Here is a 72,089-nt window from a genome sequence, read left to right on the forward strand (position 1 = left end):
TAATATGAACCTGGATCGATGGGGTTCAGCCTTTTGGAAGAATATATTATATATTAGGGCCTTAATTAAGTGGTGTAAGTTGACTAGACTTATTAAGTGGTCTGGTTGGACTAAATAACTAGAAGTTGTTATTCAACCAGACTCTGTGTCTAATATGAACCTGGATTGATGGGCTTCAGGATATTCATTATATAGCACATTCAGTTACGGTACTCATACTGCTCAGTAGACACCAATACGCCATCTAGGATTCTGAGTCAAGTGTGAGACAAATATGACTAACGGTCTACCGTTCAAGAGGCAACACATCAAGAGCATCAACTGTGGCTGGAGATCAACACGACTATCACTTCCGCTTATACAAGGTTAGGTATCTCGTATTATTATTCAGTATAGTTAGATTCTCTGCTCGGTTGATTGTTATTGCCTAAAAAAATCAACATTAATTTTATATACATCATAAAATTTTTGTATATGCTTTGGTATTAATTTGTTCATTCTAATTCTTCAAAATATGCATATATCTATTTAGTTTAGATATAATAATTTGGATATATTTTGAAAGAATTATTTGTTTGGACTGCTAAAAATTAATTTTTGGCTTTAAGGACAATTTTAATTCCTTTTTTTTTTTTTTTTGGAATTATTTGTTGTGATTTTGTTTGGGATTCACCGGAGAATTATTTAAGTTTTTTTTTTTTGGCAAATTGATGGTTACAATTTTTTTTTTTTTTAAATCAGTTTTCTGGTATTTTTTTTGTTTTCTTCCGTCGTTTTTTTTTCTTGTTCGCCGACATTTTCCCTCTCTGGTCAGATTTGTTTTTTTCTGGTGACGTTGTTGCATCCACGGGAGGAGTTTGGGCGCTGCAATGGGAGATGGATTCGTCAGCGGTGGCGCTGGTTTTCTGGTAATGACGGTGCGACGATGGCAACAAGTAGACGATTCTCAAGGAGCTCATCGGCATGTTGTGGCATCGCGATGAAGACGACTGCAAGGGTCTGCTGTTGCCGGTGGGCGGCGTCGGCGGACCGGCGTTACAGTGAGGCGAGACGGCAGAGTGGGCTGGTTTCCCGTCGCTACTCTCTCCTTCCTCCTTCAGGTTGGTCTCGTCCGGCGATGGTGTTTTTTGTTTTCTCGGCCCCGCATTGATGAGTCTACGCTCCTTATTTGAGAAAGGTGAAAAAAAAATGGTAATAAATGCAACATTAAGATATGTTTGTGTGATTGACGTAATTACAATTATCATTTATATTTATTTACCATATAAATATTTGTTTTATTAATAATTACATATTAATTTGGTAAATGGTAATTATTTAGTTTATTATTACCATATTTATATTACATAATTTAATAATGTATATTATTTTGGCAAATGGTAAATATATGGTAATTGTTTGTTTTTGGATAATGCCTGATATAGTATATATAGGCTACAATACCTATACAGGTAAGGGCTGAAGATCGGGTTCCTAACAGTGGGTCGGGAAGCTCCGGTCCAGCCTCATGCCAAAAGTCCCCTTCAAGTTACATTTAATGCGCTTTATATAGAGGGTGAAAGAGGGCATCTCTGGGTTCTCGGCATGGCGGGCACGTGGCGGGCATGCATCGGTCACAGGTGAGGCTGGATGTCTAGCCGCCACGCGGCGATTAAAGCCTGGCCCCTCCTAGGGTCATGGGCTACCGGCCGGATCGGCTCCGATTGATAAGGAGGGGTCGATCGGTTTAGCAGTGATCTGGGCCAGAGGAAGGGGCTCGGTCGGGACGAACGCCCTCGGGACGACCGATCGGTCAGCGGTCGGTCGGTGGAAGCGTAGGGCCGAGCGGTATTATCGTCTCCTTAGAGATACGCGGCGCTCGGTCGTTACCGTTTGTAAGGCTCGGGGACCGGGGGTATATCCCTATCACATAACCCCCCTGGCTCATGGGTCTGACGATCGGTAAGAGGAGGAGCCCGAGCCATGCTTGGGGTTGGTTTCCCGGTGCTAGGCTCGTATGTGCTGCGGCACACGCTGCGCTCACGATCACGGACCGTCCGCAGGTGGTAGGTGGACACACGTCGCTTCGGGAGTGTTCTCGAGATCTGAGCCCAAAATTTGGACGCTGGAGCGTTTTCCCGCCGCTACCCACCCCTATAAATAGAGGTGAGGTTGGGGTAGGTCCAACTAAGCTTTCAACTCTTCTAAGCGACGATCGGACGTTCCCGAGTGACAACAACAACTATTCAAGGCCTTTGCTAAGTGCTGCCAATCGGTACGTGTGTCTTCTTTATACGCTTTCTTTAAATCTCTATGTAACACCCCACTAACTCTAAACAGCCATTTACATAACTAAGCAGCGAAAATAACTATAAGATAATTAGTGGGACTGTCACCGCCACAACCACCACTCCGTGGTGATTGCACAGGCTAAGGGATAATACTAGAAATAAGATAAAAATCTGGCATCCAAATAAAATACAGGAAATATAAGGGGGAAAAACGTCACCCCAATAGTCTACATCATCCTCAAAAACATAAAGTCAAAAAGTCTAAAATCCACAACATGATCATCAATAAAACTAGAGTTTAGACATCTCAAACTAAGAGACTAATCTAACTCGATCTCTTCTCATTGCTGGGCCCACCTGAAAGGGGTTTTGCAAGCAACACATAGACAAATAGGAAAACACCCGTTAGCACGAAACTAAGTATAACCACACTCAACCCTGTAAAGCATTCTAGCATTTATTTTGAAAACATTTGATTTCTTTATAAACAATTAACTCATCTCAAATCATCTTTAGATTTAACACATACTTTCTAGATACTTGCACCCTATTACATCAGCTGGCGCACACACACACACACACACACACACACACACACACATATATATATATATATATATATATATATAAGGGTCATATGCGGCAGTGGCTTTAGGTGCGGCGATGCGGCCATATCAGCGTCGTCCATTCTGCTTAATCTAACGGCAGCGACTAATTTCTGAATATTTAAAGATTTAAGCGCGTCCTGGTAAGTGGGGGGTGTTATTGTAATTGTAGTAGTTATTTATATCGGTCGCTTGTCAGTATACACCAACAGTGTTAACAAAAGACACCAATAGTGTTAGGAAAAAGCACCACAATGAAATGCACAAATACACAAAAAAACACACAACACACCCAAAAAATACACCATATAACTCACCACCCCAATGGTGTATTCTGAACACTGTGTGATGCTTTTAGTCATACCTAGTGGTGCATTCTGGTGATGCGTATCGAATTTGTGCATGTTTTTTTGGTATGCATTTTCTAACATTGATGGTGTATATTTGTATAACTATTTGTGCGGTCGCACTGAACGCTCGGGAAGGCACCAACACGAATTCTAAAATACACCACAGTAAGGTTAATAATGCACCAATAATGAACATAAAACACACAACACTCTGATTTGATATATTCTGGTGCCCAATAACGACTTTAACCTTGCAGTTCGCGTACTGTGAGAACGCGCGCGAAAATATCGGAAAAGCCTTGATGAATGTGATTCGTTGGATTTATCATGGCCTACAATTAACCGCACCGCCGCACCTAAGTGCACTGCCGCACTTGAACCTTCCTCTCTCTCTCTCTCTCTCTCTCTCTATATATATATATATATATATATATATATATATATATATATATATATATATATATATATATATATATATATATATATATATATAAGACTGATCACTTAAATTCATCAGCATATAAACTTCTCAAATAACTTAACAAGCAATTCATGCTTACATATAGGATCATGCTAATAAACCATATAAATGGTATTCTCATGCTTTCATATTCTCATCTCTTAATTCGATAAACAAGACTTCTAATACAACAAAACGATTATAAATCAACATTCTCGTTATGTACTCTCATGCGATACTTTACTCAAATGCAATCTTGTGCAATGCTATAATCATACACATGTGCAACCTTGTGCAAAGCTGTAATCATATGCAATATCGTGCAATACTATAGTAATACTCATATGCAATCTCGTGCAACACTTATACATCATACTCATATGCAATGTCGTGCAATACTATAAACATAATCTTATGCAATCTCGTGCAATGCTTATACATCATACTCATATGCAATCTCGTGCAACAATATACTCATACTCATATGCAATCTCGTGCAATAATATACTCATACTCATATGCAATCTCGTGCAATACTATAAACATACTCATATGCAATCTCGTGCAACACTTATACATCATACTCTTATGCAATCTCGTGTAATACTGTAAACATACTCATATGCAATCTCGTGCAATACTTATACATCATACTCATATGCAATCTCGTGCAACAATATACTCATACTCATATGCAATCTCGTGCAATATTATAAACACACTCATATGCAATCTCGTGCAATAATATACTCATAGTCATATGCAATCTCGTGCAATAGTATAAACATACTAATATGCAATCTCGTGCAATAATATACTCATACTCATATGCAATCTCGTGCAATACAATAAATATATACTCATTCACTCATTATAAAAATAAAGTAGTTTCTGTGGTGGTCCCTTTCTTACTTTTGAGTCTCTCTTGACTCGCTTTCTTTCTCTTGAGTCTCTTTTGACTCACTTTCTTTCTCTTGAGTCCCTCTTGACTCAGTTTCTTTCTCTTGAGTCTCTTCTGACTCGATTTCTTTCTCTTGAGTCTCTTTTGACTCACTTTCTTTCTCTTGAGTCTCTTTTGACTCACTTTCTTTCTTTTACTCGTAGACGGCTTAGGGTTTCACCGATGAGTGAATTATCCCATCGGGAACGGCATAAATTTGACCCAATATCTCCTATCGTCTACGGAACCAATCTCGTGGTTCTATCTCTGTGGAATCAGGTATCGAACTATTAGTGTGCACACCCCCTGACCAGGATTCCAAGCCTAGCGGGCAGTTTCCAACCTCGTAACGTGGGAATACGCCGCGTTACATATACTGGGACCGCAATGTCCATAAATATCTCCCGAGAGGACATAGTCCAAACGGTATCCTCCAAAATCTCACCAATATAGACAATATATAAATATATGTCTCATGCATCAATCTCATGCATGCAACAACTCTACTACTTCTCAATGCATCAAATAATGATATACCACATGCTTATGGTTTTTGAAAGTATTCTTGGGCTCACGTTGGCCCCTTATGTATTTTTGAAATATAACACATGTGAAATGTCAAAATGCTGTATAACATGCTTCTAAACCATGTATAAAATAACATGAAATACTTATGAATATAAAGTCATGCTCGGTTTGCAACATAGCAAATTCTATACATATTTTCAACAAAATATGCTTCATTTCTCATCGATCAAATATCACAATCTAGTCATGCTTTCATAATAAATCATATTCTCAAATGATCATACTTCTTTACTCAATAAAAACATCATCAGATCACATAGTCAAATAATTCTTCATAAACAGTAAACTAGGCAAATATATACTCTGTGTAGCAAATCTTCAATAAAACCTTCATAACATACTTGTTTTTAATCCAAATTCAATGAAATCAAAGTCAAAATGTGCGTCGAGACGGTCCCAAAGAGTCGAGCCACAAGGGCCTGTAACACTCGGCTCGAAACGACACGTAGCTGAGCCACAAGGGTCCAGCCACTGCACAGATTCTTCTCAGAATCCAAGTCAGGGACCTGAGGCGGGATTCCTCATGGTCCGCCCCATGTACCCCGCTACTCCACCGGGACTAGGCGGCGGCCCTCCTCTAGGGCCGTGCCCTAGTCCCGTGCAACCACGGCTCTAGCTGGCGGCCCTCTTGATGGGCCGCGGCTAGGGCCGTTAGTCTGATCTGGTGCACACTGTGTGTGCACTAGAAGGCTTTCTCATCTGCAAAACTCAATCCAAACAAGTCCAAAACAATCTCAACAACTCACAAACAAATACTAGATCACTTCTAAGCATAAACACAACAAAATCTCATAGATTCTACTCATTCCTACTCAATATAAAGGTTTCACAGAGACAAATTTCAAAGAGGGAGTCCATGGGGTTATACCTCTTGTTGCATCTTCTTCTTGTTCTTCTTTCTTGTGTGAACCTCAGCCTCCATTCTACTCAACACCAAACCAATCACCATCTAGACACCACTAACAATAACACAAGCCAAACCTAACCAAACTCAGAGGTTGAAGCAAAGGAGGATGAAAACCTTAAAGGAAAAATGAATGGATGAGATTGGCCTAGGAACACATACTGTGTTTTCCTTTCGTTTCTTGCTGAGCTGCTAGGTAGGGAAGATCAGGAAATTAAGGATGGAAGAGGTGAGTTTTATAGGGTCCAAAACCCTAGAAGATCTTCTTATGATTGGATGATGAGAGGAACAATCTTATTGGCTCTCAATTAAAGCATCAGACAAAGGTGGAGGCTAGTGGTTCACCTTACTCCATGGTCCAAAGGCTAGAAATGCTAACTTTGAATACTCTGGGGTTGAAAATGAATTTTCTCAAAAAGTTATTTAGATGAACCCTTGTTTAAAGTCTTTTTGAATTCTCCCGGCCTCACTCAGAATTTTTCGATTTAAAACTTGGTACGCGAAGTACCAGAAAATTTAGGAAATTTCGAATAGAATAAATTTTGGTGTAGAATTAATTTTAAAATGTGACGAAAATAATTTATTCAAACACCAATTGATCACCAAAATATTAATGGAGTGAAAACGGCTATTTTGGAATTTCTTAATACCGGATTTATAAAATAAAATTTTGGGTTCTTACACCCTAGGATAAATTTTAGGTTTCTTGGACCTGGTCAGTCTTGACCCGGGAGCTCTAGTAGGGCACAATCGTTGAAAACCTCCCCCATTCGTCTTTTAGGGGTGAGATCATGACAAGTTCCGACAGCCAAAACCGTTCGATCCGGGACTACGGAAGCGGCAGCGACGACGAATCCGAACAGACGGCAACTAAGGGGTCCTCGTCCGGGTAATCAGATACGGCACATGGCGACAGTGCTCGCACCCACCGGTCCGGAACTGACAATGACTGCACGTTCGAGCGATCGGGTAACCACAACGCACCGAGCGGGGGTGTCCGCGCAATCGAACACGATGACGGGATCCACAGGGCGTCTACAAGGTCGGGTGAACAAAATGATTGCCCCAGCGGCAGTGGAACGCTAGCTAGGGCGATCGACGCGGGCGTGGTCAGGACCTCCGGTCAAGAGTCCCCGATGTACGAGAATCAGGGTCGCGGGTTGCCGCCTCACGCCATGGTAATCACCCTCGACCCCACGCTTTCTCCCAAGTCGGCGGCCCACTTGGCCTACGACCTTCTAAACAAGATGAAAATCTTCTTGAACAGCTCGTCCGCCGAACGACATCGAAGCCTCTTGACGAAGAAGGAAGCCGAGGACGCAACCGCTCTCCTGGTCGGTTGGGTCTTGTTCAGTACACGCAGGTCTCGGGGAACCATTAAATATCGCACCCAAGGACTATGGCTCGGGATGCATCTGGACTCCCTGAAGACCCCTTTGACCTACCCATTCAGCCCGTTCCTACTCGCCTTCCTTGGTTACTACGGCGTGCTACCGGGTCAGATCTGCCCCAACGCGCATCGGATCATAGCGTGTTTCCCGCAGATCTGCGCTTGGCACGGCCTCGTCAGCTCAATGGAGCTGTTCAACTTCTTGCACTCGGTTCACCTGCTCGCGGCCAAGTATGGAGGGGGCTTCTTGATGGCCCAGTCTCGAAGTCATCATTGCAACATCCTACATCTTCCAGCTAATAACCGGGGATGGAAAAAACTGGATTGTCTCCATCGAATACCCTTGGCAGCTCCCGGTTAAGAGGGCTTGGTCATTTCACTTTACAGAGTGCAAACAGCCTGAACCGACCGAGGCCTTGCAGTCGGCAGCCACGAAGATCTCGTCGGAGTTTTACGAGTTTCGGATCTTTCGGTCGGCCACCGAGTCTGAGAACGCCCTTCTGGAACCGCCTCGGTACGACTTACCAGAGAAGTATACCCCTCGACGGGCCGACGTGACTATAGCTGTGCAATCACCTGCACTCGCCCCCGAAGGAGAAGGTTTGCTGCGCGACACCCACCCTCTCCGGTTGCGCATGCGGAGGGCTCGTTTTTTCTCGCCTTCTAACGATCTTCTTTCTGTTTTCTACAGGTATGAAGCCCGGTTGAGGTTTCCAGATTGCGCCCTCCACTGTCAAGGCCCTCTGACCTAAGGCGGCCCTGGGCGGGAAGAAGGTGACAGCCTTCGATCCGGTCCCGGTCGGGGTGTCAACTCCCTCGGTCCCGGTGGCCCTACCACTATAGAAGACTGCCCACGTGGACGATGCGGCACCGACCCTAAGCACCGGGTCGGACCTGCAGATCGTTAAAGCTACCAGCAAGCGGGGTAAAGAGAAGGTCGACGAGTCCGAGGGTGTCCTCAAGCGGGCCCGTCGAAAAAGTCCTCCCAGCTTAACCCCTCTGAAGAACTCTTTGACGAGCGGGGATCTCCCTGGCAATCCACTGGCAAAGATGAGTGCCATTTTCCCAGCGGAGGACGATATGGCCGGGTGGACCCCGGAACAGGTCTCCGAACGGGGGGCTCAGAACTTGGTTCAGGTAAATTCCTTTCCCGAACATTAGGATTATTTTATCATCGGCACACGGCTGATCCCGGTTTCTTGCAGTTGACTCGGGTGCTGACCTCGCTCTAATACCGGTCCAAGGGCGGAGCGGAGACTGACTCCTTGAAGAAGGAGGTGAAGGAGCTGCGAAAGAAGCTCAAGTCCACCGAGGATGACAAGGCGATCGCTGAGACCATCGCCAAGAAGGCCATCGGGGAGACCGCCGAAGCCAAGAAAGAGGTCGAAGACCTTCGACTGCAGCTGCAAGACCCGGATGGTTTAGCCGCCTTCCTCTACCGAGACCCAGCGTCCGCCAAGCAGTTCTTCAAGGCCTTCGTAAAGCACAAACTGGCCGAAAACATGATGTGGGTGTTCGGGAACTGGGCATACGCGTCCGGGCAAAGGGACACGCATCGGGAGATAAGGTCGATACTCTCCGAAGTCTTCGAGGGTGACGATCTACGAACGATCTTATTGAATCTCCCGGAGAGTGTCGCTGATCCTGGGCCAATGCCCTATGCCGAAGCGGAGGCGACTGATCCGTCCACTTCTGTTGCCGAGAAGAATGATGAGGTTGATAAGGGGCGCATAGGTTAGGGTGTCGTCCGTTGGGGGTTTTTTTTGTTGGGAGCATGGTCCCAAATGTACAGGGCACTACTTTTATGAAGCATTTAATAATATTCCGCTTTTTGCCTAAGTTTCTGCGCCCAGTTTCGATCGTTTAATCATTTAATATAATTTTCGCTTAGGTTCGATTGTTTTCGCGCAACCGCTGGCTTTAAAGTTTAACCGCTCGGTTACCCGTTTGTTCCAACGTTCAGTTGTTTGGGTATATTCGTTTGCGAACGTTTGTTTAGGTATAACCGTTAATTTTGATGTCTAACCGCTCGGTTACCGGTTCGTTCCGATGCTCGGTTTGTTTAGGTGCGAATGTTAGCTTGAACTTCTAGACTGTGGAGCCATAGAGACGACCGTCCTGCCTAGCCCCCCTAGTCCGAGCCTTGTAGTGACAAAGTAACGGCTAAGGGTCGGGTTATTCTGGCCTTTTAGTGTGAACGTCTTGACTCCTAGATTACTTAGGCTTTTAGTTTTGCTTAAGTTCGATTCGTTCGGTTTTGTAGAGCGTTCATTGAAAATACCATGCAAGTTTTGGCACTCGGTTTGGAAGTTTCGACGCCCGGTTTGGTAGAGCGTTTATTGAAAATACAGTGCAAGTTTTGGAACTCGGTTTGGATGTTTCGATGCCCGGTTTGGTAGAGCGTCTATTGAATATACAGTGCAAATTTTAGCACTCGGTTTCAAAGTTTCGACGCCCGGTTTGGTAGAGCGTTTATTGAATATGCGGTGCAAGTTTTGGCACTCGATTTGGATACAGGACCCAGCCTAGCCCCCCTAGTCCTAGCTTGACGACGGCCAGCCGGGGAGAAGGTCGGGCTATTCCGGTGCACAAGGTTGGTCCGCCTGCCTTGTCGGGCCCCACGTGTTATTATAAGTGCATTCATCTACTACCGACCGATTGATCGGGTTCGTGGTGCTGTCCAGGCGATTATGCTGGAAAGTTTAAGCGACATTGTGGTCGTTTGGGCAACAAGGCCAGGATGTTTAAGCAACATTGTGGTCATTTGAGCAACAAGGCCGGAAAGTTTAAGTGACATTGTGGTCGTTTGGGCAACAATGCCGGAAAGTTTAAGCGACATTGTGGTCGTTTAGGCAACAAGGCCAGAAAGTTTAAGTGACATTGTGGTCGCTTGGGCAACAAGGCCGGAAAGTTTAAGCGACATTGTGGTCGTTTCCTCCGAAGGTGCGTTGTTAGCGCTACCGATGGGGATGGGGTCAGTTGAGGCGGTCTTGCTTTTGCGATCGGGCTCGAGCGTAGTCTCTTGAACGAAATTGCAATTTGCAGGAAGAAATGAGATTACATCACCATTGTCCAAGTACATTTTCCTACGCGACTAATCTCAGTCTCTGGTTACAGACATTCGAAACGGGAAATTACAACTTTGCTGACCGGGTACATGGTTATACTTTCTATTCTCGGTTGCTAATTACAATACCAAAAAGATACAAACCCTTACAGACATTCAAAGCATAGGATTACCATTGCGACTCTACTGTCGGAATAGTATTAAGTTTTCTGAGTTCCAAGTCCGGTCAATCGGGCGGCCAGTTGTGGATTCAAGCTTATACGTTTCCGGTCGTATTACGGCCGACACTAAGTAGGGTCCTTCCCAATTTTGTGCTAGTTTCGCTCCTTCCTGTGGCTGGCTAGCTTCGCGCTTCCTCAGCACGTAGTCGCCCACCTGAAAGTATCGGGGGCGGACGCGGACGTCACGGCTCGCCTTCACTTTTTTTTTTATATTGCGCAATCCTTCGAGTAGTGAGTTCCCTTTGTTCTTCGATACAGTCAAGGTCTAACGTTCATTCTCGATCATTTTCTTCCTCCTGGTAAGCTTTCTCTCTAGGGGTCGGGATCTACGCCTCAATTGGTAGCCGAGCTTCCGCTCCGTAAGCCACGACGAAGGGTGTTTCTCCGGTCGCCTCTCTCGGAGTGGTCCGGTATGTCCACAAGACGAACGAGAGTTCGTCCGCCCATGATCATCCGAATGAATGGAGCTTTTTCTTGAGTCCATCGAGGATCGTTCGGTTGGCGTTTTCAATTTGTCTGTTTCCTTGTGGGTAGGCTACCGACGATCGGATAGACTTTGTCCCTATTGTTGCTAGGAAGTTCTGGAAGTCTCGGCCCTAAAATTGTTTTCCGTTGTCGGTGACGATCTGGACGGGCACCCAGAACCGGGATACTACGTTTCGCCAAACGAAACGAGTACATTGCTGCGATGTGATGGTGGCCAGGGGTTCCGCCTCGACCCCCTTGGAGAAATAATCGATGACGACTATTATGAACTTGCGGTGCCCAGAGAGCTGGGGAAATGGTCCGACGATGTCTACTCCCCACATTTCAAAGGGGATGGCTGTGCTGACCTGGTGATAGAACGTGGCGGGTCTGCTGGGCATCTTTGCAAAGACTTGGCAGGTCTCGCATTCTATCGTTAGCTTCTCGCAGTCGAGTTGTACGGAGGGCCAATAATATCCGATCAGCATGATTTGTCGTGCGAGGAACCTCCATCCCTGATGTGAAGAGCAAAGCCCTGAGTGCAATTCGTCCATGACAAGTTTGGCTTCAAAGTCAATCAGACATCTTGTAACACCCTGAAATTTTGAAACTTTTAAGACTTATAAAATAAAGGTAAATTCTCATTAAATCCCAAAACATAATATAATAGAGTACGGGGTGCTATGCCACACCTGAGCTAGAGAACTCAGGTGCACAGACTAACTAACTAATATCCTCAATAATGTAAATACATGAGCATGACACGCAGGCCGAAAGGGAAACTATCTACTCTACGCTCCAAATCTCTAGCGCGCTCCAGTGTCTACTCCTCTGTGCCTGAAAGCCAAATATATCTGTTCAGCGAGAGATGCTGGTAACCCACTCCAACGCGTTGAAATACAATATAGGTATATATATAGATATAGATATAGGAAAACCATTTTGAAGCAGGAAGATATATGCTTAGGAGACTCTAGCTTTAAAACCGGGAATAGACTCAGCAAATAGGGACAAGCACATTAATCAATGATAAACGGTTAAGTAGAGATAACATCATAAGGAATACGCATCTAAGGTCACAGATCACTTTTCAATTCAAACACATCATCATTCAATCATCATTTATATCACATAATCATCGATGGCGCCACGGGACCAATCGCATGCCCCGAACATGAGGGTTAATGCCTATAGCATTAACACGGCTCCGCAGCACCCTACCTCAGTACCGCAGTACGAGGGGAGTTGATCACAACCAACCCTTGGAGAACCGCTGACGAACTCAACGTCGGACCACGACCCGACACACCGCTGACGCGCCCAGTCGGTGGACCGTGATCCCCTTTACAAGGGGGGACTTACGACCCTACACACCGTTGGTGCGCACAATCGGCGGGCCGTAGCGGATCAAGCCCGACACACCGCTGAGCTAAACTCAGTCGGTGGGCAAAGATCCTCGGAGACTACAGTCCTGCATACCGATGTCCCACCACTCGGTGGATCGCAGCCAGTCGTAGCCCTACACACCGCCTGATTACTCAGGTCGGTGGACTACAACCTTCCTCGGCTTGTTGGCCCCATACCGCCTGGCGCATCCCGGTCGGTGGGTCATATCACCGAGGCCCATGTGGACCTTCAGTCCTATACATAATCTTTATATACCTGATCGGTCTCTACCAGCCTGGTTAACAGTTGGGATGGTTCTCAACCCATTCAACTGCCCGTATAGTGGACCTCAGTCCTATATCATATCAATATCCCTGACCGATCTTAACCGGCCTAGTTAACAGTTGGAATGGTTCTCAGCCCATTCAACTGCCTGTATAGCCCAATTGGTCTTAACCAAGTTGGGGTCATGCATCACGTAACACACAATAGCACATAATGACACATTGTTCACATAGGGAAGGGGGAACATATAATTAAGCTTACATGTGATCATTCACATTCTAAGAATAGTTCCTAAGGGATCATATAACTTCCACCTAGGTCCATGGGTTACCAATTCAACTAGCATGCAATTCCTAAGACTCGTTTAACCTACGAATGGTACCCAAAATTCCAGACTAGACTCAGGCACGACAAACGGGGTCCGTTGGGACACCATGGGGAACGGGGAACATCAAACGGGGAAGCCGGGGGCCCGGGGTGGGGTGTGGACCAGCGGGTAGCAGGTGGGTGGGGGTCACCCGCCGGCTGCCCGCCGGTGGGCGCTGTTTCGGGCTGCCGGTAGCCGGCGTGTAGCCGGCTGCCCGGTGGCTGCCCGCTGCCGGGCAGCGCCTCTTTGGGCTGCGGGTAGGTGGTGGGTTCCCCCACCCCCACCTACCCCACACTGACTCATTCATCACAAATTCGTCCCGGGATCCTTTGTGGAACCCGAAACCATGCTTAAACACTTTTAAACGCAAATAACGACATCACATAAGCAATTAATGGATCAAAAACAATAATCATGTAGGACTTATCCTATTATGACTTCTAAATATAAACAACACCCGAACATGCGAATTCCCACCCAAATATAAATCAAGAACATCCTCAATACAAATTCCCAATCCAACCTAGGGCTCTAATCCCACCCAAATCATCAAGAATATATTTTATTCTTAACATCAAGAAAATATCAAGATTCGTCAAGAATCATCATATCATAATCAAGAACTTCTTTTTAACATTAAGGTCATCAAGATTCCCATGAAAGCATATAAATCATCTTATCAATCATAATTATCATAGAAGAAATCAATCAAGACACAAGAATATAGAGGGAGGCCAAGGAAAGAGATTATAGCGAAGAAAATAGGTTTTGTTGAGACATGGGTTACCTCTTAGCCTTAATTAATTTCCTTGGCTATGAAGGGTCTTTCTTTAAGATTTATCCTTTCTTGATTTCTACTACGGGAGTTCTTGGAACTTTCTTGTGTGGTGAGGGATTATTTGTGGTGTGTGTTCTAGGTGCCTTCTATGTCCCTATTTATATAATTAAGAGTCCTAATTATGGTCTAAGTGGCATGGGTTTACTAGTTCTATTCCTTATAGAACTAAGGGGTTGGCTTTAGGGATAAGGGCCCATGGACCATGGTGGACCATATTAATTAATTAAAGAGAATCCTAACCATAATCTGAATAGTAAAGGTATACTTTCTTTTATTCCTAATAGGCTTATGACTCTAGTTTAGGCAAGGGTCCATGATCCGTGGTGGACCACGTTTAATTAATTAAAGGGATTTCTAATCAAATTAAATTCTTTTTAATTATTATTAATGGAATTAATTAAATAATTAATTCAGGATTAAGGGCCGTAACACGGGGTGTTACACTCTCCCCCCCTTACAAGAAGCTTCTTCCCCGAAGCTTAGAAATCATTTTGGGGTAAAGAGCCCGAATTAGTATAGTAGTTCATAAGGAAAGTGTTATATGGGAAATATATACACATACACATATAAATTCACTGGGTTTGAGCCTAACTAAAATGCATCAAATAACAAGGTCATGAATATGCAACATACAATATGTAAGTTTTACGGGTGACTAATACATAACATAGGAGTCTTACACATGGCATGTTCTTTAATTAATTATTTTATAATGATTTAACATATAGGATCGCAAGTTGGGCTGATCATGTAATTATTTATGTACCTAAATGAGAGGAAAATATTATGCGGTGCAGATTCGGATAGTCACATAATTATTATAAAGTATATATGCACATATATCAACACAGGCGAACCTCATTTACGAATGGATGCAGGTGTTTAATTATGTAGTGTAGCATGTTGTGATCCTAGATGCCATATATGTCGGACCTATGCCTAATCTTTGTGCTTTAGCAGTTATACCAAATATTCACAGTTACGAAATAACAAGCCTAACATGTATGATAATTAGCTATTTATGTTATATGCGAAACCTGCAAGTTGGCATGCCTATATGTGTTCAATCGTAATTATGCTAAATATGCAATTTCTTAAGTCTATAGGCATAGAGTGTGAAGGCATGTGGGTCTATTTCAAGTCTTAAATAATCGCTAGTCCCATGGAATCACAAAGCACATATATGTATTATTCCACATGTTAGTCTAGTGCATGATTTAACAATTAAATTTATGTGCTTAATATCATTGCATAACCAAACTTTTGTCATATAAATTCAGGAGGGTCGTAAATCATATAACAATATTATTCAAATAGCGAAATTTAGATTCTGAGGAAAAGATTGTAAGTAGTTAGGAGGAAGGCTCTTGCTTTTTATGGGGTAAATAAATTCTGGGGAGACAATAGAATTAGGATCTTTATTTTGTACATCATGGGTAACGGAGGGTGATCACATAACAAGTATTGACACTTATATGCAGATTGCTTGTAATCAATAATATTGTATATATGTATAGTGGGACGCCTTATAACATACTGTTTTTGTCTAACGTGCTTTGTATATATACATGAATGCGTGTAAGTGTGTATTTTAGATAAACATGTGAGCTATGTGATTTGACATGTAATGCATAATGTAAATTTCAACCTATGGTTTGGACCATGCAATTTGCATACAAATATTTTAGAAATTACGAGTAAGATAGCCTAGGTTCATAAGTACTAGAGGTTCTATCTTGAGAATTTAATCGCACAAGCACTTAGGAAAATTAGTTTTATCTTGGTGGTAATTAGATTTTAGGTAGCATAAATCTTACCTCTAGAAGCCCGGGATACCTAAATAACTTTAGAGTTGAAGACCCTTGGTTGCTAATTCCTAAATCAATTGATGACTTGATGATGAGACTAAAGTTTTTAATTATTTAGGGAAGGTAGGAGTGTTAACAGGGCGGTCATGCGAGGAGGAAAAGTAGAATTAGGGCTACCCCAGGATATGTGTATCTATATGTATATATATAATAGTGATGTAATTTGTACGGAATGATATTTCAGGGTTAGGATATGCTAAGGGCAAGCTTATAGGTGTGCGTAAGATTATTGTAGCTAGGGTGCATGTGTATGGTTTGGGGGCTAGGGATTTATTGTATATAATGTAACAATTTATATGAATACGTATGAATAGGGGAGGATGTTCTATAGGCTCACAAGTTTATACACATATATATATAGATTTAAGCGTATAGGGACGTACCGTACCTGACGCAACCATTTTTAAGATTAGGCAAGGTGATTTAGGATTAGGGTGCAATAAAAATGAAAATAATAATAATAATAATAATAATAATTTGGTGTAAGTGTAGCATATGAATGTAATTGGGGTTTACTACATATTTTGGATATATATATATATATATATATATATATATATATATATATATATATATATATATATATATATATATATGATAGGAGTTTTAGGGGAATATATCTAGAATAGTAGTGATGTACTTATTTATGTATAAATGTTTGTTTAGGGGGGTCCTTATCTTAGTAGTAAAGGGTCCTAAACAAGGTATGGGAAGCTCGTGGTCTATTATGCAACATGGACCAAGGTCTAGAGGGATAGTTTTAAGATAGTTTGGGGGCGCAATATATTTTTCCAAGGATAATTTCTAGATGACCACTTGTTTTAGGTTTCTACCGGTCTCACTCAGATTGAATTTCGGGTCGAAACTTAATACACAATGTATCCGAGGGTTTAGATTTCTAGAAATAGGATCAGTCCCTATAGTTTCTATGTGACATATAAACAAATCAATTAGGAAGATAATTCGATTTTCATGTTCAAGCATTAGATTGTTATTTATACGTTTAAACACATAGGAAGTATCAAGGGAGACACACAAAGCCACAATGGGTCAATAAAAATGTGAAGTAAAGAAAACATACCGGACCAGTGGGCGCGAGGTGGGCGGTCGACCGCCTGTCAAGTCCCCACTGGAATGTGGCAGTGGGCACGTGGTGGGTGGTCGACCTCCTGCCAAGGCCCCATTGGAACGTGACTGTGAAGGAGGAATCACTTCGGAAAAAGCCTCGAGAATGCACAATTATAAGTTTCAAGGAATTCCATACTTATGTGAACAACGAAAGGGGTATGGAAAACTCAAGGGATCACTTTATTATAATACTAATGAGGAATATGGGAGACTTCAACTAGGTATCATAAGGATCCTACGCCTCATTCTTCCCCTTCTTAATTAAAGCTATGTTCCCCAGAATTTCCCCCCATGCAACTCATGTAAGTACTTATCGGGTTATCAGTGAGTTAACTATATTGGTCGATTATGATTAGGACAAGTGAGCTCTTATAGGCCGAATAAAATTACTAAAAAAATACTTTATCAAGTAATAGATATTCAAATAACGCATGTTTGATCAAATAGTTAAGCATTAGTATGCAGTTCCAAACTTGGTCTAAAAATCAATTAGGAACATATGCTTATGCAAATGAACAAGTATCGTAATCAAAGAGTGATAAACAACAAAGTAGGTAAAAGCATGCAAGGACATCACAAATTTCTAGGGTAAGTATGTGGAATGAAGAGTTAATGTGTTGTACCCTTACCTTGATGTGATAAGCGAAGGGGGAAATTCTTTAAATTAGTGAAGGATAAAGTGAGGGGAGTTTATGTGATGATAGGTAGGCTCACAATCTCACTGCGCGTCCTAAGGTTCCTAAATCCTATGTTTCTAAATACCTAGAGTTCAAGCCTAATGTCCTAAAGTCTGGTCTTACGAGTCTTATCCTACGGTCAAACTTAGGCTCTGATACCAACTGTAACACCCCGAAATTTTGAAACTTTTAAGACTTATAAAATAAAGGTAAATTCTCATTAAATTCCAAAACATAATATAATAGAGTACGGTGTGCTATGCCACACCTGAGCTAGAGAACTCAGGTGCACAGGCTAACTAACTAAAATCCTCAATAATGTAAATACATGAGCATGGCACGCAGGCCGAAAGGGAAACTATCTACTCTACGCTCCAAATCTCTAGCGCGCTCCAGTGTCTACTCCTCTGTGCCTGAAAGCCAAATATATCTGTTCAGCGAGAGATGCTGGTAACCCACTCCAACGCGTTGAAATACAATATAGGTATATATATAGATATAGATATAGGAAAACCATTTTGAAGCAGGAAGATATATGCTTAGGAGACTCTACCTTTAAAACCGGGAATAGACTCAACAAATAGGGACAAGCACATTAATCAATGATAAACGGTTAAGTAGAGATAACATAATAAGGAATACGCATCTAAGGTCACATATCACTTTTCAATTCAAACACATCATCATTCAATCATCATTTATATCACATAATCATCGATGGCGCCACGGGACCAATCGCATGCCCCTTGGAGAACCGCTGACGAACTCAACGTCGGACCACGATCCGACACACCGCTAACGCGCCCAGTCGGTGGACCGTGATCCCCTTTACAAGGGGGGACTTACGACCCTACACACCGTTGGTGCGCACAATCGGCGGGCCGTAGCGGATCAAGCCCGACACACCGCTGAGCTAAACTCAGTCGGTGGGCAAAGATCCTCGGAGACTATGGTCCTGCATACCGATGTCCCACCACTCGGTGGATCGCAGCCAGTCGTAGCCCTACACACCGCCTGATTACTCAGGTCGGTGGACTACAACCTTCCTCGGCTTGTTGGCCCCATACCGCCTGGCGCATCCCGGTCGGTGGGTCATATCACCGACGCCCATGTGGACCTCCAGTCCTATACATAATCTTTATATACCTGACCGGTCTCTACCAGCTTGGTTAACTGTTGGGATGGTTCTCAACCCATTTAACTGCCCTGTATAGTGGACCTCAGTCCTATATCATATCAATATCCCTGACCGATCTTAACCGGCCTAGTTAACAGTTGGGATGGTTCTCAGCCCATTCAACTGCCTGTATAGCCCAATTGGTCTTAACCAAGTTGGGGTCATGCATCACGTAACACACAATAGCACACAATGACACATTGTTCACATAGGGAAGGGGGAACATATAATTAAGCTTACATGTGATCATTCACATTCTAAGAATAGTTCTAAGGGCTCATATAACTTCCACCTAGGTCCACGGGTTACCAATTCAACTAGCATGCAATTCCTAAGACTCGTTTAACCTACGAATGGTACCCGAAATTCCAGACTAGACTCAGGCACGACAAACGGGGTCCGTTGGGACACCATGGGGTACGGGGAACATCAAACGGGGAAGTCGGGGGCCCGGGGCCGGGGTGAGGTGTGGACCAGCGGGTAGCCGGTGTGTGGGGTCACCCGCCGGCTGCCCGCCGGTGGGTGATTGCTATAATCTGCAAGTGCACAGAGTCAATCACAGTATAAATTCCTGGAGTATTCCAGGGTCGATCCCACGAAGAACACTATTAACTGTTATCTTGAATAATCAATTTGATAATAAGGAAAAATTGCAAATAAATAGAATTAATGTAATTAAAAAGAATATTTATATGAAATTAAAGCAAATAAAATTCTAATTGAGAAAAGACTAGGGATTTGGGGTTCACCTATTAGATAATTAACTAACTCTCCTAAATATTAATTCTTGTAATTATAGTGATGATTGTTCCAATTATATCCAAATACTCCGTCGAGCTACTAGGTTATATCCAATTAACTGTGATCATCCGTCGATATCTCACCAACATTAATTGAACCCATTAAGCAACAATCAAATATCACCACAAATACCTAAAGCTATGTCTAGTTTAGGTCAATTGTGTTTATCTTATGAGTTCTAGGTTCATAATTCACCTGTCAGTTCTTCTTATGAACCCTAATATTAAAATTATGCAATGGCCAGTCACACAATCCACAATTAAAATACATAAAATAAATATAATCAAGTTCAATTATTGAATTGAAATTGGAAGAATCAACACATGAAAAATAGTCAATCAATCTAATATAGGCTAATCCAAATCCCTAATTAAAGTTTTAGCCAATAATCATAATTAAAGGTAAGGAAAGTTCAATAAATAACATTCTGAAATTTTAAGCAAGAAATAAAGTAAGGAAGAAAAATAATTCAAGCCTAAGAGATGATAGTTGCGATTGAAGCTCGGAAATTCCTCGCTGAAGTCGCTGCCGCGCAGCCAGGCTCTCTGATTCTTCTCTCCGCCGTTTTCTTGTTATGTTTCGTCTCCCCTCTGCCGAACCAACCAAAGCAACAAAAACCCCAAAATTAATAAAATCCCTTTCTTTTTCCTTTTTCTTACTGCTGCGCCAAACCTAAAAAGAAAACAAAAACAAAATAATATAAAATAAAATAATTATAAACTAATGACATAATAACTCAATTAAACTTAAATATTAAAACACTTATTCAAAATAGAATGAATAAAACTAACAAATAAATTTAATAAAATAGATAAAATAGAACTCTTCTTTATATATTAATAAAAATGCAACATTAGCCTAATATTTATTAAAACTCATCTAAACTAGTCTAAACTAGTAACATATACTAAATATACTATTTATAATATAATTAACCCTAAAACTTAATTTATTTAATCAAATCACCAACTAAAATTACTCTAAATAATCCCTAGAAATTAAGCTTATCAGTGGGCGCTGTTTCGGGCAGCGGGTAGCCGGCTGCCTGGTGGCTGCCCGCTGCCGCGCAGCGCCTCTTTGGGCAGCGGGTAGGTGGTGGGTTCCCCCACCCCACCTACCCTCCACTGACTCATTCATCACAAATTTGTCCCGGGATCCTTTTTGGAACCCGAAACCATGCTTAGACACTTTTAAACGCAAATAACGACATCACATAAGCAATTAATGGATCAAAAGCAATAATCATGTAGGACTTATCCTATTATGACTTCTAAATATAAACAACACCCGAACATGCGAATTCCCACCCAAATATAAATCAAGAACATCCTCAATACAAATTCCCAATCCAACCTAGGGCTCTAATCCCACCCAAATCATCAAGAATATATTTTATTCTTAACATCAAGAAAATATCAAGATTCGTCAAGAATCATCATATCATAATCAAGAACTTCTTTTTAACATCAAGGTCATCAAGATTCCCAAGAAAGCATATAAATCATCTTATCAATCATAATTATCATAGAAGAAATCAATCAAGACACAAGAATATAGAGGGAGGCCAAGGAAAGAGATTATAGCGAAGAAAATAGGTTTTGTTGAGACATGGGTTACCTCTTAGCCTTAATTAATTTCCTTGGCTATGAAGGGTCTTTCTTTAAGATTTCTCCTTTCTTGATTTCTACTACGGGAGTTCTTGGAACTTTCTTGTGTGGTGAGGGATTATTTGTGGTGTGGGATTATTTGTGGTGTGTGTTCTAGGTGCCTTCTATGTCCCTATTTATATAATTAAGAGTCCTAATTATGGTCTAAGTGGCATGGGTTTACTAATTCTATTCCTTATAGAACTAAGGGGTTGGCTTTAGGGATAAGGGCCCATGGACCATGGTGGACCATATTAATTAATTAAAGAGAATCCTAACCATAATCTGAATAGTAAAGGTATACTTTCTTTTATTCCTAATAGGCTTATGACTCTAGTTTAGGCAAGGGTCCATGATCCGTGGTGGACCACGTTTAATTAATTAAAGGGATTTCTAATCAAATTAATTCCTTTTTAATTATTATTAATGGAATTAATTAAATAATTAATTCGGGATTAAGGGCCGTAACACGGGGTGTTACACATCTCATCAATGGCCCTCCGTATGATCGTCGATAGAGGCGGCTGTCCGTCACTTGGAATCTTGGAGCGCGGAGTTTCGCCTTGCGTGCTCTTGCTTCATCTTGCGGCAATCGTCCATCCTCCAAATGCCTCATGATGTCAGTTATCCAATTTTCCTCGCGCGGTTGGACAAGCATCACCCGGTGGTGGTCGATAGTCAGAGTCGGTATGACAAGAACCCGAACAACTTTCGAGATATGCTCCGGGGCTTCCAGACTTAGCTTAGAGAGGATATCCGCGTCCGCATTGTCCAGCCGGGGAACGTGTTTCACCGCATACGCCTTGAAGGTGCTGAGCTTCTCGAGGGCCATGTCCCGGTAACGGCTCAGACGTTCACCATTAACTTGGAATACCTCGAGGACTTGTCCTACGACCAGGGACGAGTCCGTTCGGGCTTTGATGTACTCCGCTCCAAGGTCCTTTGCATGTTGCAGTCCTGCGATGAAAGCTTCGTATTCCGCATCGTTGTTGGTTGGGGAGAACCGGTATATCAAGGCATAATATACCTTGAATCCTTCGGGGCTTGTCACCATGACTCCTCCTCCCAACCCTCTCTTGTTGCTAGAGCCTTTAGTGGCGACCTCCCACCATGAAGCATCGGCATCCGCCAGGTCTTTTGTGAGGGTGTCCGAGCGGTGCATTCGACAACAAAATCCGCTAACGCCCGTCCCTTGATGGCCGGTCGGGGTCTGTACTCTATTACGAATTGCATATGCATCATCTCCCACTTTATTAATCATCCAGAGGAAGTGGTCGTGCGGAGAACGGCCCCTATCGGCTGGTCGGTTAACACTCTGATTACCCTTCCCTGGAAGTATGGGGTGAGTTTCTTTGCCGCTACGTATAGGGCTAGGACCACCTTTTCTAGCCGAGAATATCGGAGCTTGGGACACTGGAGAGCATGGCTGACGTAATAGACGGGTCGTTGTATTCCCTCAGAGTCGGTACGGCATAACACAGCGCTGACTGCCCGATCTGATACGGTAAGGTACACGTCTAGGTCCTCGCCCGACTCGGATTTGGAGAGGACGATCGGGGATATCAAGTATTCTTTAAGTTCCACAAATTCCGTTTGACACTCTGCATCCCACGTGAACCGGTTGATCATCCTTAGGGTCTTGAAGAAGGGCAGTGCTTTTTCCGCCAGCTTGGATAAGAACCGGCTGAGGGCGGCTAGCCTTCCGGTTAGTTGCTGGACCTCCCGGACCGTGGTTGGCGTCTGCATTTCTAGAATGGCCTTCACCTTAGCCGGATTGGGCTCTATCCCCTGCTTCGTGCATTTTGCCGAGTTTAGGCGCAGTCGATATGTACGCATCACTTCTAAGCATGTTCGGAGATCCCGAGCGTGGTGATACCGGTCGGCACTCTTGACGAGCATGTCGTCAACATATGCCTCCATTGTTCGGCCCAGCTACCCCTCGAATAAAGTATTGACCATCCTCTGGTACGTTGCTCCGGCATTCCTGAGACTGAACGACATGACTCTATAACAGTAGAGGCCGTCCGGGGTAACAAACGATGTTTTGCTTTCATCTTCTTCGACCATCATTATCTGGTGATAGCCCCTAAAGGCATCCAAGAAGCTCATGAGGTCGGCTCCCGCGGTGTTGTCTACCATCTGGTGTATGCTCAGGAGTGGGTATGGGTCTAACGGACAGGCACGGTTCAAGTCTGTGTAATCAATACACATTCGCCAGGTGGGCGGCTTGGGGACCAAGACCATGTTCGCGACCTAATCCGGGTAGGCGACTGGGCGGATGTGACCAATCCCAGCGAGGGTCTTGACTTCATTCTTTACAAACTCTCGGAGGTCGTTGGAGAGGTGTCTCTTTTTTTGCTTCACCGGTCGTGTTGTCGGACTGACTGCTAAGCAATGGCATATAACCGATCGGTCTACACCTGGCATATCTTCCGGGCCCCATGCGAAGACGTCTGAGAACTCTCCTAATACTGCCATGATGGCATCTTTGAGTTCTGGGGAGAGCCCTCGGCCGACCCTGATCGTCCTATCCGATCGATCGACCCGGATCGGTATCTCTTCTACTTCATCGGAGGGTTCGGGCTGTTCCTTTCTTTCGGCTTCCGATCTCTTGGAGATGTAATTCACTTGGGAATTCCACGCTTCTTTCCGATCTACAGCCTTGCGGTAACACTTCCTGGTTGACTGGACATCGCCTCGAACAACACCAACTCCTTCCGGGGTCGGGAACTTCATACATAGGTGGGGCTTGGAGATGATTCCCTCGATTGACACAATGTCCGGTCGCCCCAGGATGGCGTTATGGACACATTGCATGTTAACGACAATAAATTCCATCGCGTCCTTACAACCCGAGGGTGACTGCCAATCTCCACCGGTAGTCTATCTTTCCTTCAGGGTGAATGGTGTCACCAGTGAAGCCGGAGAGAGGGGTTCCAATCGGAGTGAGCTCGATCGGGTCAAGTTTGAGTTTTTGAAAGATGTCTATATACAAGACGTTCACACTACTTCCTATGTCAATCATGACTCTCTGCACATCTGTGCCCATGATATCGATCGTGACCACCAAAGCCTCGGCATTGTAGTCCCCACCTTCGGGCATCTCATTCGGGGTAAATGTCATTGGTTCCAGCTTCTGTCTTTTCTCCCCGGTTTCTGACCCTATGAGGTCAATCGGGAGGGGTTCCCTGGACCCGATTCCATCGTCGGGGCCTCCGAATATGAAATGAATTACTTGCTTTCCCGACGGGGGGTGCGAGTAATGATCTCGATCGTGATCCTTATCCTTCAGGCTTTTGTACGACTTCTTGAAAAGGTTCTTTCAAGAAGATTTCTTCTCTTCCTTTTTGGCCGTAAACTCGGTTAATTTGCCCGATTGCAGCAAATCCTCTATCACCTGTCATAGGGTAGTGCAATCTTCTGTTTCGTGCCCTTTACTGCGATGATAGGCGCAGTAATTTGTCTTGTCACGACCTTCCCTTTGAAGTTTGGGAAGCTGGATCATATTACACAACTCTACGAATCGAAGGACATCGACCGCCGGTCTGTTCAATGGTGTGAAATCGGGCAACCTACCCCGACCTCTACCGGATCGGTCGCTCTTCCGACCTTCTTCTTGTCAGGCCTGTGGCTTCCTGCTACCCCTAGCCTCCTGCTGCCTTTTGACCAAGTTCGCTTCACCGGCGTTGGCATAGTCGGTGACACGGCGAATGACCTCATCAGAGGTGGTCAGTGGGTGCAAGATAAACTCTTGGTACAGAGCTCCCGCTCGTAAGTTGGAATGGAGTACGTTTATCGCCGTGCAATCGTCTAGCGGTTCGACCTCCCCAATCGCGCCTTTCCATTTGACCAAGAAGTCCGTCAAGGATTCGCCTTCAAGCTGCTTGGCCTTCTCAAGGTATGTGAAATGCTTTCGCACCTCTTTAGATGTTGAAAAATTGTGCACAAATTTCTTTGCCAATTCGGCGAAACACGCAATCGATTCAGGTTCCAACGTCCTGAACTAATCTGCTGCTCTTCCGGTCAGTGTGGAATAGAAAGCATGACACATCACTGCGTCGGTTATGCCCATCATTAGCATGTTACCATAGTATGAATTGATGTGGGCTTCAGGGTCGGTCTTCCCGTCATAACCCTTGTTCCCCGGAACTCGCAGGTCATGAGGATACGGCGGGCTCATAATGTCAGCCGTGAAAGGGTTTCGCAGCAGGGGCGCCTCGGGCTCTGTAACACCCCACTTTTCTAACTCTTAATCACAAATCTAAACCACAATTATTATAAACTAAGCAACGGAAATAATAGCTAAAAAGATAACTAGTGGGAATGTCACTGCCACAACCACCACTCCGTGGTGATTGCACAGGCTAGGGGGTAGAACTAGAAATAAAATAAATATCTAACATTCATATTAAATACTGAAAATCATAAAGGGAAAAAGTCACCCCAAAAGTCTACATCATCAACGTCTACAAATCATCATAAGTCTAAAACATGAATAATAAGGTCATCAACAAATCATAAAAGTTTAAGCATCTCAAACTACGAAACTAATCTAACTCGATCACTTCTCACTACTAGGCCCACCTGAAAGGGGTTTTACAAGCAATACATAGACAAATAGGAAAACACCCGTTAACACGAAGCTAAGTATAACCACACTCAACCCTATAAAGTACTATAGAGTATACTTTGAAAACATTTGATTTCACTTGTAAACAAAAAACTCATCTCGTAGACAGCTTTAGTCATATCACATACTTTCTAGATGCTTACAACCTATAATATCAACAGGTATGCTTCGATATATAAGACTTAATCAACTTAGATACTTCAACATGTAACTTCACAATAAACTTAACAAGCAACTCATGCTTACAAGTAGTATCATGTTAATAAACCATACAACAGGTATTCTCATACTCTAAAATTCTCATCACATAAACTGGATATACAAGGCTTCAAATGTAACTAAACAATCATGCTCGATAAACATTCTTAAATCAACATTCTCATCATGCAATCTCATGCGATACTCTACTCAAATGCAATCTCGTGCAATACCATACTCATGCAATCTCGTGCAATACTATAAGTATACTCATATGCAATCATGTGCAATACTATACATATACTCATATGCAATCTCGTGCAATACTATACATGTACTCATATGCAATCTCGTGCAATATTATACTCATATGCAATCTCGTGCAATACTATAAATATACTGTAACACCCTGTGTTACGATCCCTAAACCCCAAATTAATTAAATTAAGTACTCAGCCCAAAAAGGGAGTTATAATATACTAATTAGCCAAAAGGGTGTCCACCATGGTCTGTGGGCCTTTATTCCTAAAGCCAACCCCTTAGTCCTATAAGAAATAGAATTAGTAAACCCATGCCACCTAGACCCTAATTAGGACTCTTAATTATATAAATAGAGGCATAGGAGGCACCTAGAATTCACACCACAAATAATCTCTCACCACACAAGAAGTTCCAAGATTCCCTTAGGAGAAATCAAGAAAGGAGAAATCTTAAAGAAAGACCCTTCATAGCCAAGGAAATTAATTAAGGCTAAGAGGTAACCCATGTCTCAACAAAACCTATTTTCTTCGCTATAATCTCCTTCCTTGGCCTCCCTCTATATTCTTGTGTCTTGATTGAATTCTTCTATAATAATTATGTTATGTTCTTGATGATTGATAAGATGATTTATATGCTTTCTTGATAATCTTGATGATCTTAATGTTAAGAAGAAGTTTTTGATTATGATGTGATGATTCTAGACGAATCTTGATATTTTCTTGATGTTAAAGATTAAATATGTTCTTGATGATTTGGGTGGGATTAGAGCCCTAGGTTGGATTGGGAATTTGTATTGTGATGTTATTGATTTGTATTTGGGTGGGAATTCACATGTTCGGGTGTTGTTTACATTTAGAAGTCGTAATAGGATAACTCCAACATGATTCTTGCTTTTGATCCGTTAATTGCTTACGTGGTGTCGTTATTTGCGTTTAAAAGTGTCTAAGCATGGTTTCGGGTTCCACAAAGGTCCCCGGGACGAATATATGAGAAAAGAGTCAGTGGGGGGTAGGTGGGGGTGGGGGAACCCACCACCTACTCGCTGCCCAAGGGGGGCTGCCCGGCAGCGGGCAGCCACCGGGCAGCCGGCTACCCGCTGCCCGGAATAGCGCCCACCGGCGGGCAGCCGGCGGGTGACCCCCACCCACCGGCTACCCGCTGGTCCACACCCCACCCATGGTGTCCCAACGGACCCCGTTTGTCGTGCCTGAGTCTAGTTTGGAATTTCGGGTACCATTCGTAGGTTAAACGAGTCTTAGGGATTGCATGCTAGTTGAATTGGTAACCCATGGACCTAGGTGGAAGTTATATGAACCCTTAGGAACTATTCTTAGTATGTGAATGAGCACATGTAAGCTTAATTATACGTCTCCCCCTTCCCTATGTGAATTATGTGTTATTATGTGGTATTGTGTGTTACGTGATGCATGACCCCAACTTGGTTAAGATCAATTGGGCTATACGGGCCGTTGAATGGGCTGAGAACCATCCCAACTGTTAACCAGGCCGGTTAAGATCGGTCAGGGATATTATTATAGGACTGAGGTCCACTATACGGGCAGTTGAATGGGTTGAGAACCATCCCAACTGTTAACCAGGCTGGTAGAGACCGGTCAGGTATATAAAGATTATTTATAGGACTAAAGGTCCACATGGGCCTCGGTGATATGACCCACCGACCGGGACGCGCCAGGCGGTATGGGGCCAACAAACCGAGGAAGGTTGTAGTCCACCGACCTGAGTAATCAGGCGGTGTGTAGGGCTACGACTGGCTGCGACCGACCGAGTGGTGAGACATCGGTATGTAGGACCGTAGTCTCCGAGGATCTTTACCCACCGACTGAGTTTAGCTCAGCGGTGTGCACCAGACCAGACCAGCGGCCCTAGCCGCGGCCCATCAGGAGGGCCGCCAGCTAGATCCGGAGTTACTCGGGACTAGGGCACGGCCCTAGAGGAGCGCCGCCGCCTAGTCCCGGTATTGTAACGGGGCACATGGGGCGGCTCTTGAGGAGTCCCGCCCCAGGTCCCTGAGTATTAATCTGAGAAGATTTTGTGCAGTGGCCGGGCCCTTGTAGCTCAGCTACATGTCGTTTCGGGCCGAGTGTTACGGGCCCTTGTAGCTTTGATTTCATTGAATTTCGGTCCCGATGCACGTTTTGGCTTTGATTTCGTTGAATTTGGATAAAAAATGAGTAAGATATGAATGATTTATTGAAGAATTGCTACACAGATCATGTATTTGTTAGTTCACTGTGTATGAGAAATATTTTACTATGTGATCTGATGATATTTTTGTATTGAGTAGAGAAGCATTATCCTTTGAGAATATGATTTATTATGAAAGCATGTGATATTTGTTCAATGAGAAATGTAGCATATTTTGTTGATAGAATGTATAGAATTTGCTATGTTGCAAACTGAGCATGATATTATATTCTTGAGTATTTCATGTTATTTTATACATGGTTTAGAAGCATGTTATAGAGTATTTGGCATCTCACATATGTCATATTTCAAAAATGCATAAGGGGCCAACGTGAGCCCAAGTAATATTTTCAAAAACCATAAGCATGTGGTATATCATTCTTTGATACATTGAGAAGTAGTAGAGTTGTTGCATGCATGAGATTGATGCATGAGAGATATGTCTATGTATTATCTATATTGGTGAGGTTTTGGAGGATACAGGTTGGACTATGTCCTCTCGGGAGATATTTATGGACATTGCGGTCCCAGTATATGTAACGCGGTGTATTCTCACGTTACAAGGATGGAAACTTCTCGCCAGGCTTGGAGTCCTGGTCAAGGGGTGTGCACACTAATAGTTCGATACCTGATTCCACAGAGAGAGAACCACGAGATTGGTTCCGTAGACGGTAGGAGATATTGGTTCGGATTTACGCCACTCCCGATGGGGTAATTCACGCTTCGGTGAAACCCTAAGCCGTCTACGAGTAAAAGAAAGAAAGAGAGTCAAGAGAGACTCAAGAGAAAGAAAGCGAGTCAAGAGAGACTCAAAACAAAGAAAGAGAGTCAAGAGAGACTCAAGAGAAAGAATGCGAGTCAAGAGAGACTCAAAAGAAAGAAAGTGAGTCAAGAGAGACTCAAGATAAAGAAAGCGAGTCAAGATCGAGAGACTCAAAAGTAAGAAAGAAAGTAAGAAAGAGACCTCCACAGAAAGTACTGTATTTTTTATAAATAGTGTATGAGTATATATATAGTATTGCACGAGATTGCATATGAATAAAGAACCGCACATGATTGCATATGTTTATAGTATAGCGCGATATTGCATATGTATGAGTATAGTATTGCACGAGATTGCATATGAGTATGATTATAGTATTGCAAGAGATTGCATATGAGTATGAGTATAGTATTACACGAGACTGCATACGATTATATATATAGTATTGCACGAGATTGCATATGAATATAGAACTACACATGATTGGATATGTTTATAGTATTGCATGAGACTGCATACAAGTATATATATAGTATTACACAAGATTGCATATGAAAATAGAACTGCACATGATTGCATATGAAAATAGAACTGCACATGATTGCATATGTTTATAGTATTGCACGAGATTGCATATGGGTATGATTATAGTATTGCACGAGATTGCATATGAGTATGATTATAGTATTTCATGAGATTGCATATGAGTATGATTATAGTATTGCGCAATATTGCATATGAGTATGAGTATAGTATTGCACGAGACTGCATATTAGTATGAGTATAGTATTGCACAAGATTGCATATGAGTATGATGTATAGTATTGCACGAGATTACATTTGAGTAGAATATCACATGAAATTACATAATGAGAATGTCGATTTAAGATTGTTCATCGAGGATGATTGTTTTGTTATATTTGAAGCCTTGTATATCAAGTTATGTGATGGGAATGTGAGAGCATGAGAATACATGTTAATGGTTTATTAGCATGATTCTACCTGTGAGCATGAGTTGCTTGTTTAATTAATTGAGAAGTTTATATGTTGAAGTATCTAAGTGTTCAGTCTTATATATAAGCATGCCAGTTGATATTATAGGTTGCAAGCATCTAGAAAGTATGTGATAGATCTAAAGATGATTTGAGATGAGTTTGTTGTTTACAAGAGAAATCAAATGTTTTTCAAAGTATTTGGTATACTGCTTTACATGGTTGAGTGTGGTTATACTTAGCTTCGTGCTAATGGGTGTTTTCCTATTTTTCTATGTGTTGCTTGCAAAACCCCTTTCAGGTGGGCCCAACAGTGAGAAGAGATAAAGTTAGATTAGTCTCGTAGTTGAGATGTATAAACTCTAGTTATGTTGATGGCTTTTTTTTCCAGATTCTAGACTTATGTTGATTTGTAGACTTTCGAGGATGTAGACTTTTGGGGTGACTTTTCCCCTTATGTTTTTCAGTATTTAATATGGATATCAGATATTTATTTTATTTCTAGTTCTACCCCTTAGCCTGTGCAATCACCACGGAGCGGTGATTGTGGCGGTGACATTCCCACTAGTTATCTTTTAGTTATTAATTCCGCTGCTTAGTTTATGATAAGGTTGGTTTAGTATTGTGATTTAGAGATAGAAAAGTGGGGTGTTACAGGTAGAAATAGTCCCGCCGCTGCTGTGGACTCCTTTCACTGTAGAGGTGACGAGTCAGCCGTACCCGCACGACCTCCGAGTCCTGGACAGCAAGGATTATGATGGGAAAACCGACCTCGAAATGCACGTTAACTCGTACTACTGAAAAATGTTGATGATGGGCATCACCGACGCCGTGATGTTTCGAGCCTTCTACTCCACACTGACGGGCAGCGCAGCAGATTGGTTCAAATCGTTGGAACAGGGGTCTATCGCCTGCTTTGCAGACCTGGCAGCAAAGTTCGTGAGGATGTTCTCGACGTCCCGAGCTGTCAGGAAGCACTTCATGTACTTGGAGAAGGCTAAGCAACTGGAAGGCGAGTCACTATCCGACTTCCTCACCAAATGGAAAAACGCAGTCGGCAAGGTTGAGCCTATGGACGATCAGACAGCGATCAATATGTTGCATTCTTCCCTTCGGGTGGGAGCCATATATGAAAACTTCATACTCCACCCTCCAACAACATATGATGAGGCCATCCGTCGGGTTACTAACCACGCAAACGCTGGGGAGGCCATTGCAACGAAATGGCTTCAGGAAGGGGGCTCGAGCAAGGGCCGTGGCCGGCCGGAAGGCCAACAGCCAGAACCGTTCGGACGGGGCCGGGGCCGAGCAGAACTCACTCTGTTAACGCGTCCGACGGTCGATATCCTTCAGTACGCCCAATCGTGCAACATGATTCAGCTCCCTGAACCGTACCAGGATGGCAAGGACAATACAAAGTACTACGCATACCACTAGTGCAAAGGACATGAGACAGAAGAATGTACGTACCTGTAACAGCTGATCGAGGACCTGCTCTAGGCGGGAAACCTAGATCAGTTCCTCGCTAAGAAGGAGGGCAAGAAATCCGACTGGAAGAAGATAATTAAGAAAGATAAGAAAGACAAAAGGACCAAGACCTGAGGGATGACACCCCGCCCCCGGCTGCCAATAAAGTAATACAGGTCATCTTCGGCGGCTTAGAGGATAGTGGTGAACAGATCGAGCATTTACCGGTCGGTCTCGTGGAAGAGGGGTCGGGGAGCGGAAAGAGACAGAAAACCGAGCCTATCATATTCAACTCGACCGATATGCCTACCGGGACGGACCACGGGGCGGAGGCCCTTGTGGTAACTATCGATATAATGGGAGTAGATGTGCAGCGGGTGTTGATCGACACTGGAAGCAGTGTCAACGTGCTGTACCTTGAAGTATTCCAGTAGATAAATCTTGACCCGATCGAGCTGATGCCCATTAGCACCCCCTGTCAGGATTTACCGGAGAGACCATCCATCCGGAAGGAAAGATAACTCTACCCGTCGAGCTGGGCACGCCGCCTCGGGCCGTGAGAATGACAATGGAGTTTGTGGCCGTTAACCTAAGATGCGTGCACAATGCGATTTTAGGTAGACCAGCCATCATAGTGATCGGGGGAATTATCTCGATGCCTCACCTTTGCATGAAGTTCCTGACACCGGGAGGAGTCGGAACCGTTCGGGGGGATATACACTCGGCCCGGAAGTGTTACTTGAAAGCCGTTAACCGAAAAAAGGCCGATAGCGAAAGGGTTAATACCATTTCCAGGCAACCCGACAAAGAGAAGAAAGAGCAACCTGAGCCGTCATAAGAAGTAGAGGAAATACCGCTTGATCCCGTGCATCCCAGCCGGACGGTTAAGATCGGGAGAGCCCTGACCGCAGACCTACGGCCGTCCACAATAGCAGTACTCAGAGAGTTCTCGGATATTTTTGCTTGGAGGCCAGAGGATATGCCCGTCGTGGACCAGTCGACCATATGCCACCACTTAGCTGTCAACCCATCGGCCAAACCTGTGAACCAAAAGATAAGGCATTATTCCTCGGATCGACGGGAGTTCGTGAGGGCAGAAGTAAAGACGATGTTGGACGCAGGCCATATCCGACAGGTGACCTACCCTGATTGGGTCGCGAATGTAGTCCTCGTCCCGAAGGCCAAAGCATCGCGAATGTGTGTTGACTACACAGACCTGAACCGAGCCTGCCCGTTGGACCCATATCCACTCCCGAGCATCTATCAGATCGTAGACGAGTCGGCCGACGCCGACCTGCTAAGTTTTATGGATGCGTTCAAGGGTTATCATCAAATCAGAATGGCCGAGGAGGTCGATAGCAAGACGTCGTTCGTAACCCCAGATGGCGTCTATTGTTACCGAGTCATGCCCTTTGGTTTAAGGAACGCCGGTGCAATCTACCAAAGAATGATTAACGCGTTGTTCGCTGGGCTACTAGGCCGAACGATGGAGGCCTATGTAGATGATATACTCGTAAAGAGCCGGGACCAGTCTGACCATAGCCGGGACTTGCGAAGCTGTTTCCAGGTTATGAGGCACCATCGGCTCCGCCTGAACCTGACCAAATGCACCTTTGCCGTCGAAACGGGAAAGTTCCGTGGGTTCATGATGACGAAGCGAGGCATCGAGGCAAACCTGGCCAAAGTTACGGCCATACTGGACATGCAGGTACCGACCACTGTCCGAGAGGTCCAACAACTGACCTGTAGATTGGTGACACTCAGACGGTTCTTGTCGAAGCTAGCGGAGTGAGCGTTGCCGTTCTTTAAGACTCTGAGGAAAGTGAACGGCTTTGTGTGGGACGATGAGTGCTGAACGGCTTTCGACGACCTCAAGTCATACCTCATGTCGCCTATCGTCCTGTCGAAACCTGAGCCCGGGGAAGAGCTGGAGGTGTACTTGGCCGTGTCTGACCGAGCTATCAACGCTGTCTTATGCCGAACGAATCAGAGCGGTGTACAGAGGCCGGTGTATTATGTGAGCCACGCGTTGCATGGACCCGAGCTCCGTTACTCGCGCCTAGAAAAGATTGTGTTCGCGCTGTATATCGCCGCGAAAACGTTAACGCCTTATTTTCAAGGACGCACGATCCGCGTCCGCCGTGAAAAAGTTAACGCCTTATTTTCAAGGATGCGTGATCCGCGTCCTGACTGACCAACCGATCGGCGCCGTCCTGATGACGGCCTCCTCTTCCGGTCGTCTGATCAAGTGGGCGATAATGTTGACGCAGTTTGGGATTGAATACAACCCCCGACCGGCCATGAAGGGCCAGCGTTGGCCGACTTTGTCGTCGAGTGTACCGCCCGGGACCCCCAGATGACGACTGATCCAGAAGAAGCCGACGCCTCATGGTGGGAGATTGCCACGGATGGAGCGAGTAGCAAGAGGGGATCGGGAGGAGGGGTCGTTGTGACGAGCCCCGAGGGCTTCAAGGTGTACTAAGCTTTGATCTACCAATTTTCGCCGACCAACAATGAAGCCGAGTACGAGGCGTTCATCGCGGGCTTTCAGTACGCGAGAGACCTAGGTGTCGAGTATGTTCGAGTGCGGATGGATTCATCGTTGGTCGTAGGCCAAGTGTTGCGGGACTATGAAATCAACGGAGAACGCTTGTACCAGTACCGCAACTTAGTGTTAGAGAAGCTGAGTGCGTTCAAGGAGTACGCGGTAAAGCACGTCCCTCGATTGGACAACGCAGACGTTGACATCCTTTCAAAGCTTACACAAGAGGCTCCAGAATACAATTCGAGAATTGCTCGAGTATTGGTGATCCTGTCCCCGAGCATTGAAAATCTGGAGGTAGCACCCGTCCAAGTCGAAGAAGAGAATTGGATCTCAGATATAATGACCTACCTGCAGGAGGGCCATTTGCCTGAAGACGAACAGCGGGCCCGGAAAGCTAAACATAGGGCGCCTAGGTTCGCGGTGGTAGACGGTCTCTTGTATAGGCGATCTTATGGTGGACCGATCATGCGCTGTCTTACCGACTTCGAAGCCGAGGTCGTCATGACCGAGTTGCATTCGAGAATCTGCTCTTCGCACCAAGGGGCGCGATCCCCCCCGAGGAGAATTATGGTTGTCGGGTACTATTGGCCGTCTATTTAGCTTGACTGCGAGCGCGTCGCAAAGGGGTGTGAGGCTTGTCAGCTGTTCGCAAAGATGCCCGGAAGACCAACGACATTCTATCAGCCGGTCAGCATAGCAATACCATTCGCTCGATGGGGTGTAGACATGAACGGACCCTTCCCACAGCTGTCCGGCCGGCGGAGGTTCATTATCGTGGCCATCGATTACTTCTCAAAATGGATTGAGGCCGACCCGCTAGCAACCATTACCTCTCAGCAGTGCGCTCGATTTCTATGGAAAAATGTAGTGTCTCGTTTTGGCGTACCCGTCCAGTTGGTCACGAACAATGGTAAACAATTCGAGGGGCAATATTTCCAGAAGTTCTTGGCCATGATCGGGACGAGGTTAATCAAGTCATCCGTTGCCTACCCCTAAGGAAATGGCCAAGTCGAAAATGCCAATCACACCATCTTGAATGGTTTGAAGAAAAAGCTTCACTCGTCTGGACGCAGCTGGGCCGAGGAATTACCGTTCATCTTGTAGACGTACCGGACAACTCCTCGAGAGGCAACTAAGGAGACACCATTTGCCCTTGTCTATGGGGCTGAGGCTCGGCTCCCGATGGAGGCATGGATCCCGACTTCTCGGGAAAGAGCCTACGATGCAGATGAAAACGAGCGCCTCATGGCGGTCGATCTAGACTATGTAGAAGAGAAGATAGAGCTGGCTGCTCGGAGGATGGCCGAGTACCATAAGAAGGTGAAGGCCAGTCGCAACGTGAGGGTCCGACCTTGGTATTTCTAGGTTGGGGATTACGTCTTGAGAAAGAGGGAGGCCAGTAAGCCACAAGCACCCGGGAAGTTTGTCCAAAATTGGGAAGGGCCATATGTGGTCTCGGCTGTTATTCGCCCTGGAACGTACAAGCTAGAAACCACGACCGAGAGACCGATCGACAAGACTTGGAATTCGGAGAAATTGGTAATGTTTCGTCATTAGTTTTAGCGAACTACCCTAGAAGTTGCCTTGTAAACGGCGTCCGAGAGTAGTGTTAGCGCTCAATGTACCCGGTCGCCTTTAATGTAATCACCTCCGGGAGTAGACTGTATAACGTGTTCCCGATGGGTCTATGTATTCTTCATTTCCTTGTAATTTTCATTTCCTTATGCTATGTAACCGCCAAGTATCGACCTCAAGACCGGGAGTTTGCCGGATGCAAGTGCGACCGAAACGTCGAGTAAACTTCAACTCAACCGCAATGCCGAGTAAACTTGAGATCGGTCACGACCGATAAGGGCAAAGGCCTGATCGAGCGACCAAAACGTCAAGTAAACTTCCGCACGACCCCGATGTCGAGTAAATGGCAATCTCACCATCTTGGATGGTTTGAAGAAAAAACTTCACTCGTCTGGACGTAGCTGGGCCGAGGAATTACCGTTCATCTTGTGGACATACCGAACAACTCCCCGAGAGGCAACTAAGGAGACATCATTTGCCCTTGTCTATGGGGCTGAGGCTCGGCTCCTGGTGGAGGCATGGATCCCGACCTCTCAGGAAAGAGCCTACGATGCAGACAAAAACGAGCGCCTCATGGCGGTCGATCTAGACTGTGTAGAAGAGAAGAGAGAGTTGGCTTTTCAGAGGATGACCGAGTACTAGAAGAAGGAGAAGGCCAGTCGCGACGTGAGGGCCCGACCCTGGTAATTCCAGGTCGGGGATTACGTCTTGAGAAAGAGGGAGGCCAGTGAGCTGCAAGCAGCCAGGAAGTTTGCCCAAAATTGGGAAGGGCCGTATGTAGTCTCGGCTGTTATTCGCCCAGGAACGTACAAGCTAGAAACCACGATCGGGAGACCGATCGACAGGATTTGGAAATCGGAGAACTTGGTAATGTTTCGTCATTAGTTTTAGCGAACTACCCTAGAAGTTGCCTTGTAAACGGTGTCCAGGAGTAGTGTTAGCGCTCAATGTACCCTGTCGCTTTTAATGTAATCACCTCCGGGAGTAGACTGTATAACGTGTGCCTAGTGGGACTATGTAATCTTCATTTCCTTGTAATTTTCATTTCCTTATGCTGTGTAACCGCCAAGTATCGACCTCAAGACCGGGAGTTAGCCGGATGCAAGTGCGACCGAAACGTCGAGTAAACTTCAACACAACCGCAATGTCGAGTAAACTTGAGATCGGTCACGATCGATAAGGGTGAAGGCCCGATCAAGTGACCGAAACGTCAAGTAAACTTCAGCACGACCCCGATGTCGAGTAAACTCGAGATTGGTTCACGACCGATGGAGGCACATGCTCTGAGTTTGGAAGTCGAGCCCTACAACGGCAAAGGCCCGATCGTACACCCTTGTGTTAGCAAATCCTTGCAACAAAGGGAGTGGGGGGCTAGAGGTGGCTTAGCTCGGCTCGTAACGACCCTAGTGGGCACCCATGGGCGAAGGACCGGCTTGGCTTGTAGCGAAGCTTCTGAGTAGTCCGAACCGCGAAGCGGCCCTAGCGGGTACCCGCCATAGTGGGCGCCCGGGGTCGAAGGACCGGTTAGTTGCTCAAACAAGCGTTCAATAAAGGGCACCTCGCGATGGTCTGGAGAACTATGCAAACCCGAGAAAAAGAAACTAAGAATAAGGGCCACCTAGAGTTCATTAAAAATCGAAAGCAAAAGGTGCGCAAGTTTGATAAACATTATTTTTGTTGTTATTTTAAATAATTTTTTATAGTTAAGATGCAAATAATTGATTAATTTATATCTAATTTTATTTATTATTGACATAAGTAGTTTTGTTAATATTAATCTATTGTAAGATTGTTTTTATTAAATTTGTCTATTATTTGAATTATATTAGAACAATAATTCCTTAACCCCAATTTAATAAGATTATTATTATTATTATTATTATTAGATTATCGTATTAGATTAGATTAGATCTGTCCATTTTGTTAGGATCAGGACTTTAATTAATAAAATATGAGAGAGGCGCAGCTTCATCCCATCGGTTAACGAAGACTCGGTCCAGTCAGCTAAAGACCCGAAAGAAGAGTCGATCCTCATTCTCTTGCGACATCTATGCCAAGAATTGAATAGTGTAAGGAGAAGCAGTCGAAGGCTATAAATAAAGTTCGGTCGAAGATCTTCAGGAACCTCCTGACAGCTATTTATCACCTTCATCACCGATCACGATCTTAACACCCAAAAGCCATTCATCATTACCAATTCCATAAAAATTCAATCCAAAATAATTTCGGTCAGGCCCAGCGTGAGAGTCCGTAGCAAAAGTTCCGGCGGCAACGAATTCTGGTTCGGCGGTGGAAGGAGTGTAGAGTTCGGCAGTAGTGCAGCAAGTTTCTGGTTTTCTTTCCTCTTGTCTTTCTTTTGAGAATTTAGTTGCAAGCATTTTCCTTCCATTGTTTTGTCTAGTTTTCCAGTATACTACTTGTGGGTGAAATTTGCATAACTTTTCATAATTCATTCCAATTCACACAATTTCTTAAAAGATTTGTTTAGTTATTAGTATTTACCGTAGTGCATTTTTTTCTGGATTTGGTTGAGAAGTTTTTCACTGTCTATTAATATTTCCTGGTTCTGTTCCTTTCTCTTCAATTCGTACTACTTCTTGTTTTAATTCTTTTATTCCTTTATTGTGAGCACACTAAATTAATTAGTCATTCCCTTTACTCTCTCTCTAATTATTCATTTTATCCTTTGATTAGTGTTGAGAAATGAAGCATTGTGATTTAATTATTATTGCAAATTTCATAATTATGCACTGCTACTAGTTTAATTAATTTCTCTCAGAACTTGAACAATACACTATGGACGTTTTACTGTAGTTATGTTTTTAATTCAATTCTATTTTAATTTATCTTACGCTTGGAACTGTGATTTGCAATTATCTTATTATTTGATGTTCGTTTTGGATACTTTAAATTGTCAAGTTCGTTGCTTTAATTTGATAGTCCCTTGCTGCTATTTGATTTCGTTGTTATTTTATTATCTTTCTTGCCAATATTTTCTATTCGCAGTCTCATTTGGTTAAGTACATTTTGACTCTAAATTAGCTTTGAACCGTTAATTTGTCAAGTTTGTCATTTTAATTCCAAATTATTAAATTGCATACTATCAATTTCCTGTGGGATCGACCCTTGCCTTTGCACACTATCACTACACTGACTCGTGCACTTGCAAGGACATAAAATTTAACATTGTCCAACAATTTTTGGCGCCGTTGCCGGGGACTTGTTAATTTTGCAATTTAATTTTCTGCTTTTTTTTCGTTAATTGCTTGATTGTTTCTCCCTATCCCTTCATTATTGTCATCTTTTTTTATTCTTTAATCTTTGCATTTTATTTAATCCATTCGTCTATTTAAAAAATTGCTTTATATTTGTTTTTGATTATCCTATTCTCTTTATTTAATTTTCCCATTCCTTAACCGTTTGATTTTTAATTCTATCACTTTATTATTATCGTTGATTATCCTTTTTAATATTGCTATGTATTCAAGTCATTAGTCTGTTTAAAAACTGCTTACTATCTGTTTTTGTTTTCCCTATCCCTTGATTTATTTTTATTTTGTTTTCTTTTTTCTTAGTAATTGTTCCCCCCCCCCCCCCCCCCCCTTTACTTACCATTACCTAAAAAAAGTGTTTAGTTTTCTCTATTTTCGTTTTACTCTTTATTGATTATCTTATTTATCTATTTGTTTGATTTTATTTATTTATCTTTGTTATTTTATTTATTTATTTTATGCAGGGTCGTCGTTCTTTAAACCCTAAATTGTTACCTCTAGACGACCATATTAATAGGAAAAAGAAAAAAATATTAGTTTTTGAAAATCCAGTTTTTGAACCACAAGAAACAACCACAAGTATGGATGCACTTCCTCCAGCCAACCCTAACCCCAATCCTAATGCCAACCCTAGACCCAACCCTAGGCTGATGAAAGACTTTGGTAGGCCCCAAGTAGGCAATTCACCTTCTTGTATAGTGCTTACCAATGCAGGCAGAAATTATGAGCTTAAGACGGTCCACTATAGTCAATTGCCTTCTTTTCACGACTCGGCGACCGAGGATGCCCTTACCTTCATCTGGGATTTCTACGGGATAGTCCAAAACTTTCCGTTGAATGACTTGACGGAGGATGAATTGAGAATGAGGTGTTTCCCGTACACCTTGAAAGATGCAGCAAGGACATGGTTCATGTCTCTCACACCGGGTTCCCTTCGAACATGGCCAGAAGTGTACAATAAATTCATAAGTAAATTCTATTCTCATGCTAAAACTGCGGAGTTAAGAAGGAAAATTGCAACTTTCTCGCAAGCTGAGGGCGAACCGTTCCATGAGGCATGGGAAAGGTTCAAGATGTTGCTCATTCAATGCCCCCATCATGGTTACCCATTGGAGCTGCAAAACCAAACCTTCTATGATGGTTTGACCCAAGTCTGTCAATCGATAGTTGATAATGCGGCTGGAGGTGCCATGGGAGAAAAAACTGCCGAGGAAACCTTAGCTTTGTATGAAATGCTAGGAGCAAACTCCCAACAAAAGAGCATAAGGGGACGGACACCAGGTTTGTATGAAGTTAGCTCAAATCCTGAATTGACGACTTATATGTCTGAGTTAACAAAACAAATGACAAGCATGTGTTCCATGATGAGTATGAACCAAAAGAATGCAACTATGATTGAAGGAAATGACAATGTTGAGCAGGCTAATGCAATGAACAGTTTTAATCAAAGGCCGAGAAATGACCCATACTCCAATTCTTATAATCCGGGTTGGAAAAATCACCCCAATTTATCTTGGGGTAATAACCAAAATAATTTTCAACCAACTGCTCCGTCTCAACCAAAAAAACCATCTGTGGAGGATGCTTTGCACAATTTTATACAGGTTTGCAATAATCGGTTTCAACAAATTGAAGCTTCCATGAGAAAATTGGAAGTACAAGTGAGGCAAGTCGCCGAATCTGTGCAAGGCCACGTGCCAGGTAAGTTACCTAGTCAACCTGAAAAAGTTAAGGTTATGACTGTTTTAAGAAGTGGTAAAGTTATTGAAAATAATGCGAAAGCAAATACCACTTCTCGACCAGCTGAAATAGTTGAAAACTTACGTGTTGATGATGATAATAAGGATGAACCCAAGTTGCATAAATCCGTTGACCCTTATGTGCCCCCTAAGCCTTATGTTCCCTCAGTTCCATTTCCTGGTAGATTGAAAAATTCAAAATTTGATAAATCATTTTCTGAAATTTATAATTTGTTGTCAAAAGTGCATGTGAATTTGCCTCTGTTACACATGATTAAAAATATGCCTGCCTATGCTAAGTTTTTGAAAGAACTGAACACTAGAAAGCGTAGGTATGAACATAATGAAAAAGTTTTCATGTCTAGAACTGTCAGCGCTATTTTACAAACTGACTTGCCTCTAAAATTAGAAGACCCCGGTAGTTTCATAATAACTATTACAGTGGGGAATTCTAAGAAAGAAAAGGCAATGCTTGATTTAGGGGCGAGCATTAACTTGATGCCATATTATGTCTATTTGCAATTGGGTTTGGATAAATTGAAATCTACTACAATGTCCCTCGAGCTTGCTGATCGCTCTGTTAGATATCCTAGGGGCATTGTAGAAGACGTTCTGGTCCAAGTTGATAAATTAATAATTCCTGCCGATTTTGTTGTGTTAGACATAAATAAAGACTGTAATCATAAGCAGGACATGCCTATTCTGCTTGGCCGACCTTTCATAGCCACAGCAAAAACAATGATTGATGTACAAAATGGAAAATTAACTATGTCTGTCCTTGATGAGACTATTGAATTTTCCATTCTGAAATCGATGAAGTTGCCTGAAAACGATACTAGTCATTGTTTTGCTGTAGATGTTTTAGATTCAATAATTTCTGCTGAGTTTTTAGATGCATATCCATTGAAGGTCGAAGTGATTGAGGCTGATGAAGTCGAACCTGGCCAAAGCCCAATAAAGGAGGGGAATGGTGAAGGAGGTTCAGTTACAAGCTGTTTGGAGCAAACCAAAGAAGTATACCATTCTTCAATTGAAGCTGAAGTTCCACCCGAGCTTGAACTGAAACCTCTTCCTAATTCTTTGAAATATGCTTTTTTAGGTCTAAATAATACTTATCCTGTAATAATTGCTTCTAATCTTTCACATGAGCAAGAAATAAGTCTAATAGAAGTTTTACAAAAAATATAAAAGTGCAATTGGTTGGACAGTAGGTGATATTAAGGGAATACGTCCAACGGTGTGTATGCACCGGATCCTACTTGAAGAAGGAGCAACTCCTGTCCGTCAACCTCAGCGCAGGTTAAATCCAAACATGAAGGAGGTTGTACGCACAGAAGTTCTAAAGTTGTTGGACTCGGGTATTATTTACCCAATTTCAGACAGTAAGTGGGTAAGTCCAATTCATGTAGTGCCAAAAAAATCTAGAATTACGGTGGTCACTAATGAAAAAAATGAATTGATCCCAACGAGAACAGTAACTGGGTGGCGCATGTGCATAGATTACAGAAAATTAAATGTCGCCACTAAAAAAGATCATTTTCCTTTGCCCTTTATTGATCAAATGTTAGAAAGATTAGCTGGGCATGCTTATTATTGTTTTCTTGATGGCTTTCAAGGTTATTTTCAGATTCCTATTGCACCTGAAGATCAAGAAAAAACGACGTTTACATGTCCCTTTGGCACTTTTGCTTATCGCAGAATGTCATTTGGGTTATGTAATGCACCTGCAACCTTTCAAAGGTGTATGATGTCAATATTTTCTGATATGATTGAAAGATATGTTGAAGTATTTATGGATGATTTTTCTCTATTTGATGATTCTTTTGATGATTGCCTTGCTCATTTATCTTCTGTGCTTGAAAGATGTGTTAAAATGAACTTAACTTTGAGTTGGGAAAAAAGTAATTTCATGGTTAAAGAGGGCATTGTTCTAGGGCACATAATTTCTGATAGGGGCATAGAGGTTGATAAGGCTAAAATTGATGTTATTTCTAAATTACCTCCCCCTACATCTGTTAAAGAAGTGCAAAGTTTTCTTGGTCATGCAGGTTTTTACAGGCGTTTCATAAAAGACTTTTCAAAAATTTGTAGGCCTTTATGTAGCCTGCTTGCAAAAGATGTTGTTTTCAAATTTGATGATGAATGCTTATCTGCTTTTAATTTTTTGAAAGAAAAATTAACTTCCGCTCCCATTCTTACTGCACCTAATTGGGAGTTTCCTTTTGAAATAATGTGTGATGCATTTGATTATGCCATAGGCGCTGTTTTAGGACAAAGAATTAATAAGATGCCTTATGTGATTCATTATGCGAGTAGAACTTTGGATAATGCCCAGGCTAACTATACAACTACTGAAAAGGAGTTGTTGGCTATAGTCTTTGCATTAGAAAAATTTCGTTCTTACTTGATTGGTTCTAAGGTGATTGTTTCTTCTGATCATTCTACTCTAAAATTTTTGTTGGCTAAAAAAGATGCTAAACCTAGACTAATAAGATGGATTTTGTTGTTGCAAGAGTTTGATTTAACTATCAAGGACAAGAAAGGGTGCGAGAATGTGGTAGCTGACCATCTGTCTCGTTTACCCGAAGCAGCTAATAATTGTTCTAATTCTGATATTCCTATCAATGACATGTTCCCAGGTGAACAATTACTTTCTTTACAGAATACAGAACCTTGGTATGCTGACATCGTGAATTATTTAGTCTCGGGTCAATTTCACCCAAGCTTAAATTCACAAGGAAAAAAACATTTTCTTTCCAAAGCAAAACATTTTTTTGGGATGAGCCTTATTTGTTTAAAATTTTTCCTGATCAAATAATTAGAAGGTGTATTCCTGAGTTTGAACAGCAAAATATTTTGAATCACAGTCACACTTTAAATTGCGGAGGACATTTTAGTGGGAAGAAAACTGCATCGAAAGTTTTGCAGTCCGGTTTTTATTGGCCCACTTTGTTCAAGGATGCATATGAATTTTGTGCTAAGTGTGATAGATGCCAGAGGACTGGTAATATAAGTAAACGTCATGAAATGCCTCTCTCAAATATTCTAGTTGTTGACCTGTTTGATGTTTGGGGAATTGATTTCATGGGGCCGTTTCCTACTTCCTTTGGTTATAATTATATTCTTGTGGCTGTTGATTATGTATCAAAATGGGTTGAAGCTGTAGCCACTAGGACAAATGATAGTAAAGTTGTTTTGAAATTTCTGAAAGATATTTTTGCCAGGTTTGGGACACCCAGAGCTATTATTAGCGATGAAGGTACCCACTTCTGTAATAGACTTTTTGCAGGTATTTTGAAAAAATATGGCATTACTCATAAAGTAGCTACTCCATACCATCCACAAACCTCTGGTCAAGTAGAGGTGAGTAACAGACAAATCAAAGGAATACTGAAAAAAACGGTGAATCCTTCCCCGAAGGATTGGGCCATCAAATTGAATGATGCACTGTGGGCTTATATGACAGCCTACAAGACTCCGATTGGCATGAGCCCATACAGGTTAGTATTTGGGAAAGCTTTCCATTTGCCAGTAGAGTTAGAACACAAAGCCTATTGGGCTATTAAAGTCCTAAATTTTGATTTGCAGAAGGCTGGTGGGATTAGAAAATTGAATTTGAATGAATTAGATGAAATAAGAAATGAGGCCTATGACAACTCAAAAATCTATAAAGAGAGGACTAAAGCTTATCATGATAAATTTATTTTGAGGAAAAATTTTGAACCTGGGATGAAAGTTTTGTTATTTAACTCTCGTTTGAGATTGTTTCCAGGTAAGTTAAAATCTAGGTGGACAGGGCCTTTTGTGGTACGTGAAGTATTTTCTCATGGTGCCTGCGAGATTGAAAATCCAGACACGGGTGAAAAATTTAAGGTAAATGGGCAACGACTAAAACAGTACCTCGAGGGTGATCCCTCAGTCTTGAGTATTGATCAGATAGAGTTACAGGACTCTAAATGCCCATGTTGTCCAGCTACAGAAAATAACTGGAGCGCTATTGTGAGGCAACCCAATTCTCTTCCCCTTTTCTCCTTTATTTTCATGTTGTTTGTGTTTCTCTTATACTTTTTGTTTGTTCTCAACATTGCGGACAATGTTTGAAATAAGTGTGGGGAGGGGATTTCTATTTTGAAATATTTGTCAATCTCTTTAAAAAAAAAATGTATTTTACTTTTAAAAATAATAAGAACTTGAGCCTTTACCCAATAAGCCTTTTGACTAGCCTATGATGAAAATTATGCATGTTTTTGTCAACTCTTAGGAGCTCAAACAGACTCCGCGCTCGTGGTCGGGCAAGTTCTCGGAGATTATGAAGTCAATGGAGAGCGCCTACAACTATACCTTGACCTAGCCATGGAGAAGCTTGCTCAGTTCCGGGGGTATACCGTCCGGCACATACCCCGATTGGATAATGCCGATGCGGACATCTTGTCCAAATTGGCTCAAGACGCCCCGGAACACATGTCGAAGATAGCTCAGATTCTGGTGATCCCGAGACATAGCATCCATCGCCTACCAGTTAACCCAGTCCAAGAGGTAGAAGACAGTTGGACCACCGATCTGAAGGAGTTCCTCGAGCACGGTCGGCTCCCGGACGACCCCCAGCGTGCTCGGAAGGCCAAGCTTAGAGCCCCGAGGTTCCAAGTCTTGGACGGTCGTCTTTATAGGCGATCGTATGGAGGCCCTCTTATGCGTTGCTTGACCGCATTTGAGGCCGATTTGGTTATGAAGGAATTTCACTCGGGTATATGTTCTTCACACCAAGGAGGCCGATCATTAGCCCGTCGTATCATGCTGATCGGGTACTATTGGCCGTCCCTCCAGCTAGACTGTGAAAAGTTAGCTCGGGAATGTGAGACGTGCCAACTGTTTGCCCGGATACCTGGACGACCGGCAACCTTCTATTAGCCTGTCACGACTACAATTCCCTTTGCTAGGTGGGGGGTAGACATTTTGGGTCCCTTCCCTCAACTCTCCGGTCGGAGAAAGTTCGTGATTTTCACCATCGACTATTTTTCTAAGTGGATTGAAGCCGAGCCGTTAGCCACGATCACATCTTAGCAGTGTGCTCGGTTCCTTTGGCGCAATGTGATTTCCCGCTTTGGCGTGCCTGTGCATCTCATCAGCGACAACGGCCGCCAATTCGTAAGGCAGTATTTCCAAAACTTCTTGGCCACGATCGGGACGACTCACGTCCGGTCGTCGGTGGCCTACCCACAGGGAAATGGACAAGTAGAGAATGCCAACCGGACGATTTTGGAAGGTCTAAAAAAGAAGCTACACTCGGCTGGTCGTAGTTGGGCTGACGAGTTGCCATACGTGTTGTGGACTTATCGGACGACCCCGAGAGAGGCTACTTTGGAGACCCCTTTCGCCCTGGTTTATGGAGCAGAAGCTCGACTCCCGATCGAGGCTTGGATCCCGACCGATCGAGAAAGAACTTACAACGCGGAGGAGAATGAACATGAGATGGCCGTGGATCTCGATGGGGTCGAAGAGAAGAGTGAGCAAGCCGCTCGGCGTATGGCCGAATATCAGAAGCGAGTTAAAATTTCAAAGGACGTCCGGGTCAACCCTCGTTACTTTCAGGTGGGAGATTACGTCTTACGACGAAGGGAGGCCAGTCAACCTTTGGAAGGCGGGAAGCTAGCTCAAAACTGGGAAGGGCCGTATGTCATCAGCGCGGTTGTACGACCGGGAACATACCGACTGGAGAAAACAACCGGTCGGGTAATCGAGGGAACTTGGAATTCCGAGCACCTCGTCATGTTTAGGCATTAGCCTATTTTTTGTAATTTTTGGACGAAGTGGGGGCTCAACCTGCGAGTTAGTCCCGGTCTTCATGTATATTTCCATTTATTATTGTAAATATTTATTCAATCGCCTATGAGCGGGAAGGTTCAATGTATATACGATTGGTGATTGCTCGACCGTTTGCATACGGCGGCCCGGTCGGTTATTTTCTTTACCTTCATTGCATGCAAGACATCTCATTACAAGTCACATCGATCGGGCGACTCAGTCGAACGGTCCATTGCGCTCCTCTTCAGCGGACAATTGGGTCACGCCACCGATCGGGAAAGCCAGAGCTCCCAGCATAATTCCCCGATCCGTCCAACTTCTTTCCACTATCGCACCCACTCGTGCCTCGAGGGCGCAATAGTGTGGGGGCTGGGATGGAGTGAATTAGGCCCGTCGCTCGGGAAAACCCCGACCGTGGAGGCTTACCATTTTTTAAAAAATTTCGACAAGGCCAGGAGATCGGGTAAACCCGATCGGGTAGGCCAGCTTGTCGTCGAAATTTCAGATGCACGACCGGGCCTTAAGGCCACAAGGTCGGGTGTCGAACAAGTCGACTGGTGCATGACCAGGCCAGTAGGCCAGGAGGTTGAGTGCTGAGGGTCGGCGTATGCATGGATAGAAGTTAGAAGCACGAATAAAAAGTGGGTGACACAAGTTAGACAAAAAATGAATTTTATTAATGAGAAAAGTGCCCGGTACAAACTCGGGACCGCGCTCCCGACCTCGTTACTTTACAAAAAAAAAAAAGTAAAACCTATTTCTACTTCTTCACTTCCTTCGCTTCGCCCTTCTTGGAAGCTTCCGCCTCGCTCGGGGTGGCTGCCGTCGACGCGCTCGGGTCGCCCGCCTTGTCCTTTGGGGCGAACGGAGAGGGACCGGGGTCAGCAAGGTCTAGAGGAAGTGCAGACAGAACAAGCTGGAGGTCGTCTTCTTCGAGAGCTTGCCCCAGTCGTTTTTGGGCCCTCTCGAGCATTTTCCTCTGCTCGGCTTTGAAGGCCCACCAACCGAAGGATAGGATCAGGTCCTCCCTGATCTTCGTCCGCCGGGCTGCCGTGAGGAATGTCGAGCCTGTTTTGTCGTCCTTGAAAGCCGACTGCGCCAGCTCGTCCGGGTTCTCCAACCGGGCCTTCAGCTCTTTAGTTTCCCCGATCGCCCGTTGGGCGACCTTTTCCGCCAGGACCCGATCTTCCTCGCTCTTCTTCAGGTCCTTTTGGACCTTCTCCAGCTCGGCCTGGATGTCCTTGACCTCTTGAAGGCGTCGGACAGCAGTCCTCTTGTGGCGGTCGGCTTCTTCGGCCAGCATGGCCCGACCTTGCAGAAGCTGGGCCGCTCGGGAGATCTGCAATGCAAAAGACGTTCACAGTTAGCCCGGTCAGAGGCACTTGCATCAAGAATAAAAATCGGATGGAGAATGCTTACCTCGGCTAAATCGTGGCCGATCCTCTCGGCCACCTGAGTGGGGGTTATCTTGCTCAGATCCTCCCGAGCCGGCCCAGCGTTGCCGATACGGGCCAGTATGGACGACTCGTCCTTATTTCGCCCGGACGAGGGGCTCGGGCTGCGCTGTTCTCGGCGGCGCTTGATGCCGCCAACCTTGGTCACGCCCTGCTCGGGCACATTCTCTTTGCCCTGGGCGAATTCCACCCGGGTAACCAGGACGTCGGTCGGCTCGACGACAAAGCCCTCGGCCGTCGTGATGGTCGAGGTACTGATGGGACGGGCCGTAGGGACTTCCTCCTGCCCAGCCGGTTTGGCCTTCGGCTTCTTCTTGCCGCCAAGTGCGATCTTGGCGGGCGGGGGAAGAGGGGCATCGTCATCTCCGAACTCTGCCATTCCTGCAAATAAAAAAGTAAAGGCTGTTAGTTCGGGAAAGTAAGGAACGGTCGGGGTGTTAAGGGTCGGGAAATGTGGTTAGCCTTGGACCTTTACCCTTCCGTTTGCCCCGAGCGGGAATCCTTGCAATCGTCACGCCCCGAGGCTCGGGCTTGTACTTCTCGGGCACGTCGTACACGGGCTCGGGTAGGTTGGCCGCTTCCAAAGACTCGGGCGTCCTGAAGATCCGGTACTCGTAGATTTCCCCGGATATCTTGGTGGCCGCATCCTTGAGGGCCTGAGTCTCGGCTGGTACAACTTGCTTCCTGAAATGTTGACTCCAGACCCTCTCAACCGGGAGAATCCACGGTTCGTATTTCACGGAGAACAACCGGTTTTTCCATCCCCGGTTGTTCCCGGGCAGACCTTCGATCGAGCACCTGTCTGCCCGGGACTGGGTCATCAGATACCCACCCCCGTATGAGGCCGCTAGTACCTTCACCTGGTAGATGAAGTTGAAGAGCTCCATCGTGCAGGCCAGTTGGTGACGACCGTAGATCTGTGGGAAGCACGCGATCATTCGGTGCGCGTTCGGGCAAATCTGTCCGGGCATGACCTGATAGTAGCCCAAGAACGCGGTGAGGAGGTTTGAAAAGGGGAAAGTGATCGGGGCCATTAGGGAGTCATAATGCATCCCGAGCCACTTCCCCCGGTGCCGCTCGATGATGTTTCCGAGCTGCCTGCTGGTGTCGAACTCGACCCGACCAGCTAGTGTTGCGGCGATTCTGCTCGCTTCTCCTTTTGTCAGCAAGCTCATTTGGGACTCGACGGACTCGCTGTTGAGGAATTCGAAGCCGTCCCCGCCCGGCGCTGCCGGCCCGGCCGGGTCTTCCTCGACCGCCTCCGCGTCCTCTGTCCGGTTGTCCTCTTGGGGCTCGGCTTGAGGGTAATCCCCAATTACCCTCGTAGGTGTTCCCCTGACGCCTTCAGCCGGGGAATCTCGTCCGCTCGTGGAAGTTTCCTCGCTTCTTTCGCTCGAGCTCCCCGATCTGCTGGAGCTCGACCCCGACGTCCCCGACGAGCTTGATGACCTTTCTGGCTCGGGGGCTCGGTCGGGGATTTGATGTGGTCGTTGCTCGACCTCTGGAGAATAGGACATGATGTCCACCTCCTCGCTGCTTTGCTCGACCTTGTCGTCGTAGTCTGCAATCGAGACGTTCTGGCTATCCGAATCTGACATCTTTTCTACCTAAAGGTCGGTCGTGGTTAGTACAAGACTCGGGATGGTAGGTCGGAGTTAGTCCTAGCCTACTCCTACACAAAGCTAAAAATAAAAGACGAAGTGGGAAAGTAGAAAGCTTACCGACCGTGAAGACTGCTGAAGTTTGAGGATGTTTTGCTCGGTTGATCTGCTGATGACTCACTCGAGACTCTCTGAGGGTACCGGTTGATTCAGAAGATTGAGGAAAGTTCAAATGAGGGCCTCAAAGGCCTATTTATAGGAGAGCATTTGGGCGGGAAACCAATCCACTTGCGCGATGTGACCCGCACTGAATCCGAGGCGACTGTTACAATCATCGAGGCCGGCAGTCGCCGACACGTGGCAAGAGAAGGAATGATAGCTGGCCAGTCGGTTGGGTAGCCGACGGTTGGGCTTCTTCATCCCGTCCCGTTTTTACCCGGACGGTCAAAAAGGCCCGGGCTGGGGGGCTCTTGGTAGGGAATATCCCGACTGACATAATTTTACCCCGGTTGATGTGCCTTTGTTTTTGTCTTCTTGTCTTTGCAGGTAACAGGTCGGGCTTCTTGTGAAGAACCCGGTCGGGGTCCGACCGGGAGTTGCCCGAGCGGGAGTGTCGACCACCGAGTGGTAGCCCTTTGGCGCGAGAGCTGACAAGAGACACGTGGCGGCTCCACGCGTTGACAGGCAGGGCACCCGGGACGGCGACACGTGGTGGCTACGTGGGAAGCATGCCGAACGGCTGGATTCGTGTCTCCGGCGCCGCGGCTATAAATACCCGCGATAGCTACAGTGTGAGGGACTTTTGGACGATCGATAGGTTGTTGTTAGAGAATCCCGACCGCAGTCAGTCGGTACTCAGAGCAACCAAGTAGATTGTACTTAGGGCCTTCACCGTGATCAATAAAGATATTTACTTGCTTTAATTGGTCTCATGTTTATTTAATTACCGCGTACGTGGCAATTAGCAGTATCAACTATACTACACCAAAAGATATTGCTAATAGTGCAGACACAATTTTATTTCCAGGCTTTTGTCTTGTAGTTCCTTTTAATATTTGATTTATAAATAGCAATGAGTATGATCGGCGCCAATCCACAATAATCAATGAATAAAATGAATTTTATTTCATGTCAAGAGGTGAATATTATAAAGGAAAATTAAGTGTTAAAATAGTATTGTTTTAACACAAATGTCAGTAGTACTTGGGGGGGCGTTTGGTACAATATAACCAATGGAATGTGATATTCTTAAGCTTACATTATCATTTTTGGTTCATGTTATCTTACTTTCCCAAGGGAATGTAACATTCCCAAAGGAATGCAACATACCCTCCACATAGGATTTTGAAAGGAATGTGATTCCCTTACATTTCTTAGGTTATCCAAGATTACTATGCATATTTAAATATTTTTTCCTTTTAATTCTAATTATTATAAAATATATATATTTTATGTGAACTTATTATATGCATCATTTTTAATTGCTTTTGTAATTATATATTTTATTTTATTTTTTATTATGTCATATTAACTTGTAAAATAATTTTATTTCACAAATTATGTTAGTTAATTATTTTTAAATCATGTAATTATAAAATCACAAAAATGTTAAGATTGGAGAGTTTAGTGTGACCGACTCATTCTTACTAACGACGTCCCGTGTTGCCTTAACTACTTTTCCTTGCCGATAGCTAAGTGAGCCTCTGTCAGTCCTCGGAAGTGGTGTTAAATAAATGATGCGATGACTAAGAAAGCATTTGAAGGATTAGTTGAACTCTTGTATAGTTACAAATGAGGCTCCCTGATCCACTTTTATCTTGGTTTGTTCATATGATCAAAATTATTGAAAATTCCACTCTTTGAATTTCAACACTACCACTATTCAACAGTACTGTTATCTCTAACAACTCATATTGATATGTTTATTCAAAAAAGGTACGGTAATCATATTTCAAATTACTTAGTTTTGTTATAAATTAAGAAATAATTAGTTTTGAACATGTTTTGTATGGTATTTTGGTTATTTTGATTTAATCGATCAAATGCACAACCCTACTTGGGAGTAAAAAGGAGAGATGAACCTCTAGAATTGATTGGAATGCCACAGAATTAAAAATGCTCTTTATGTATCAAAAGTAACACCTTTACGCGACATCAGCGGATTATATAATAATATAGCTAACTATACTAGAGTCAAAAGCATAACCTAACTGAGGATAACCTACTAAATGGTGAGCATAACCTAACTGAGGATTATTATATACTAACTTGTAACACCCTATTTTTTTTAAATTTAAATCCCAATTAATCAAGCTTAAATAAGATAATTAAGAAAAACTTAGATAACTAATTAACCAACGCTACAGTCACCACACACACGGCAACTGCATAGGCTACAAAAATAGCTAACTATACTAGAGTCAAAAGCTCTACAAAACATCATAAACGGGAAACAAACCCCCAGTCTATGCACATCAAAAGAGCAGTTTAAACAACATCCGTAGTAAGGGTATCACTAATATTACCATACAACATAATTTCTTTGAAATGCTTGTATTATTTAGGGGGAGAGACAAACAATAAAACAACACGATCCTCATCTTCAATTAAGACATCAAGTCCAATAAAATAGAATTGAATTTATCCAAGTGAGATTTAATATATGTACCGTCTATCTCATACGGATTGTGTATAGACGCTCCTTCAAGGTATTTATATTATGATAACTTTCTAACTTACTTATTTTCATTGTATTTCTGGACTTATCTTCTTGCCTATAGTCTTTAATCTCAAATTTCTTACTTATCTGTATTTGATGAGATTCTCAAATCTAATCTCCATTATTACAAGAATTTCTATCGCTCATCACTACTGCACACTACTCTGATCTTCCCCTTTCAAGGCCTTTGCAAGCTCTTGCCATCCCTGCCCCCTCAAGATAATTATGATAACTTTCAAACCTACTTATTTTCTGGAGGGTATTTATATATATCCATTCCAACTCCTTAATGAAGGGGGAGATCTACTTAATCCTAGTATTAAGATTTACTCTGAGCTTAAGAACAATGTAGCAAACTTAGAAAACAAGCTTCTTAAGGATTGCTGCTCAGAGAACCCTGAGCGTAGACCAATGGTCAAACACATTTCTGAGTTTTTCTAAACTTACTGCAACAATCACTATCCAGCACAGGGCATATAGCATGGCTTCAACATTCGGCAAGCTGGAATATAATATACAAAAGTAGATAGGTATAGTATGTAGTAAAGGACAATGGAAACATAAGGTGATTTTAAAGTACTTATTTCTTGATATAATGTGTTGTGGTTTGGTCTCTTATTTCAACTAATCTTTTCTTAATTGAAAATCACAAAAATATTAAGATTGGAGAGTTTATCGTGACCGACTCATTCTTACTAACGACGTCTCATGCTGCCTTAACTACTTTTTTCTCGCAATAGCTAAGTGAGCATCTCTCAGCCCTCGGGAGTGGTGCTAAATAAATGAATGCGATGACTAAGAAAGAATTTGAAGGGTTAGTTGAACTCTTGTATGGTTACAAATGAGGTCCCTTAAAGGGTATTTATACTCATTCCAACTCCTTAATAAATGGTGGAGATCTACTTAATAAACCGACTAGGATTTCCTCTCTAGAATCTTCCAAAAATCTCTATTCAAGCTTGAAGATTCTCTAAGGTTTTAGAATGTTCTAAGCATCTCTACAACTTCTAGTTTCTATGTACATACTTCTAAACTATTCTACATATTATGATATGGTATATACAAGTGCAAGAAAGCTTTAGAGTGATGTAGCAAACCGTAAAAGTGTGTAGCAAAGTTCCATGGACGTTACATTATTTTCTAAATTGAGTATCCAGATGTTAGGATGTGGACCGCCCCATAAATAAATATTCTTTAGTTTTTCATTTTCATTTATATTATCCCCAACTTAGAAATTAATTAAAACCTGTATTATTTCTGTTAAAAGGTGTTAGTCTCACAACCCATAATCCAATTATATCACAAAGACCTTGTAAGTCTTCCGTCAATTTGTTGGGAAAAATCCCACTTCCTGTGAAAATCACAAACCCCGACACTGTCCACAAATACGAGATAACACAATAGCCCAAAATAAAAATCAACACAAGTGACACACGATTTACGTGGAAAACTCCAAAACGACGGGGAAAAACCACGGGACCACTACCAACATCAATTCCACTATAAAAAATCTTGGGTACAAAGTTTCTGGCTACCACCCGAGCCAAACATCAAAAAATCATCAAATACAACAACTCTAGGTCACAGACTCCTATAATCTTTCACAGACCTAAAAGGATACCAACTCGTACTTAAAATATTCAACCACCACATGCAAGGTGAAAAAGAATATAAATACTACGAAAATACCCAAAAGATATCTAAAACAAACAAGCTGATCTCCAAAAGTATTTGGTGAAAAATACCACCCAAGAACCTCGGCAAACTTCACGGCAAAACCAACAAGCATGAGATAACATATGTGTGTGTGTCTAGTGTCCATCTTGCATCCAAAATCTCTAACCATATTTATAGGGAATGAAGAACATGAAAGGTCACAAGATGCCAAAAGTCTCTTTTGTTTCCCATTCTTCATAATCCCTAATATTATTGTATATTAATAATAATAATAATAATGATAATAATAATGATAATAATAATTAGGCTCAAGATGAGTGGAGGTCCAAACAAAATATATAGTGGATACAAAAAGGCTTGGTCCAAACATGAACTATTTTCACATAGGAGGGAAGTCCAACCCAACACAATTTGTATAGTTTTGGATATTTGTTGTGGCAAATGTTGATTCTTAATATTCCATTTAAATAGACATATGGCAAACTGTACACTTTCATTATATTATTTACCTACAGCAGTACATTTTTCCATATCTTGTTGATTTTTTTTTAATAATATCATGAATTAACTACATGATGGCCTCACTAGTACAAAAAAAGGCATAGGAGATTGACTTTTTGTTATTGTTCTTAAAACTAGGGTAATGTACTCTTAAAAAAAATACGCGGTGACAATTTCATAAATAATTGATCAAGAATCCACATCCATTGTTAATTAAATTGGACGCGATTTGAAAAAAAAAAAAAAAAAAAAAAAACACTTTTACTTTCTACAACCGTTCCTCGTAAAAATGGTCGTGGAAAGTACGTATTAAAATAATTTAAAAAATGGTAAGCCTTTCCATGACTATTTCGACATGAAACAATTGCGGATATTTTGGATTTTTTTTAAAAAAAAATCACTTGACTTTCGCAGGTAGTGGAAAGTAGGACCATATCAGATTTGTCTCCTCTCACAAATCGATCAGAACTATAACTTTCATCTCCAAAAGCGACGCCTCCACCGCGATGCTGACGCAACCACTGCCTCCACCGCGACGCCGACACAACCGTCGTTGACGCTACCATCACCACAGCCGACCCCTCTGCCCTAGCTTCCGCCATCCGACGCCCCCGATTCAACCACCGTCGGTCGCTGCCTCCGTCGTTTTTGCCTCCGTCAGTTATTTTTTTAATGGTAAATAATATGTGTGTTTTATTATTATTTTGATAAATGTGATTTTTTTTTTAGAAATTTTATTTCAAATTTATATTAATTTGTGATTAGTTTTTATTTTTATATATTGTTATGTTACAGAATATGAATTTTGGTAAATATATGTATAAATTTATATTATTTTTTGTGCTTATATATTAATGTGTGTATGTTAATACTTTTTTTTTTTTTGGGGAAAATGGCCATTTTTCTCCTTGAATTATATGTTTATAGCACATTTTCTCCCTGAATTATTTATGTAAGCACATTAGCTCCCTCAATTATTCTATAAGTGGCGGATTTTCTCCCTGATATATTAAATTGACATTTCTACCCTTAAAGTAAATATTTTTTTTTTTAAATTTTTCTTCTCCAACAAATTATTGCTTATACATAGGGATGACCGCGGTTCCGTTCAAACTGAACCGGACACTATAACAATCCAATTGAAAATTTCCGGTTATGATTTAGATCCAGAACCCAATATTTGGATTTCATTTTATTAAACTTATGAATCGAAAAAACTGGATCTTGAATCGTGAACCGGCCTTACTGGCGATTCCGGATCCGGTTCGCGATTTTGAACCGTTTTTATTTTAAAATTTTATTTTTAGAAATAATTATTTCCTAACAATGATTTATATAATAAAGGTTGTAATTCTATAAGGTACTCACGTTGATGATTAGTGATGTGTAAAGGCGGAATTACTGGGTGAAATTCCCTCCCTCTCATTCTGTTAAAATTTAAGTTTATAAGGGTTAAAAGATGTATAATGGATAAGGTTATGGGTTTCACAATCCTAAAGGGATTCTATTCCTAAAGGAGGTCACATTCCTAAAGGGATTTCTATTCCTAAAGGAGGTTCCCCATTCCTCTTGAAAGAGGGTTTCTCATCACATCTATAAATACCCAGGAAAACTCTAGGGATCTTAACAGTTTCAAATCTCTAAATTTTCTAGTCTCCGTATCATCAGGAGGTGATTAAGGTATACGGATCAGAGAGGTGAAGCATTATATTCTTGATTCATTCAATCTAGAGATTACATCTTCAATGGAACCAAGTAAATCCTATCTTTCCTATTTAATTAAAAGTCTATGATCATGAACATTGTTTAGTTGATTGATTTGATTTACATGCGATCATTGTTAATTGTGCTTCCGCATTTAAGTTATAGCGCATAAAGGATTATTTAACATTTTTATTTTAAAATTTTATTTTTAAAATAGTCTAAATTCAACAACAAATGTATTTTATTTTTTCCAGTTTGGAACATGAACCGGCCATTCCGGTTCGCGATTTTAATAAGCTCTAAATATCAAGTTTCGATTCTAAATTGTAATTGGAATATTTCAGTTTGGTTGCTATATTGTCTGTTCGGTTTGAACCAAATCGTGGTCATAATTTGTTGAAGAAAAATAAATGAAATATTTATATTTATTTTAAGGGTAAATATGTCCATTTTAAGATTACAGGGGAGAAAAATAGCCACTTGAATAATCCAGGAGGAAGAATGCTATAAGTGTATAACTCTGGGGGAAAGTACTATTTTTTTTTTCAAAATTTGATAATTTTTTAGGTGAATTATTGTGATTAAAGTGTGCATACCTAGCTTTTTTTTTTTAATCTAATTTTTTAAAGAAAAAGTTTGCGTTATTTCGGAAGGTTGCAAACGTCGAAGGATAGCATTAACAATCCTTCATAACTTGCCATTTCCCAGTACCCATTTTATTAATTTTGCATTTAACATCTTTTCATTTTTTTTTTGTTTTAATTTTTGTTTTTTGATGTATAGCATATGATATCTTTATCACGTGAAATTAATCTGGATTTAACTTGAATTAGATCCACATAATTTGACTCTTTGCCGCTCGGTTAGCAATTGATCCAAACCATTAAGCTGCAAGTTGGTCATTGGCTTGGTAACCATAAGGTTCCAAGTTCAACTCTTAGTGAGAGCAATCTATTAATTTTCTTGGTTTGAGAAGATCAACTATGAGTACCCTAAATTGGTTTACTTCATTGTGGTCCTATGCCAGTTAGGTTCACAAGGCTCAATGTACACCATCGGGTAGAGATTGCGGAATTTTTCATTACCCAAGAAAAAAATTGTTAGGTTGCATTTAAGATCTTTTATTTAACCATGAGTCTCTTAAAAAAAATGTTTACTAGCGACTATATTAAATTGTAATATCTATTCATCTATACTTTCTCAACCTATTGAAGCACAAAAGTCAACACTGCCTTCACTGAAGCTCAATCTCATCAACTCCTATACATAGACGGAGCCAGAGGGAGGGCAGGGGGGTCAGCTGCCCCCCCCCCCCCCCTCACCCCACCCCACCCCTACCCTATATTGTATATAATATGTATATATAGTACATTATTCATATAAGTATTATAAAACAGATTATGTAAACAAAAGCTATGATAGACAATGTGGTAGCTAATGTGTATAAGTTTTGAAATAGCCTGGGTTCGAGTCTTTGCATTGACAATGTAACAGTCTTCTTTACTTTTTTGATTAACACAATTAAATTTTGGCATGATATATATAACTTCCATTATAACTTTCTTTATATTAATAATGGAATGTGTAATTTATAATGTGTTTTATATTCGAATTGTTTTATCAAATTAATTATGTTTCATATTTTGTTATAAATATTTTTATAAAGTTTTAATATGTTTTATTTTTCACTATATCCAACAATATTTATTGTTATACTTTTTAAGTATTTCATTTTTTTTTTAAACTTTCTCTTTTATTTTAATTTTTTTCCCTCATTAAAAAAAATATTCTGAATCCGCCATTGAATCCATCCTTACTTCTTTGCCCCCCCCCCCCCCCCCCTCAACATATTTTCTGGCTCCGCCCCTGCTCCTATATGGAAGAGTCACTATATGCTATCTGAGCACAAAATGATTTTGTTGCTTCATGGGCAGTGGGTTTCGTGATGCACTTATTATGAACGGTAATGGACAAAAATACTACTATAATGATTATTAAATTTCCTACTATGCACAACACCATTTTGAATATGGCATTGCCTTTGTTGGGTTATAGTTTGTAAGAGAATTTGTTTTTATCATGCATTGATTGGTGTATGTTATCCATGCCGAATGAAACCATAATTAATTGTTGTGCACAAAACTCTTTCGTGATGTACCTTATTATGAACTATAATGCACAAAATTTACTTCTACAATACACTATTTGATATCCTACGATGCACAACACCTTTTCGAATATGGCCCTGCCGCTCAATAAGCCTCATGCATCCAGAGATTTTGCACAATCTAATTGAACAATTAATTAATACTGGTAGCATCCATAAGCGAACATCAACTGCAGATCAATCACACGAAAATATGTTAGGATCGAAACGGGTTCACAACACCAAATTTACAATAGCAACTTGAACTGGAAATATTGAGAATAAATTCTAGTGTAAGATTTAAAAATAAATCATTGAGCAAAGAAAATTTGAAGAAGAATTTTTCTGTATTGGCAAAAGGATAATACAATAGGAATTATAAATATAACTCTCTATTTTCTCTCTACAAATTTGCTATGCTACTGGAGATTTTCGAATGGGATAATCCAAATGAATGAAGATGTTGCATATTTATAGCAACCAAAAAAGTCTAGAGAATTCCTAAGCATTTAATATTATATTAAATATTAAATGTCTAGGAACTTGCAATGCAAGAATTCCTCCCCTGCAAGTTTTCCCAAAAACCTCATCCCTAGCTTTTCCCTTGAATAAAACCTATGCCCCATGCTTTTCCCCTTTACAAACCTATGCCCCAAGCATTTAATGCATTTGTCTTATTCAAACTTCATCCCATGTTCCCTTAGGAAACCTCATCCCATTCCACATTCTGACTTTAATATTTACAAATCTCCCACTTAAAGTCATAATGTGGGTCTTCATCTTTTTGCCAATTCCCTGCTGCTTGCATTCCTGTTAGGCCAATTGAGGATCTACACCATACGAATTTATCGTTGGTAACGGGCTTTGTTAACATATCTGCTAGGTTATCTTTAGTATGGATTTTTTGCATATCCACACTTCCTTCTTCCACCTTCTCACGAACAAAGTGATACTGAACTCGTATGTGTTTCGTCTTGGAATGAAATGCTGGATTCTTTGTCAAGTACAAAGCGCTCTGACTGTCACAAAATAGAGTCATTTTCTCTAATTTGTGCCCGAGCTCCTCCAATAACATTTGCAACCATATTGCCTCTTTACTAGCTTGAGTAGCCGCAATATATTCTGCTTCCGTCGTTGAAGTTGCCACAACCGACTGCAACTTCGAGACCCAGCTTACTGCTCCGCCAGCAAGAGTAAACACATAACCCGTGGTGGATTTACTACAATCAAGATTACCTGCATAATCTGAATCAACATAGCCTTTAATGACGAAGTCTGATCCTCCATAACACAATGCAATATCTGAGGTACCCTTGATATATCTAAGGATCCTCTTCACTGCACTCCAATGCTCTCTACCAGGATTCGCCATGTATCGACTGACCGCTCCCACTGCCTGTGCAATGTCTGGTCTAGTGCAGATCATAGCAAACATCAAACTGCCCACTGCTGATGCATACGGTACTCGAGACATCTCCATCCTCTCTGCTTCGTTGCTAGGACTCATACTTGAGGATAACTTGAAATTAATAGAAAGAGGGGTAGAAATTGACTTACAATCTTGCATGTTGAAGCGCCGCAAGATTTTCTTCAGATAATTCTGCTGAGAAAGCCAAATCTTCCTATTATTTCTGTCTCGGTGAATTTGCATCCCTAGAATCTTGTTTGCTGGTCCCAAGTCCTTCATTTCAAATTCCCTAGCCAGTTGAGCCTTCATCTCCGTGATACGATCATTGTTGGGGCCTACTACCAACATGTCGTCAACATACAACAGCAAGATGATAAACTGATTATCATCAAATCTCTTGCAATATGCGCAAGGATCAGAATTAAACCTGTTGTATCCAAGGCTCAGAATGAATGAATCAAATCTCTTATACCAACATCTCGGCGCCTGTTTGAGACCGTATAGAGATTTGGTCAACCTGCAAACCAAGTTCCTTTTTCCTTCTTCTTCAAAACCTTCTGGTTGGAGCATAAAAATTTCTTCTTCAAGTTCTCCATGTAGAAACGCAGTTTTCACATCCAACTGCTCAAGATACAAGTCAAACACAGCACACATCGCCAAGACTGCTCGAATTGTTGTAAGTCGTACAACAGGAGAAAATATCTCGTTGAAGTCAACTCCTTCTTTCTGAGCAAATCCTTTCACAACTAATCTAGCACGATACCGTTCCACTTGATTGTTGCTATCTCGTTTGATCTTATAGACCCATTTATTTCCAATAGCCTTCCTTCCTCGTGGTAACGGGACAAGTTACCATGTTTTATTCTTATGGAGCGCTTCGATTTCTTCTTGCATTGCTGTCATCCACAGAGATGCATCTGGACCTTTAATAGCCTCATGGTAAGTTAAAGGTTCACCATCTTCTGTTAGTAGACAATATGCAATATTTCCCTCCATAGAATAATCTGAGTGCCAAGCTGGTTGCTTCCTCTCCCGAGTTGATCGTCGAACTTCTGAAGTTGAAGACTCAGCTTGCTCTTGTTCATCATGCTCTATTGTTGCCTCAGGGGAAACTGGAATTTCTTCTTCCTTCCTTCCCTCAACTTGTACTGTAGCTGTCACTGGTTTCTCCTTTCCAGTGCTTTCACTTTCTTGTACCTTGTCTTCTACAAATAGAACATCCCTGCTGATGATAACCTTGTGGGCAGTGGGATCCCACAGGCGATACCCCTTCACTACATCAGCATACCCCAAGAAAACACATTTTCTTGATTTTGGATCAAGTTTTGATGTTTCTTGGGCGTTGTATATCACATATGCCGGACTCCCAAATGTATGTAAGTGAGAATAACTAGATGGCTTACCCGTCCACATCTCCATTGGCGTTTTCAGATCAATTGCGGTTGGTGGTGATAGATTGATCACATAACAGGCGGTCTTGACTGCTTCAGCCCAAAATGAATTTTCCAAATTTGCAGTCCTCAACATTGCCCTTGTTCTTTCCAGCAAGGTTCTGTTCATCCGCTCTGCCACTCCATTTTGTTGTGGACTATACGCCACTGTGAACTGTCGTTTGATACCTTCTTGCAAACAGAATTTACCAAATTCATCACTAGTATATTCTCCTCCATTGTCCGACCTCAAACACTTGATCCGTTTCTCGGATTCAAGTTCCACACGCGCTTTGAAGAATTTGAAAACTTCAAATACATCCGCCTTCTGTTTGATTGGATACACCCAACATCTCCTCGAGTAGTCGTCGATGAAGGATACAAAATATTTTGCACCTCCCAGGGATATAACTGGTGCTTGCCAAACATCAGAGTGGATAAGCTCCAAGATAGCCTTGCTCCTTGCTTTAGAGCTCTCGAACTTCAATCTATGCTGCTTACTTGTAACACAATGCTCACAAAAGGGTAATGATACCTTTGTTAGCCCTGGAAGAAGATGTTGATCAGCAAGAATCTTTAGACCTCATTCCGACATGTGGCCAAGTTTTTGATGCCACATCATCGTTGATTCCTCTATAAGATTGTCTGCTGCAACGGCTGCTTCTCCTTGTAGTTGTGTTTCTCCTTTAAGCATGTATAGATTGGCTGCTATCTTTTCAGCTTTCATAACGACAAGCGCGCCCTTGATAACTTTGATGATCCCATCCTGAATGTGAATTTTACATTCACGGCTATCTAATTGCCCTAAAGACAACAGATTTTTATTTAGGCCTTTCACGTGTCGTACCTCTTGGATAGTGCGAACTGTACCATCAAACATTTTTAGTTTGATAGTACCTAAGCCAGCAATCTCTAAGGCATGGTCGTCTCCCATGAACACAGATCCTCCAGAGACAGGTTTATATTCATGAAACCATTCTTTTCGTGAGGTCATATGCCATGTTGCTCTAGAGTCCATTAGCCAGACATCAGCTAGACTTTTCCTGCCTTCAACAATCGTTGCTGCTTCACCAAATAAAACTTCGCATTCATCCGATGTACTCACAACACATCCCTGAGCATTTGATGTCTCGGGATTTTTGCCTTTGGTCTCATCCTTCTTGAGTTGCCAACACTCATTCTTGTAGTGCCCCTTTTTGCCACAGTGAAAACACTTGACATTCTTCTTACCCCTTGACTTTGATCTACCTCGGTTGTGACTCCCACTGGAGCCAGGCACCGTTGATCTTCCTCTCGTCACTGTCAACGCCTGAGATTGTTGTGAAATTCCAACTTTGTCTTCTTTGTTTTTGCGCCGACTTTCCTCTTCAAGAACCGCAGCTGCAATATCATCGAAGACAAGTATCTCCTTGTTGTTGACCAAATTGATAATGAGTTGATCATATGAATCCGGTAGACTTTGGAGTAAGATTTCAGCACGTTCATTCACTTCTATTTTATAACTCAAAGCCGAGAGTTGAGAAAATAGAGTGTTGAGAGTGTTGATGTGCTCAGTTACTGAGGATGTCTCCATCATCCTGAGAGTGTATAATTTCCTCTTCAAGAAGATCTTATTGTGCAGTGATTTGGCCTCATACAAATTTACGAGAGTATCCCATACCTCTTTTGCCGTACCTTTCTCCGCCACACTTGACAAAACTTCATCAGCAAGTGCTAAGTGCAGATTGGCAATAGCGTTGCTATCCATTTCTGTCCACTTCGCATCGTCAGTGAAATCGGCCGGTCTTTCTTCAATTGCTGCTACGCAGTTATCTTTCCTGAGAACTGCTTTCATTCTCATTTTCCACAAAGAGAAATTGTTCCCTTTGAACTTTTCAATCTCGTACTTGGCCGCCATGGTAAGTGGTGTTCTTGATTCAAATCCTTAACAATATATCTAAATAATATTGTATAATAGAATAATACCGGCCTTGTGAATTTACCAGTATTTATTCTAACATAGACAATACAAAAAAATATATATCTATGAACCAACCTGAGGCTCTGATACCACTTGTTAGGATCAAAACGGGTTCACAACACCAAATTTACAATAGCAACTTGCACTGGAAATATTGAGAATAAATTCTAGTGTAAGATTTAAAAATAAATCATACACAGAGCAAAGAAAATTTGAAGAAGAATTTTTCTGTATTGGCAAAAGGATAATACAATAGGAATTACAAATATAACTCTCTATTTTCTCTCTACAAATTTGCTATGCTACTGGAGATTTTCGAATGGGATAATCCAAATGAATGAAGATGTTGCATATTTATAGCAACCAAAAAAGTCTAGAGAATTCCTAAGCATTTAATATTATATTAAATATTAAATGTCTAGGAACTTGCAATGCAAGAATTCCTCCCGTGCAAGTTTTCCCAAAAACCTCATCCCTAGCTTTTCCCTTGAATAAAACCTATGCCCCATGCTTTTCCCCTTTACAAACCTATGCCCCAAGCATTTAATGCATTTGTCTTATTCAAACTTCATCCCATGTTCCCTTAGGAAACCTCATCCCATTCCACATTCTGACTTTAATATTTACAAAATAGACAAACAAAAACCAAACACTGCAATCCCACTATAATCCGCAATAAAATGGCTAAACAAAATACAAATACGTCATGCAATGCCACTATATAATCCACCAATCATTATTGTGTGGACCATGATTCACACAAGCTGTGTAGAACATATTTTTTATATTGTAAATTCAGTATAAAAATAAAGTACTTTTAGTATATTAAAAATGTACACTGTATTCAGGAGATATATATTATTTGTGTACTGAATATACATTATATTATACAATGTACATTCAGTACACAAATAATGTATATTTAGTATTTTAAAAACTATACTTTTTGTTATTGTGTGGATCATGGTCCACACAATAATTTGCTATAATCCACCACACATCAAAGAAATGGATTTACTATTTCAAATTTATATAGAGTACTTCTTAGTTCTTACTGAACACGATGTCTGATGACTGATGGGATATCATTAAACAACGAAATCTTGCAAAATCTCTGGATGAATGAGGCATATTGAATGGCAGTGCCATATTCGGAAAGGTGTTCTGCATCGTAAGCTGTCAATAGTGCATTGTAGAAGTAAATTTTGTGGATTAGAGTTCATAACACTACACAAAAAAAATGCATAAATAGCGGGGGACAAATTCCGTCGCAAAATAGAGAAAATTTGTCGTTAAGGAGGTGGTTGGTTGGATGTAGTTGTAATTCTTTTCCTACTTTATTCCATTGCAAGACAAATTATAGTGTTTGGTTGGAGGGAATTGTAATTCCCTCCTTTTGTTGAATTGCAAATTCATGGGGTACCCCATGAATTGCAATTCAATGCTTTTGGGAAAAGAAAAAATAGATGAAATGACATAAATACCCTTGATGATTGTTATTCTTCTTATTACACAAGGACATTTTAGTTTTTATATTACTTTTTTCCTTCTCATTCCCAATAATTCTATTCCTCCTACCAAACAATGTTATTTGAATTCCTACATTATTCCTACCTTATTCTTTTCCCACCGAATTGCAATTCCTTTCCTTCCTCCCAACCAAACAGCCCGTAAAGTGTTTAGCAACAGAATTCATCCATCGCAAAAAACACGCGTCGCTAGAATTTGGTGACACAATTTATTTACGTCGCTACAATTAGCGATGAAAATTTCCATGGCTAAAGATGAAGGTTTAATGAATTGAATGTTTATATGAATGAACAGAATTACAGTCAGATATATATACACGAAGCCTAACCACTGAAGCAGGAAACTAATATAAGAACAAGCTTATGACCCTAACTAACCACTAACATCTAACTACTCAATACTCCCCCACAAGCTGACGGTGGACACGGTACAACGCCCAGCTTGACACGAAGGTCATTGAAACGAGTAGGTGAAAGTCGTTTCGTGAAGATGTCAGCTAACTGATCCCGAAACAAAGTTGACTTTCAAAGCCCCGGACGAGACTTTGTCGCGGACGAAATGATAGTCTACTTCAATGTGTTTGGTCCATGCATGGAATACTGGATTTGAGCACAGGTATGTTGCCCCAAGGTTATCACACCAGAGTATTGGAACCGTCGGAGGGAGTAAGCCAAGTTCTTGTAGTAGTGACTGGACCCAGGTTACTTATGCCCCAACATCGGCAAGGGCTTTATATTCTGCCTCGGTGGTTGAACGAGCAACCGTCGATTGTTTCCAGGACACCCAAGACAAGAGATTCGGGCCAAGGAACACTGCGTAGACTGCCGTTGATTTCTTGTCGACAGAACAACCACCCAGTCGGAGTCAGAAAAAGGCATGTAGAACTTGAAGATTGTTATCTTCAGGAGGAGACGGGGAGTACATTTACTCGAATCAATCCTGAAGATTGGGTCTTAAAAGATTAACAGTTGTACTCTTTTGCAACATATGAATGCATACATATCGTGTACTCTTCTCCTCACTAGATTTTTCACATTGGGTGTCTAATGTGATTTTTAATGAGGCATGAGTATGATATAGTAATAACAATGGAAGAAAGTTGCAAAAAATACTTAAATAAACAAACCCCAAAATCCTAAAGATTATGCCTTGAAGGCTTATGGTTGTACTCTTTTCCCCTTAACTAAGTTTTTTTCCCACTTGGTTTTCTTAAGTTAAGGTTTTTAATGAGGCAACCGAAACAACACATGAATTACCCATATATCGTGTACTCTTTTCTCGACTAGATTTTTTGCACAAGGTTTTTCTAGCGAGTTTTTAACGAGGCATGATTATGAAAAAATAATGTCCAAGTGGGAGTGTTATAAATGTTATTAAAGAACATTATTTCTATTGATTACGTAACGGTCGGATGTTTTATGACTATATTTACAGCTTCCGTTATAATTCTATATTATATATATAAGTTGTATCTCCTTTATACTTTGGATGATGATGGAATAAAGTTGTTATCACTACTTTCTCTCTACATTGTTACTATCTTCTTCCCCCTTTTCTTTGTATAGTTTTTATTACGAATACGATTCGTTTTTTCGGGGATGACTACGAGCTAAAGGCAATAATCACAACAACAATAACAACAACAACAATTATTATTATTATTATTATTATTATTATTATTATTATTATTATTATTATTATTATTATCCACAAAATTTGGGATTATTATGATAAGGAATAAGGGTCAAATAGACCACTCAACTGCGCACCACATTGCAATTGGGCCATCGAACTAAAAAAGAATACAATTGGGTCCCTGAACAAAGCAAATTCATGCATTTCAATCCAAATTGACTTGTTTACCTGTAAAGGCGGTTTCTAAATTTAAAAATAATTTTTAATAATTTTAAATAAAATTAAAATTAAACAAAAAAAAAAAAAAACCTTCGTCTCTGGCAGAGATGAAGGGGTCTGTAACAACCCCGATTTTACTATATTTTTAAAACTTAAATGCAAGAGATAAACAATCTAATTATCCATTGAACACAAAGCAGAAGTAAGTCTAATCGGGAGTATTATGCCACATCTTACAATACTAAAGATGCACAGGCGGGAAAACTAAACAGTAAAAACCAGTCATAAAGAGTCAAGGCACACAGGCCCCTCAAAAGGCTCACATGCCAACAAACACAACGTCTAGACAAGGTGACTAAGCTAACTAACGCTCCAAGTCTAGCGCTCTCAGGCATCTACTCAAAACCTGTAGAACAAGGAAAACATAACGTGGGGATGACACCCGGTCAGCGAATATTGCTGGTAACCCATCAATACGCGTTAAATAACATATATAGATAAGTATAACTCAAAACCATTTTCGAAATGGAATACAATATATATCATTTCAAAAGCCAAGAGAGAAGTCAACTTCAAGGACTCATTCACACTCTCAAAAGGGAAGGAAATCAACATCCTTACGACTTAACAAGACAAGAATCATGAAAGACAAAACACTCAAGATGCATTCTACTGATCACAAAGTAGAATACATCATGACATGCTCAATAGCAAAGAATACACATTCACACATTGACAACTACATGCCACAATGACAACTACATGTCACAAGTATCATAGTTCCAAGTTCCAACCTTATGCCCTGTTCCAACCTTATGGCTACCCCCGGTCTTATTTCAGTTCCAACCATTACCTCCAAGTAACCCTTGTACTTCTGAGTCCAACCTTTTGCCTCCGGGGACCGTCGTCCCCCCACCAACATCCGCCAACATTTTTGTCGAACTCTCAGTACACGAGGGTACCATTAAATATCATATCACAAAACCGCCAAACTCGTGAGCAAAGCTCAAGTAACAAACCACCAATCTCAATCATAATCACACAAGTCATCATCATTACCAAGAAGACTAATGTTCCACAATAACCTTGGTACAACGATTACATACGTTCATATCATATGAATCAATCAATGGATCACAACAAAGATATGAAACCATACTCAACAACGAAGGATCACAATCCGACACCAAACGACGGTCAACACAAATTGCCAATCCCAATAAGAAAGAACAAACCGCACATACTAGCATTTCAACATCAAACTAGCATGTTTATCAAACGGGTAAACCAAAAGTAGTTCCAAAGAACATTCAAGACTCACAATTAGCCCAACGAATCACAAGGTTGGACCCTTAGCACGATTCAAGACATCAAATCCTACATGGATTCCTAACATACCGTTCTAGACATACAAAACATCAAGAAGACTCACAAATGGCCCAATAAAACAACATCAGGAGGTTAAAACATCAATACCGAGTCAAAAGAATCACGGGGAACAAATCCCTGCCCGACATCACAAGTGTTCCCTGCGGGTGGGGCCACGGGTGGACCTCCGCCCGCGGTTCCACCCGCGGGTACATACCCACGTGCCTTTCGTCCCCCGCGGGTGGGGCGGCGGGTAGGCCTCTGCCCGCCGTTCCACCCGCGGGTACCACACCCTGTACACCATAATACTTTCGGGGATTTTCAACAACAAGTCCAAATTCAAGTCCAAAACACCCAAAATCTCATACAAAACAACAATATGACTTGAACCCAAGAAATAGCCAAGCAATGGCATTCAAGAACCCTAAGAACAAGCTCTAAACATGCATTACCACAAGACAATGCATCAAATCTCATATTTCAACACAAGAATCACATGTAGAAGCCAAGAAATCATCATATAAGTAAGAAAATAGGTTTTGTAAAGCATGGGTTACCTTTGTAGCCTAAAACTTCTCTTTCTCACCCTTAGAAAGCCTCTTCTAAAGCTCTTCTTCCACACCAACTTCATAAACAAACCAAAAGACAACAAGGATTCTATTTTTAGAAAAAGACATCTAAAAGGAGGTTAAAAACACCAAAAGAGCAAGGATCTTACCCTCCAATATGCTCAAGATAAGGAAAGTAGGAATCTTGGGAGACAACTTGCAAGATTTGGGATGCCCAAATTCTAGCTTGGAGAAAAAGCTACACCTTTCTAGAGAGAAGCTAGAAATTTTGTGTTTAGATTGTAGGGTGAATGAAATGAAGGAGTGTTGCTAGGTTAACTTGAACCACAAACTTTAGGTAGAAATACATTTCTACCCTTACTAAAGTTGGAAGAATAAGGGAACAAAGGGCAAAACCCAAGAAGCACAAGGTAAAACCCTTTGACTTTAAGTGACTAGTCAAATTCTAGTCACTCAACTATTGAATTTCAGGATTTTTAGGAATAAATTAACAAGGAAACTAGATTAATTCTCTAATTAATCCTTGATTAGAGTTTGAATTTACAGGGTGTCACAGGGTGGCTTCGTCTTGGGCCATCTCCTTGGCCATGGAGACGGCCTGAGACGAAGAAGACTTCTTCATCTCCGGCGAAAACGACGTAGTTTTTTTTTTTTTTTTTTTTTAATTTTAGATTTTAGATTTTAAATTTTTTATTTAAAATTATTTAAAAAAAATATTTTTAAATTCGGTAACCGTCTTTCCAGGTAAACAGGTCATTTTGGATTGAATTGCATGAGTTTGCGTTGTTTAGGGACCTAATTACATTCTTTTTTAGTTCGATAGCCTAATTGCAATTGAGTGTGTAGTTGAGTAACCTATTTGACCCTTATTCCTTACGATAATTATTAGTACAAAATTTATTTATTTATTTATTATTATTATTACTATTAGTACGAAATTTCTGTTGGTATTATTATTATTATTATTGTTGTTGTTGTTATTGTTGTTGTTATTGTTATATTACAATTTAGTGATATTACTTTTAGTTGTAATAATAATAATAATAATAATAATAATAATAATAATAATAATAATAATAATAATAATAATTGTTTATGGTTTATTCTATATTGATTAGAATATTAAACACTAGTGCGAGTTTCAACACATTTTTTGGGTATTTAAGTCAACCAATGACGGTTTTTGTTATTGCCTTCCTGTTGTTACCATAGATGGGACACACTTATATGGTAAGTTCAAAGGGCATCTATTATTGGGTGTGTCTATGAAGAGATTTTCCCCCTTGCGTACTCAATAGTGGACTCTGAAAATTCCAACAGCTGGTCCTGGTTCCTACATTGCTAGCGACAACCTTCTTTGCTAATGGCGAGTTTATATGCATAATTTTAAATAGACATTCAGGCATTGATGCATCATTCAACAATCTACCAGAGTTTCAACACGTTCATATATCGTCGTTGTTGCCTTCGTTATCTACAAAGTAACGTGATGACACACTTCCGGAACAAGAGGATGAGGTCGTTGGTTTGGGAGGCAGGTAGTTCTGTAAAACAAAGAGACTTCGATTTGGCAATGAAGACTATACAAGAGATGTTTCCAGATGCGGCATATCAGTACTTGGCAGAAATCCCATGAAAATATTGGGCATTGTCTCATGACGGTGGACACAGGTTTGACATTTTGACAACCAATAGTTCTGAATCTTTCAACAATACACTAAAGAGTTGCCGAATGTTACTTGTCACTGCTATGGCTCGACTGACTTTCCACAAATTAGTGGCTATATTTCAAAATAAGCCTTCCGCTGGTGAGTTAATGCACCAAGCTGAATTGCGTTGGCCAACCAATGTTGATAAGGAGATGTGGTTTGGTCTCTTATTTCAAGTAATTTTTTAATTCTTTTTAACTGAAGATCACAAAAATATTAAGATTGGAGAGTTTATTGTAACCGACTCATTCTTAGTCACGTCTCGTGCTTCCTTAACTGCTTTTCCCTTGCAATATCTAAGTGAGCCTCTCTCAGCACTTGGAAGTAATGCTAAATAAATGATGCAATGACTAAGAAAGCATTTGAATGATTAGTTGAACTTTTTGGTTACAAATGAGGCCCCTTGAAGGGTATTTATACCCCTTCCTAATGAATGGTAGAGATCTACTTAATCCTACGATTAGGATTTACTCTTTAGAATTCTCCCAAAATCCCTATACAAGCTTAAAGATTTTTAAGGTTTTAGAGTGTTCTAACCATCTGTAGAATCTCTAGTTGCTATGTACAGGCTTCTAAACTATTTTACATATTATGAAACGATGAGATGATATGTACAAGTTCAAGAAAGCTCTAAAACGATGTAGCAAACTTTAAAAATGCATAGTTCACAGATGTTACATTATTCTCCAACTGAGTATCCAGATGTTGGGATGTGGACCGCGTCACAAGTAAATATTTTTAGTTTTTCATTTTCATTTATATTATCCACAAACTTAGAAATCAATTAAAACCTGTATCACAAAGACCCTGGAAGTCTTCAGTAGGGCTGTATAGTTTTGAATATCTGTTGTGGCAAATGCTTCCTAATATAATATTCCATTTAAAGATATGGTAAAATGTACATTTTCATTATATTATTTACCTACAGCAGTATATTCTTCTATAATCTTCCATAATAGGATAGACTCTTCCATAATAGGATAGACTCCAAAATAATAGTAGTGTTGGTGCAAATCTGCAAAAGCTTCTTACGGATTGCTGCCCAGAGAACCCTGAGCGTAGACCAGTGTTCAAACACATTTCTGAGCTTCTCCAAATGCGAAAGCTTCTTACGGATTGCTGCTCAGAGAACCCTGAGCGTTGACTAGTGTTCAAACACATTTTTGAGTTTCTTCAAAATCACGTACAAGGCATATAGCATGGCTCCAACATTGGGCAGGCTGGAATATAATATAGACAAGTAGATAGGTATAGTAGATAGTAACTGCAGAACAAAGCATAAAAGAGTAATATGATAAAAACCTCTGGAGTGCAGAACCGTTTGAAATCCTCTGGAGTGCCAAAACGGCTACTAACAGCAAAAAAAAAAAAATTGTCACCTGCTCATTATGATAAAAGGTGAAATAATAAAATTAGGCACCATACCTTGGTGTCACTTCCTAATGATTTATCAGGAGAAAAAATAGTTATACTCCAAATTCAGAAACCATGTAGAATAGAAGGGGTGAGGTCTGTAAGGAGTGACATACTTTATATCCAACAGTAAAATAATCTTTGCGCTCAACTACTCCAATGAA

The 72,089-nt window shown here is 41.8% G+C and overlaps 1 protein-coding gene across 1 annotated transcript; it reads right to left on the reverse strand.

Moving 5' to 3' along the window:
• Nucleotides 1-11,391: 11,391 nt before the first annotated feature.
• LOC109169144 lies at nucleotides 11,392-22,595 on the reverse strand. Its single transcript, XM_019318021.1, has 2 exons — nucleotides 21,915-22,595; nucleotides 11,392-11,856 (listed from the first exon to the last, which is right to left on the reverse strand). The coding sequence occupies exons 1-2, from the start codon at nucleotides 22,593-22,595 to the stop codon at nucleotides 11,392-11,394; spliced, it is 1,146 nt and encodes a 381-aa protein (XP_019173566.1).
• Between the last annotated feature and the right edge of the window lie 49,494 nt (nucleotides 22,596-72,089).

This window comes from Ipomoea nil, unplaced genomic scaffold, assembly GCF_001879475.1.
Source record: "Ipomoea nil cultivar Tokyo-kokei standard unplaced genomic scaffold, Asagao_1.1 scaffold3251, whole genome shotgun sequence".
NCBI classification, from domain to species: domain Eukaryota; kingdom Viridiplantae; phylum Streptophyta; class Magnoliopsida; order Solanales; family Convolvulaceae; genus Ipomoea; species Ipomoea nil.

What these genes read in the sequence shown, in the direction of transcription:
- LOC109169144 (XM_019318021.1), bottom strand. Translation starts at nt 22,595, where the DNA reads ATGCACCGCTCGGACACCCTCACAAAAGACCTGGCGGATGCCGATGCT. An exon ending in GAGGGCCATTGATGAGATGT is followed by an intron (nt 11,857 to 21,914) that starts GTAACACCCCGT and finishes TCAAAATTTCAG; the next exon opens with GGTGTTACAAGATGTCTGAT.